A 72,089-nucleotide genomic window follows, 5' to 3' on the forward strand; every position below is an offset into this window, starting at 1 on the left:
AAAATTTAATGCTTCCCTGCTTCAGAACTATAAACATTCAGTTTATACATATTAGTAGTAGTGGTAATGTGCAGCACGATGCTTCAAATAAACACAATATTTGTTGGGACTCACGAGGGTTAAACAACATTACTGACAGATGTGACCGGCATCATGCCGGATGTTCACTCTGTGACGTCACTCTAGATATAGTTATTCTAGAAGGTTCTAGAATGTTCTGCCTGGTGTGACGTCTTTTATAGAACTGTCTAGTGCTTCCTAAAATCCTCCCAGAGTCACGTGACGGAGAATCAGCAAGTTTATTTTCTTTTATACATACCATAAATAGTTGTGTACAGTAAATTATAAAGAATTTAACCTACGACAACACTCAAAGTCAATGTGAATTATCTAAGATTTAACTTGGGCAGGAAACTTGCAATCATCATATTTTGGCTCAGAATTTGCAAAGATTTTATAGACATGAATGACATTGAGAAAATGAAGTTCAGTGTTTTTCATTTAGTTATTATAGGTGTTTCGTTTTTTTTCATTTATGCAATCTAAAGAAAACGTATTGCAATATAAGGTAAACTTAACTATATGTTCAATTTTATCATCTAATAAGTAGGATAAGATTTTTAACCCTGGAGGGTTAGTCGCCCACGATAACCCAAGAAAGTCAGTGCATCATCGAGGGACTGTCTGCTTTATTTCCATTGGGTCCTCAATCTTGTCCCCCAGGATGCCACCCACAACAGTCGGCTCACTTGCAGGTAGTACCTACTTGCTAGGTGAACGGGACAACAGTATAAGGAAACACACCCAATGTTTCCGCCCTTGCCCGGGATCGAACCACGGACACTCAGCGTGTGAAACAAGAGCGTTGCCTCCCAGGCCACGGGTCACCGTGGTTCAGGTTCAAATAATAATAATAATAATAATAATAATAATAAATAATAATAATAATAATAATAATAATAATAATAATAATAATAATCAGGGAGTTATATCAATCCAATACAGGGTGTGAGAAATCTGCAGCAAATGCTATAACCAGCATTGTGTCTTGTGTATATATATATATATATATATATATATATATATATATATATATATATATATATATATATATATATATATATATATATATATATATATATATATATATATATATATATATATATATATATATATATATATAAGACTGCCATCCCCACGAGCCCCTTTGAGGCGGGGGTAGATGGCAGACCAGAGGCCTAGCTTCTTCCTACGAGCCCCGTAAGGGCGGGGAATGTGGCTAGGCCTGGGGACACTTGGTCCCAAAGATGAGGAGGTACTTGTACCTCCTCCCATGGGAGACTTAGGTCTCGAGACACTCCCCAGATAGGGAGCCAAGGCCGGGTCACCACTACTTGGAAAAGACCCGGGCCGGGAGAATACCGGCGAATAAATATATATATATATATATATATATATATATATATATATATATATATATATATATATATATATATATATATATATATATATATATATATATATATATATATATATATATATATATATACGTCGGTATATTCTACCACTGTATTATCAGTTACAGCATATATAGGAGCAGAGAAATCAGGTGCTGAAGGCGTGAGGTCAGTGGTGTGTCCGGTCATTAGATCGCGGTATTTTGCAAGGGTAACAACAGGTTGGCCAGTACGTCTGACACGTCAAATCTACCCAATTTCTGGACAACAGTGTCAAAAACGGGGATCACTGAAGATTCATAGTAGTGTCTGTTTTGTAGATCGATTTCCTTGTTAATAAGTCTGGCCTCTTTCCACTTCATCAAGTGTCCATATGAGCTTCGGTGAATTGCACACACAATACATATTATTCCTGCTAATAAGTGTACGTAAATGTAAGTTAGTAAGTGCACGTTTGTTTATGCTTTCTGAGGTGCTGCTCCAGGTATCTTGCCATATGTCTACGTATCGTCGCAGCCACCACAGGGAATAACGCAGAATCCAGTATCGACATTTGTGAGTGTAGTAATACTATTCTTAACCAGGTCCCTGATGGTGGGTGAAGTACTGGAGGCTACACTCTTCTTGCAACTGGTAAATGCACTGGATACTATTACACGAAGATTACCATTTTAGATGACATGTCAACAAATTCACAAGGACCCTGGGCTAATCCTTCTGAAGTGGGGCCTGGAGCCTATCTTTCTGAAGAGGGGGGCCTGGAACCTGTCTTTTTGAAGAGGGGCCTGGAGGCTGTCTTTCTGAAGAGGGGGCCTGGAACCTGTCTATCAAGAGGAGTCTGGAGCCTGTCTTTCTGAAGAGGGAGGCCTGGAGCATCTTTCTTAAAAGTAATTTTGGACCAGTCTTTCTTAAGAGGGACCCAACATCCAGTATTGCACATATAACTCATTTATCAAATTGTTGATTTTCAGTAGTTTTTGTCCTGCAGTGGACCTCTGATAATTTTTCACCTCCTTCAGTACGCTGAAGGTGCGTCACCTGAAGCTACGGGTGCTAGTAAACTGATAAAATATCGTAGTGCAATTGTGACATTAGAAAAAAAAGACAGCCAAGGGTTCGGGATCAAGTATTCGTTGAAGTAATTCCTATGAATTGCATTTCAGTCGAAAGTTCGGCGAATATGTTTGCTGGAGGATGATGACGTTTTTACAGAGATCTTTTGAGAATTTATTGCTGTACTGCCGATGAAACTGTTCAGCTGGTAAAAGTAACTTTATATTATTCAGACTGTTGAACTACCAAAGACATCCTGGAAATGGTACATGTTATCTGCCGTGACTCAGAGCTGCATAACAGGACTGAAATAACAAGTCTGATGATAATGAAGACATTAGTCCTATAATTCTGCTCAACATCTGATTTATCAGGTAACTTGCAATGCGTTACAGCACCCCGTCCCCCCCCCCAAAAAAAAAAAAAAACAATTATGTTACATAATGTGGCATCGCAATGTCGACGAATCTATTGAATGTCATCTGCAAGACATTCAATGTCGCCCCTCTCTCAGCATCAAGTGTAGCAATAATGGGGCATGGGAGGCTCGTTTGAGGCTGAGAGGAGGGCCAAATGGCCCTGATGACCCGTGGTGAGGGCCAGCAGCATGAGGGGCGCCTCCCAGTGATGTAAGGTGCGCGTGCGCCCCGCCACCCCCAGCTACAACGTGTGTAAACAAAAGGCAAGAAGTGTCACCTCCTTCCCACTAGAACCCGTCTTTTCTGCTGTTTCTTGCCCTGCCCCAGTCCACGCTACGGTCATGCATGCCATTGAAGGTTCGGGTAATGTCCCGGCCTTCCTGACCAAGCTATGGAGGCTGGTAGATGACGCCAAGACCAATGATTTGATCAGTTGGACACAGGTGAGTGGACCCTAGTTTCTCTGTCACCTGTCTCACTCCCTTCTGTCATTTATATTCCCTTAAACCGATAAATTATCCCTTCCAATAAATAAAATTGCACTTGAGCCTGTTGCATAATCTATTAAAGAAAATATTACAATGTTTACATATACGTAATGTCACGTTCATTATAGCAAATTTACCTTGTTAAACTTTGCCCAAATAGTAAAGTAAATGTTTCCAGGCTAGTCAGATTTTTTTTCTATTATTAATAAATATGAAATTATGTTATAACTCAAGTTTTAGTTGGTAACCTGCATGTATATGATGTTCTACAGAACATCAATATTTAGTTGGCCACAGGAGGCTTATTTCCACATTGTTTGTGGACTAGCAAAAGCATAAATTAAAGTTATGTTGAAATATAAATCATACTAATTATGAATAAAGTTAAATTCCAGGTTTTATTTGTATTTCTTGTTAAGCCAATAATGTGCACAGCCTATCAGCCAAGTTAAATGCTGTTGGCCATTTCAGTTAAGTTACAGGCTAATGAACATTTCAAGAAACTTGGAAATTAGACAATCTTTTGGTAAATCTAAGGTTAGCTTGTTCCTGGCAAGTCTAAACATAACAAACACAAATTTTGGGCATTTAGAGCTGTTGCATATAAAGTTTGAGTGTCTAAACTTTACAAATAGAATTATCAAGCATCTAAAGGTAATGGACAAAACCATCTTACATGTGAAGCTAACAAGCAAAATAATTCGGCATCAGAAGGTAACAAATAGGATTTTTTTTGTCTATGGTTAACAGAATGAATTTTCAGGCCTTGAAGCTAACTGACAGAAGCTTTGAGGAAATTTAAAGCTAACACCCAGAGGTTTTAAGAGTGTAAAGCTAACAAAGAGAAATTCCAGTCAAGCCTAAAGCTAAGGAACATATTTTTCTTTTTGCAAGTCTTAAGCTAAAAGATTTTTTGGGTATCCAATGGTAACAGAATTTTCAGGCATCTAAAGACAATCAAAATTTTCAGTCATGTTCAAGACTAAAGAATAAGTTTTTTCTAAGTCTTAAAGCTAATGAACAGAAGTTTTTGGCTAAATTAAAGATATCACTCAAAATTTTTGGTCAAGTTTAAAGCTAATGAGCAGAAATTTTGGGAAGTTAAATGCTACCGAAAAAGACTTAAAGGAAAGTTTAAAATTAGCATAAAATTTTAGTAAATACCTGTATTTAGTTTTGCAATTGAAATTAAGTTATAATTAAAGCTGGCTCCTCAGGAAACTTTAAAATTAACATAAAATTTTAGTAAATACCTGTATTTAGTTTTGCATTTGAAATTAAGTTATAATTAAAGCTGGCTCCTTGGTAGAAATCAAACATTATTTTATATATTTTAAAATATGTACAATTTGAATCATGGGATAAAATATTTCTCAGACAAATTGTTATTTTTTAAGAGCAACACATCACAGCCAGTCATTGCTTAGTATTTGTGGCCTGGCCAGTCACAGCAAACATAAATAAAGGTGATGTAGACATAAGCAAAGACTAATAGGCAGAGCAAGGTTAAGTTATTTTAGGTTGGGTTAAGTGAGTTTTATAAAGTTTGGTCATCAGACCATGGTGTCCCATGGCCTGGTAGGCCATGGGAAATCATACACCGAGTGCCCGTAGTTCAATCCCCAGCTGGGTGGAAGCATTGGACGTGTTTCCTTATGCCTGCTGTCCCCATTCACCTAGCAAGTAAGTAGGTAACTGGGTGTTAGTTGACTGGTGTGGGTCACATCCTGGGGGAACAAGATTGAAGGACCTCAATGAAAATAAGGCAGTCCTCGATGATGCACTGACTTTCGTGGGTTTTCCTGGGTGGCTAACCTTTCTGGTTGAAAATCCTGAACAAAATCTTATCTTCTTACCATTTGCACAACAAAATAATGTCTCAAATGTAAAACCAACTTTATATAATAATTCAAATTTTAATTAAGCTTCAAAATCTGTAGAGAAACAGCCTTCAATTATTACCAGAACTACTGTAGTACATACTTCAAATAAAACATTTGTTAGTTATGAATAAAATAAGATCAAGTCACTGAATGAGTAGGGCTTGAATCCATGGCGGTCGAGTCCTAAAACTCTCAGCCCTGCCCGTTCCATGATTTGTTCATGGGCTTTTTCGGATAAGAAGTCATTCTAATAGATTTATGGCATCTTTTTGGACACAAAAGATGTTTATTGTTCATTATTATTATTATTACAAGCAGACCTCACTAATACGGGAGGTTAGATTCCAGACCACCACCGTAAACTGAACATCGTTTTATATGTTAACAGCTCATAGCCTGTAAAATTGAGTTGTAAAAAAAAGGAAATCACAACCATTTATTAAGTGTGCAGTAACACTAGGCCTAAAAAGATGCAAAAGTAAAAAAAAAAAAAATAAAAAAAAAGGCTACAAAAATGCTATTAAAACTTTCTCCATACAGTGGACCCCCGGTTAACGATATTTTTTCACTCCAGAAGTATGTTCAGGTGCCAGTACTGACCGAATTTGTTCCCATAAGGAATATTGTGAAGTAGATTAGTCCATTTCAGACCCCCAAACATACACGTACAAACGCACTTACATAAATACACTTACGTAATTGGTCGCATTCGGAGGTGATCGTTATGCGGGGGTCCACTGTATTGGCAATAAGGTTGTCTCACTTTCTTATCACTTTCGTGTTCACTGGAGTAGCACTCTTAATTTTTTTCAAGAACTCCTTGGAGTTCACTACCTTGCTAACTGTTTGGTGTGCCAAACCTAGCTTACTACCTCTCTCAGCATTATTTCTAGCTTTTGATTTAAAGTAAGAGGCTTGCAACTCATCTTTTCACTAGCATTAAACTTCGGGGCCATTGAACTGTAATTAATAATTACAATAATAACAATAACACAAGTAAAATATTTGAAAATTTTTGAAAATTGCCAAAATATGACACTGACACAAAGTGCACAAATGTAAATTGACCAAGCCTAGGTAACAAAATTGCACCGAAAATAATGAAAATAAAAATAATTAGAATCACACACAAAGTGGGAGTTGTCACAGCTGCTCTTTGCTGATGACACTGTGCTCTTGGGAGATTCTGAAGAGAAGTTGCAGAGATTGGTGGATGAATTTGGTAGGGTGTGCAAAAGAAGAAAATTAAAGGTGAATACAGGAAAGAGTAAGGTTATGAGGATAAAAAGATTAGGTGATGAAAGATTGAATATCAGATTGGAGGGAGAGAGTATGGAGGAGGTGAATGTATTCAGATATTTGGGAGTGGACGTGTCAGCGGATGGGTCTATGAAAGATGAGGTGAATCATAGAATTGATGAGGGAAAAAGAGTGAGTGGTGCACTTAGGAGTCTGTGGAGACAAAGAACTTTGTCCTTGGAGGCAAAGAGGGGAATGTATGAGAGTATAGTTTTACCAACGCTCTTATATGGGTGTGAAGCGTGGGTGATGAATGTTGCAGCGAGGAGAAGGCTGGAGGCAGTGGAGATGTCATGTCTGAGGGCAATGTGTGGTGTGAATATAATGCAGAGAATTCGTAGTTTGGAAGTTAGGAGGAGGTGCGGGATTACCAAAACTGTTGTCCAGAGGGCTGAGGAAGGGTTGTTGAGGTGGTTCGGACATGTAGAGAGAATGGAGCGAAACAGAATGACTTCAAGAGTGTATCAGTCTGTAGTGGAAGGAAGGCGGGGTAGGGGTCGGCCTAGGAAAGGTTGGAGGGAGGGGGTAAAGGAGGTTTTGTGTGCGAGGGGCTTGGACTTTCAGCAGGCATGCATGAGCGTGTTTGATAGGAGTGAATGGAGACAAATGGTTTTTAATACTTGACGTGCTGTTGGAGTGTGAGCAAAGTAACATATATGAAGGGATTCAGGGAAACCGGCAGGCCGGACTTGAGTCCTGGAGATGGGAAGTACAGTGCCTGCACTCTGAAGGAGGGGTGTTAATGTTGCAGTTTAAAAACTGTAGTGTAAAGCACCCTTCTGGCAAGACAGTGATGGAGTGAATGATGGTGAAAGTTTTTCTTTTTCGGGCCACCCTGCCTTGGTGGGAATCGGCCAGTGTGATAATAAAAAAAAAATAATGAAAATAAAAATAATTGAAAAGTACCATATTAGTGAAGTGCCATTACTAATTGCCAAAATTCCACATGAGCAGGCTATCAATTCTTTCATTAATAAGATTTAGCTTTCATCACAATTACTAATTGATTCAAGTCTGGTAGCATGACACCTGGTAAGAGTCTGTTACAGGACGGTAGTGGCTGGAGTTGGTTGTCTTGGACTAGGGGTTCATGTGTGCTAGCTAATTAAGAATTTTTTTTTAATAAAAAATCTCACACTGGCTGCACTTCAGTTGAGTAGATTGCATTTGGCCTGAGCACTGTATATTGGATGCCCCTGCTCTAGACAGTGTTCATATGTATCCAGATACAGTAATGGAGAAGGCTGGAGGCAGTGGAGATTTATGTCATGTCTGAGGGCAATGTGTCATGTGAATATAATGCAGAGAAACTGTAGTTTGGAGATTAGGAGGAAGTGTGGGATTACCGAAACTATTATCCAGAGGGCTGAGGAGGGGTTATTGAGATGGTTTGGACATGTAGAGAGGATGTAACGAAATAGAATGACTTCGATAATGTATAAATCTCTAGTGGAGGGAAGGCAGGGTAGGGGTTGGCCTAGGAAAGGTTGGAGGGAGGAGGTAAAGGAGGTTTTGTATGTGAGGGTCTTGGATTTCCAGCAAGCATACGTGAGCGTGTTAGATAGGAGCAAATGGAGACACATGGTTTTTAGGACTTGATATGCTGTTGGAGTGTAAGCAAGGTAACATTTATGAAGGGATTCAGGTAAACCGGCAGGCCGGACCTGATTCCTACAGATGGGAAGTACAGTGCTGGCACTATGAAGGAGGGGTGTTAACGTTGCAGTTTTATAACTGTAGTGCAAGTCTGCCTCTGGCAAGGCATTGATGGAGTGAATGATGATGAAAGTTTTTTCTTTTTTGGGCCACGCTGCTTTGGTGGGAAACAGCTGATGTGTTAATAAAAAAAATAAAGAGATAAACACAAAGGTTTATTTAAGACTTTTATTTAAGGTCTTCAAGTTTCCAGTTGCTATTGGTGTCTATTTATCAATTACGTACATTGTGTTGGTATTCTCATACCATTTACTATGTAGCATTATTACTGGATGTGAATTTTTCAGAATGGCCGGAGCTTTATCATCCAAAACCAAGCAAAATTTGCAAGAGAGTTGCTTCCACAGTATTATAAGCATAACAATATGGCAAGTTTTGTTAGACAACTTAATATGTGTAAGTATTAAACATTTCTTTTTCTTTTATAATTAACTTATGCATACAGTGTTTAGTGTATTCTGAAAGTCATAAGCAAGGTATTAATACATATAGTGCAGAAGACTTTATACTATATGTAGTCAGTCAGTCAGTCAGTCAGAAGAGTAATATTTTCTGTGGATTATTAACCTTGGATGGTTAATAAACAGGGAAACTCAAGAAAGCAGTGTGGCTGAATTCCACTGGAATCCTTAGGTCCTCCTCCCTAGGAGGCGACTATGTCCTGTGGCCTGGTAGGCAACGCTCTCACCTCACAGTCTGGGTGTCTATGGTTCAGTCCCTGGCTGGGTGGGAATATTGGGAGTTTCCTTACACCTGCTTCCCTGTTCACCTAGCAGGCAAGTAGGTACCAGGGTGTTAGTCGACTGGTGTGGATCGCATCCTGGGGGGACAAGATTGAAGGACCCCAATGGAGATAAGACAGGCCTTGATGACACACTGATTTCTTTGAGTTATCCTGGGTGATTAACCCTCCAGGGTTAAAAATCCAAACAAAATCTTATCTTACCCATAACAGTCGTCTAGCACTGAAGTACTCTCTCTTTACTGCTAGGTGAACAGAGGCAGCAAGTATAATGAGACTCCTATATATAATGCCTCACTCAGGATTTAAATCAAGGTTCTTATAGCTGCAAGAATGGTCATACCTAAGAGAGACCACAATGTTCACTTGCTTTATCAGGCTGTCACATGAAAGTTTGGCCACATTCCAGCTGTAGATGTAGGAAAACTCCAAAAACTTGTCAGAGATTTGTGATGGTATAGAATTTATATTACCAAAAATTGGGAAATTTTGAAATGTTTCTGGTAGCAGCTTGTTTACCTTACCTTTGCAGGATTGTATTTAGAACAGTACATATGTTGACATATGTACATTCAGAAGAGGCATACATTCAGAAGAAAATATATTTTATATAATAATGTGTTTGCCCTTATACACAACAGGTTAACAAAACTATTTTTTTGGTCAGAACTGCATCTAAAAAAAAAAGTTTTCTTTTAGATGGCTTCCACAAAGTGGTGTCTGCTGATTCTGGAGGATTACGGGTAGAGAGAGACGAAATGGAATTTGCCCATCAACATTTTCTTCGTGGCCAGGAATCCCTAATAGAGAACATTAAGAGGAAGGTATTGTCTGGCTTGTATATGTCAACATTAACTCATGCACACATTTATTTTGGTGAGGGGAAAAATAGTAGGCTCTTGGTGTATGTGGTTTGATTGATTTCCTCATTCAAAAACAAAAAAAAAAAAATTGCCAGTATCTCAAGGCAGATGTGTGATCTGAAAGATCATATGAGTAGAAATAATTGTTAATCACAGATTTCTGCTAAGTGCAGTACTGCAATAGCAATACTCATCTTACTGAATGTATTAGTTATCATTATACACACTTGAATAACCACAGTAACTAGCAGTCAGTTCAATTATTTATTATAATGCTTTCATTTACTCACATCTGGCTACATACTCATATGCTAATTCACTTTCACCTCACTACATAGTGTTATTCACTTTCACCTGGTTACACATTCTTATGTTGATTAATTTCACCTGGCATGTACTACAGCCTCTCCTCACTTAACGATGGAGTTCCGTTCCTAAGCCCACGTCAGTAAACGAATTCGTCTCTAAGCAAGGAGCATACAGTGGAACCTTGGTGCTTGAACAGCTCCCTACTTGAACAATTCGGTATTGGAACGCTTCGTTCAGTAAAAAAAATCACTCGGTAGTTGACTGTTTGCTCGGCACTCAACCAAACAAACATGACCTGCCAGAACTTCTCTGCAAACTATTTCATGTTTTATCGCATTTTTTGGGGTGTGGTTTTTTATTTTTTATATTAACACACTGGCCGATTCCCACCAAGGCAGGGTGGCCCGAAAAAGAAAAACTTTCACCATCATTCACTCCATCACTGTCTTGCCAGAAGGGTGCTTTACACTACAGTTTTTAAACTGCAACATTAACACCCCTCCTTCAGAGTGCAGGCACTGTACTTCCCATCTCCAGGACTCAAGTCTGGCCTGCCGGTTTCCCTGAATCCCTTCATAAATGTTGCTTTGCTCACACTCCAACAGCACGTCGAGTATTAAAAAGCATTTGTCTCCATTCACTCCTATCAAACACGCTCACGCATGCCTGCTGGAAGTCCAAGCCCCTCGCACACAAAATCTCCTTTACTCCCTCCCTTCAACCTTTCCTAGGCTGACCCCTACCCCGCCTTCCTTCCACTACAGACTGATACACTGTTGAAGTCATTCTGTTTCGCTCCATTCTCTCTACATGTCCGAACCACCTCAACAACCCTTCCTCAGCCCTCTGGACAACAGTTTTGGTAATCCCGCACCTCCTCCTAACTTCCAAACTACGAATTCTCTGCATTATATTCACACCACACATTGCCCTCAGACTTGACATCTCCACTGTCTCCAGCCTTCTCCTCGCTGCAACATTCATCACCCATGCTTCACACCCATATAAGAGCGTTGGTAAAACTATACTCTCATACATTCCCCTCTTTGCCTCCAAGGACAAAGTTCTTTGTCTCCACAGACTCCTAAGTGCACCGCTCACCCTTTTCCCCTCATCAATTCTATGATTCACCTCATCTTTCATAGACCCATCCACTGACACGTCCACTCCCAAATATCTGAATACATTCACCTCCTCCATACTCTCTCCCTCCAATCTGATATCCAATCTTTCATCACCAAATCTTTTTGTTATCCTCATAACCTTACTCTTTCCTGTATTCACTTTTAATTTTCTTCTTTTGCATACCCTACCAAATTCATCACCAACCTCTGCAACTTCTCTTCAGAATCTCCCAAGAGCACAGTGTCATCAGCAAACAGCAACTGTGACAACTCCCACTTTATGTGTGATTCTTTTAACTCCATGCCTCTTGCCAAGACCCTCGCATTTACTTCTCTTACAGCCCCATCTATAAATATATTAAGCAACCACGGTGACATCACACATCCTTGTCTAAGGCCTACTTTTACTGGGAAATAATCTCCCTCTTTCCTTCATACTCTAACTTGAGCCTCACTATCCTCGTAAAAACTCTTCACTGCTTTCAGTAACCTACCTCCTACACTATACACCTGCAACATCTGCCACATTGCCCCCCTATCCACCCTGTCATATGCCTTTTCCAAATCCATAAATGCCACAAAAACCTCTTTAGCCTTATCTAAATACTGTTCACTTATATGTTTCACTGTAAACACCTGGTCCACACACCCCCTACCTTTCCTAAAGCCTCCTTGTTCATCTGCTATCCTATTCTCCGTCTTACTCTTAATTCTTTCAATAATAACTCTACCATACACTTTACCAGGTATACTCAACAGACTTCTTTCTTCTTTCAACACATCGGCCGTATCCCACCAAGGCAGGGTGGCCCAAAAGGAAAAACAAAAGTTTCTCCTTTTACATTTAGTAATATATACAGGAGAAGGGGTTACTAGCCCCTTGCCCCTGGCATTTTAGTTGCCTCTTACAACACGCATGGCTTACGGAGGAAGAATTCTGTTCCACTTCCCCATGGAGGACTCAACAGACTTATCCCCCTATAATTTTTGCACTCTCCTTTGTCCCCTTTGCCTTTATACAAAGGAACTATGCATGCTCTCTTCCATACATTTATTAAATAATTGCATCAACCACTCCAAAACTATATCCCCACCTGCTTTTAACATTTCTATCTTTATCCCATCAATCCCGGCTGCCTTACCCCATTTCATTTTACCTACTGCCTCATGAACTTCCTCCACACTCACAACTGGCTCTTCCTCACTCCTACAAGGTGTTATTCCTCCTTGCCCTATACACAAAATCACAGCTTCCCTATCTTCATCAACATTTAACAATTCCTCAAAATATTCCCTCCTTCTTCCCAATACCTCTAACTCTCCATTTAATAACTCTCCTCTCCTATTTTTAACTGACAGATCCATTTGTTCTCTAGGCTTCCTTAGCTTGTTAATCTCACTCCAAAACTTTTTCTTATTTTCAAAAAATTTTTTATATTGTATGAATAAGTCACCATGGGGCCTACGAAGATTAGTGATAACAACCAACCAAAAAGAAAATTAGTTGGGAAAAATTCGTTCAGTACTTGAACAGATTGGCACTTGAACAGCCTTTTGGAATGAATTAAGTTCAAGTAGCGAGGTTCCACTGTACTGTAATGTGTCATCCATCTTTGATATTATTTTAATGTCACCTTTGCACCATTTGCAAACATTTTTAGTATATTTTTAAATGTTTATACAGTAGTGTACTGTACTATATTGTAATGAACACAATAGAGGAAATTGGCTTTAATATACATTATTTAGGTACGCATACTTGTCAGAGAGCCCGTCGTAAGTCAGAGTCGTTGGTAAACAAGTACAGTGGTACCTTGACTTACGAGTGCCCCAACTTATGAGTTTTCCGAGTTATGAGCCGTCACTTGGTCGATTTTTTGCTTTGAATTGCGAGCCAAAATCTGAGTTATGAGTGAGCTTCAGATACGCCACCACTAGTTGGCGCAGTGAACTCCACAACATCCACCCAACATCCCAGCGTTTTGTGCTTTTTGTGCAGTTATTTTGCCAAATTTCTTTTTTCTAAAATTGGGTCCTAAGAAAGTAAGTGCAAAAGACAGTGCTGAGAAGAGGGGGAGGATGATGTCCATTGAATTAAAGCATAAAATCATAGAAAAACATGAGAAAATCGCTTTTGTTTCAGTGTTTTCCTTATGAAACTAGTGATCTAGTGTAGTTAGCCTCACAAACACTCCATTTCTCTTATAATGAGACCTCAGAAGGGCAAGAATGGGAAGGTATGGTTACCTTGGGAGTGGCCACTCGTCACATAATGACATACGTATTTTATTCATTCTAGAGCATGTATCATGTTTCTATGTTATTTTAGTTATTTATTTTGTCATTAGATCAGTTTTTTATTATTTTTTTTTTATTATCACACTGGCCGATTCCCACCAAGGCAGGGTGGCCCGAAAAAGAAAAACTTTCACCATCATTCACTCCATCACTGTCTTGCCAGAAGGGTGCTTTACACTACAGTTTTTAAACTGCAACATTAACACCCCTCCTTCAGAGTGCAGGCACTGTACTTCCCATCTCCAGGACTCAAGTCCGGCCTGCCGGTTTCCCTGAATCCCTTCATAAATGTTACTTTGCTCACACTCCAACAGCACGTCAAGTATTAAAAACCATTTGTCTCCATTCACTCCTATCAAACACGCTCACGCATGCCTGCTGGAAGTCCAAGCCCCTCGCACACAAAACCTCCTTTACCCCCTTCCTCCAACCCTTCCTAGGCCGACCCCTACCCCGCCTAGATCAGTTGTGATACATAAATAAGCCATAGAGTGATGATAACGTTACATTGAAGTATTTTCTCCTGCCTCCCGAGAACCAGGAATTCCGGTGGAACGGATTAATGGCATTTCAGTTAATTTCAGTGAGGAAAATTGATTTGATATATGAGCAAACTGAGTAACGAGCTCGGTCACAGAATAAATTAAACTGGTAAGTCAAGGTACCACTGTACGTTGTTAAGTGAGGAGAGGCTGTATTATACTATACACTTTTACCTAGCTATGTACTCTTGTGACATACCTTTACCACACTATGTATTCTTGTACTATGCATTTTCACTAGGCTACATGCTCTTGTGCTATACACTTTGCTACATTCTCTGGTTCCGTATCCTTTCACCAGGCTAAATATTCTTGTGCTATTGAGTGTTTGCGATTGCGTGGCTTATTTATATGTACTTGTCAGTCATATTGGATGTCACATTCCACAAACTTATTTTGAGAAGTGTATGTGATAAACTTAGACAATAATATGGAATGAATTATGCTCTTAAATACTGTTAATGCTCCTTGTTTTACACTTTTTTAAACTTTGTCATCTTCGGGATGATCATTGTCATAGATATCTGCAGAAACTTCACTTATGCGGTTAGAAAACTGTGTACCTGTTGCCAGCTGGTCTATTAGCAATTTCACATCTCATGGTTTACAGTATATTAATATGTGGTAAACAATCATTCCTTACACTGAGGAAGATCTGATAGTCTACTAAAACCTTGATGCTTACCAGTACAGTAGAGGCCAACTTACAAATATCTCTTTCCCATAAGCAATGTAAAATTGATGAATAAGTTCCCAAGCCTTAATTTTCTGTTCTTTATCAGCATAGCTTTTCTTTCTTTTGTTGTGTTGTTTGCTACTTACTAAACAGTTCAGCACCCCTTTTTTTTGGGGGGGGGGCTTTCATAGTGGGTAATTTTCTATAAATTTTGTATGCCTTGTCATTCAGCTTTGTCATACACTAAGTTGGATGTGTACTTAGGACAGTTTCCCAGGTAATGTTTGATAGTTCCTTGTTTATGCTGTCCCAGTCAATTCTCTAATTGTTGAAGCTGAATTTCTAAACACCTTATGTTTACTCTTTTCTTAGGTTTTGTATACCTGTATTTTTGCTTGTTTTCACTTAAGTGAGGTTGATGATTGTCTCTGATAACTTCTTATTGCTTTTTGTCAAGATCAGATCTAGCATATTTTTTATTCTAGTAGATTCTGTTCTCTAGTATAACTGTTGAGTTAGAGTACTTCCTGATAAAATTTCTAGCCCAATGCTATTTTCTAATCCTCTTCTGTTGTACATTTGGGAGGTTGAAGTCTCCAAGGAGAATAATGCAGGGTGTCCACAAAAACACTCCATGATTTCAAACAGGTATAACATGTAACTTTATTGTAATAATCTTTCACAGTTAGTAGCTTCAGATGCAGGATTTCATTCAGTTTCATGTGGTATACAGTAGCATTAAAGGCACTCACTGTGGGCTCCTCTGGTTGCTCAGCAAACATCGATGCAATAGTCCAGTTCGGTCAAGATGCTCTGCAGCATATCTGGTGTTATCATGCAAACCACTTCAGTGATTGAAATTTTCAGCTCCTCCAGGGTTGCAGGTAGTGGTGGTACGTAAACTGCTCTTCACATACCCCCAAAGAAAGAAGTCACAAACAGCTAGGTTTGGTGACCTCGCAGGCCACTTGCAGAGGTCACTTATTCACTCTGTCACTTTTATATAAATTATAATTTGAAATCCATATTTCATGGTCAAATAAATCCTTAGTGTGGGTTTTTGTAAAGGATCCAAACATACTACTACTTGTTTTTGTGAGTAGCCATTTATGTACAAAATTTTATTTTTCATATTTGTTTTTATGCCTTGTGTATTTGCAAAGATAAAGGAGGTTACGAGTATTCTACAGTATTTGTTTGGCACTGATAATTTTGTTGGTAAATTTAATACTGGTGAAATTGTTATTGATGTCACATGCAAAACCTCAATGCACTTTCCACCTGGCTTCATATTCTTCTGCTATACACCTTCACCTGGCTTCATACTTTGGTTCTATACACCTTCACCTGGCTTCATATTTTTCTGCTATATGCTTTTACCTGGCCTCATACTCTTGTGCTATACACTTTTACCTGACTTCATACTTGTGTACTATGTAATTTCACCTGGCTGTATTATCTTATGCTATACTTTTGCACCTGGCTACATACTTTTATGATTCAAAAATACTTCTACACAAGGAATGCCTTTATTTTGTGATGTTTCACCTACATTGGGTGAAACCTCAGAAAATAAAGGTTTTCCTGCTTAGTCTCTTTGAACTGCCATTTGTTGGATTATGCCATTTTCTACCTACCTATTCTTGTGATTTAATTGTTTTATACATTGTGTAAATTTTTGCATTCTTTGGAATTGTAATATTTTTGAGAGTTTAGTGGAGATGGATGTGTCTCAGTCTCCACTATTGACATGGAATCTTGTCTTGAGATGCATATGGGAAGTCTGTTTTCTAGCCATATGGTGGATTAAGTTGCTCAGGAAATACTGAAGTTAATAATGCTTGCAATGTTGGTTTTTATTTTTTTTATGTAATACATTAGCTGTTTTCCCCACCAGTGCACTATGATTAAGAAGGAAACACATGCACTGTCATACATTCTCCTGCTGTCTTTACAGAAAAGACAATTTTTTTAGAAATTAGCCAGTTTATAAAATAAATATGTGAAATTGGTGTTTTCTATCAAGATTAGACTTTTTAACAACATATTTCTGATTGCTATATTTGTGCTTCAAAATTAGGATTTTTTTTTTCAACATGTCAGCCATCTCCCACCGAGGCAGTGTGACACAAAAAAGAAAGAAACACTTTCACCATCATTCACGCATAATCACTGTCTTTGCAGAGGCGCCCAGATATGACAGTTCAGATGTCACTCCTAACAACCAATATCCCAAATCCCTCCTTTAAACTGCAGGCATTGTACTTCCCACCTCCAGGACTCAAGTCTGGCTAACCAGTCTCCCTGAATCCCTTGACAAAATATTACCCTGCTCACACTCCAACAGCTCATCAAGTCCCAAAAACCATTCTTCTCCATTCACTGTTACTTAACATGCTCACACATGCCTGCTGTATGTCCAAGCCCCTTGCATACAAAACCTTTCACCCCTTCCCTCCATCCTTTTCTAGGATGACCCCTCCCCTCCATTACAGATTTACATGCCCTCCAAGTCATCCTATTTTGCTCCAGCCTCTCTGAATGACCAAACCACCTCAACAACCCCTCCTCATCCCACTGAATAATACTTTTAGTAACTCCACTCCTAATTTCCACACTACGAATTCTCTGCATAATATTTAAACCACACATTGCCCTTAGACACAACATCTCCACTACCTCTAGCCTTTGCATTGCTGCAGCATTTGCAACCCAAAAATAACAAAATAAGGCACAATACCGTGACTGGAACGATACACAAATAACCCGCACATAAAAGAGAGAAGCTTACGACGACGTTTCGGTCCGACTTGGACCATTTAAAAAGTCACACTGTTTCACACTGTTATAACATTGAATACTTTTGAAAATCTAGTCTGTAGAATGTTAAAATGGAAGTTGTCCTATCCTGCTTGAGGTCATTCACATGTTTCCAGCAGTAGCTGCCCCTCACACTTGGATATACTGTATACTTGTTTGTATTAGCAGTGACACTGACCCCTTGCACTTGGTCTATATATGCTTTTTCCCCAGTAAAGGTTTTGTGGTGATCCATGTATCTTTCTCATTGTTTCTTAATCTTCTGTGTGTGTGTATTCCATTCCATTCATCCATTTGTCTACACATTTGTCTTACTCCATTGTCGTGCATAAACAGTGAGACTTGTGTATTATGTTAGGATCTAGGAGAGCATCTTGGTTTTAAAGCAGTTTGTCTGTGAGAAATGAGCTGGGTCTGTAACTAAACAGTACTTCACCTGCTACTGTAGCAGTGTACCACCTTCATCTGAGGAGCATCTTCTTTAGAAATTAGAATGCATAGGAAATGTTCCAATGCAGTATATGAGGAGCCAAAGTGGTGGCATTAGTATCTGAACATTAGTAAAACCATCCTGCCTCAGTGGGAGATGGCTGGATTATTGGAAAAAAAAATCAAGAAACTCTAGTTGAATATCAGTATATGATAGTGTTATTTAAAAAGTGATTTACAAAGGTTCATTTTAACTGCTGGCTAGATTTTTTAGAGGACACATTCATTCTGAGCATTGCTTAGAAGTGCTTAAAAGCTAACTTTATTAGCTTATTAATTAAACATTCGGAGTGGTATTTATCTCATGGTATGTATTTCAGTACTTAAAAATCAATAAACTAAAATGCAGAGCTTTTTTTTTTATGCTGGCCATCTACCAAGGCAGGGTAACCTGAAAAAGAAACCCTTCCACCATCATTCACATATATATGTAACTTAGAATTAGTAGGTTTGAGCAGGTATGATGACTGGCAGTGGATATTATATTTCTGTATATAATATCTTCCACCCATCCCTTTTGTGTGGTAAAACAAAAATATGCCTATTGCTATTGCAAATTTTGGTTTCATAATGCCTTTTATAGGAACTTGATGTGTTGCTCATTTGCATTTTGGAAGGTATGTTACATTTATTACAAGATACTCTAACATGTGCAAGCATTAATAACAAATATAATTTGAAATACAGTAGCTACTTATGGATTGCAGTATTTGACAAAATTGATCTCAAGAGTTAGCTTCCACCATAAATCCAGATGAATACACCCAATTCTTGATTCCCATTAAATTGTTTTGTGCTGTTTCTGAATTTAAAGCTACTGTTTTACTGATAATTCCACTGGTCTAGAGCAAGAATGATTTGTAAATAAAACTAGTTATTCTTTACTAATTTTGGGTCACTGAATACAGAATTGTTGTTAAATATTAGAAATTGACTTTTTTTTTTTTTTGAGGTAAGCAAGACATTTTGGAAAGATTCTTTTTATTCTTTCATATGGGGTTAGTCACTGATAGGGAGGTTGGAATGTACCCCTATATTGCCATGTTTTGATCTTGATCATTGTGACATTGCTCCTTGTGTCGTTTTTCAGAAGCACATTCCCCGAAAATATCAAGAGTTGGGTGTATTGGTATCGAACATATCCTTGTGTGTAGGTTTCCCATTTGCATCTCTTGCAGCAACAGCGTAGACTTGCAAGCGATGGCGTCGATTTTTCCCAGATACCTACGAGCCGTACTGTGATAATAGAAGAGAACAAGAGTGTTAAGAAGCTGTTGAACGATGTACGGGATATGAAGCGCGACCAGGACACAGTGAGCGCCAAACTGTTAACCCTGAAACGTGAAAATGAGGCGCTCTGGAGAGAATATGCTAACATGAGGCAGAAGTTCTCTAAGCAGCAACAGATAATTGAGAAGGTAATTTTATTTTTAAGCTACTGCATCTGGTTCTCAATAATGAGATTTTTATGTCTTAATTGTACTGTATGGTAGGTTGAGCATTTTTTTTTTTTTTTTTTTTTTTTTTACAGGGAATTACTTGCATTTTTATACTTGTTCTTCTTTCAACAAACTGGCCGTATCTCACCAAGGCAAGGTGGCCTAAAAACAAAAAACAAAAGTTCATCTTTTTAACTTTAATAATGTATACAGAAGGGGTTACTAGCCCCTTGCTCCCTGCATTTTAGTCGCCTCTTACAACACGCATGGCTTACAGAGGAAGAATTCTATTTTTATACATCTTATACTTTTATATTTATTCTAATGCTTAAAAAAATAATTTCTTCACAGGTATTGAACAGTTTGCACAGTGCACATAGATATATTAGCATTTTATGAATTTCTTTATGTAATACTGCAAGATAACATACACAAAAAAGTCCCTTTTGCAGTGAAATCACAAATATTCTCTTAGTCTTGTTTTCCACACATCTATTCAATTAACCATTTTTATCTTGGATAATGTTGCATTTGTGGACACAGTAGTGCCTATGTTAACCTTCCTATGGTGTAGAAATATACCTAGTTGGACGAATCTTATTGAAGCTAGCTGGCCCAGTGGCTAACGCGACAGTCTGGAGTTTTGAGACTCTTACCGCGGGTTCAAACCCCATCCGTGGTATGGTTTTTTTTTTTTATGGAAAGAAACTTTGTGCCTGCTCATGACAGTGGAAATGCAGGGGATATTTGCATATGTTTTACACATTTTTATATTTATAATCTGTCAGAACATAACGTATACAGTGGACCCCCGCATAACGATTACCTCCGAATGTGACCAATTATGTAAGTGTATTTATGTAAGTGCGTTTGTACGTGTATGTTTGGGGGTCTGAAATGGACTAATCTACTTCACAATATTTCTTATGGGAACAAATTCGGTCAGTACTGGCACCTGAACATACTTCTGGAGTGAAAAAATATCGTTAACCGGGGGTCCACTGTATACATATCACTAATGGAACTACTTTCACTGTTTTCTACACTAAAAATATCATATCTCACCATGGTGTTAGACTGTTTAGACAAGTTTCTGTGGGTTTTGTACATGATTTATTTGTGTATTATCTTTCTTTCAATGAACTGGCCATAACACACCGAAGCAGGGAGACCCAAAAAGAAAAACAAAAGTTTCTCTCTCTAACTTTAGTAGTGCATACAGGAGAAGGGGTTACTAGCCCCTTGCTCCCAGAATTTTAGTTGCCTCTTACAACATGCATGGCTTACAGAGGAAGAATTCTGTTCCACTTTCCCATGGAGATAAATAAACAAGAAGAAGAACTAGTAAGAAAATAGAAGAAAACCCAGAAGGATGTGTGTGTATATATATGCTTGTACATACCTGCACTTTAAACCTTTGACTGTCGCAACCCCCAATCCTGAGGTGTCTCCTGGTGTCGCAAAATTTAAAAAAAAAAAAAAAATATTTTTTCTTATGAAATGATAGAGAATCTTTTCCCGATTGTAAAGACACCAAAAAAAACGAAATTTGATGGAAAACTGATGGGATTACGCTCTCGCAAAGTTAGCGACCTCGGCGATATTTACAAATCTGCGATTTCGCCCACTTTGAGCCCTATTTTCGGCTAATTCCATTATTCCAGTCAATCAAACTCATAGCTATTTCTTCAGAACTCCATTTTTTCCATCGATTGAGTACAAGAAACTGCCCATTTACCGATTTCAACTACCCAATAACATGGTCAGAAATTTGCAATTTGGCCAATTTCATGAAAATTAAAAAATATGACAATTTCAAAATAAGGACCAGAATGAACAATGCAGACATTCCTGGCTCTAAAATAACATTTTCTTTGTTCATCAGTCATGTCTCCAGGCCCCTGTGATATTACTCTTGCTTTTTATTTTGAAATTTTATTCAAACAAAAAATAGAAGATTTACTGTTATGCAGACTACTGCAATACTGTAATAATTGTAAAAATTACATCAACCCATTCATGACTGCATATTAGAATGGCTATTTGGACATTTATTGGACAATGACATTATTTGTTTACTTTTGAACATCGGCAAAAATCAAACATTTCCCGTACTTTGTGCTCCATTTCCAGGTTCTTTTTATAGTAAAATTAATCAAAATCACCTCTATTTCTATAATATAGTTTCCATTCTATCAAATGAGACCAAGAAAGCGAGAATACATCCACAAATACTATACGAAAATAGACCACAAAGTCGGCATTTTAATTAAAAAAAAGTCGGAGTTTTTTTTTTCTCATTATGCACTGCGTGCTCCAGGATTTTTTTTATATGGTGCACACTAACCACACAGACCCATTCTCTCACATGTGGGCCTACCAGCTTTCTCCTACCTGATTTGAAGCCGCTAGAATTTATGAGTATATATACATCAAACATGGTACCTCGTAAACGTATATATACGGCCGCGACAGTCAAAGGGTTAAAGGAGGGGTTTGGGATGTTGGCAGTTGAGTGACTATCTAAACTGTCGTATCTGGGGGCCTCTGCAAAGACAGTGATTATGCATGAGTCATGGTGAAAGTGTTGAATGATAATGAAAGTTTTTTCTTTCTTTTTGTTTGTTTTTTCTTTCTTTTGGGTCACCCTGCCTTGGTGGGAAATGGCCGACATGTTGGAAAAAAAAAATGCTGTGTAGTGTGAAATAAGTGTAAGTAGATGTAGCAAGATGTACCTGAAATCTTGCATGTTTATGAGATGAAAAAAGAAAAGACACCAGCAAGCCTACCATCATGTAAAACAATTACAGACTTTTGTTTTTACACTCGCTTGGCAGGATGGTAGTACCTCCATGGGCGGTTGCTGTCTACCAACCTACTACCTAGTTATCTGTTTATCTACAAATTATCTGTCTTCATCTAAACATTTTTTTTTTTTTAACATGGCCATTTCCCACCGGCAGGGTGACCAAAAAGGAAAAACACAAAAAGAAAGAAAAATACTTTCACCATCATTCAACACTTTCACCATCACTCATACATAATCACTGTCTTTGCGGAGGCGCTCAGATACAACAGTTTAGAAGTCTCTTCAAATTGCCAATATCCCAAACCCCTTCTTTAAAGTACAGGCATAGTACTTCCCATTTCCAGGACTCAAGTTCAGCTAACCAGTTTCCCTGAATCCCTTCACAAAATATTACCCTGCTCACACTCCAACAGCTCGTCAGGTCCCAGAAACCATTCGTCTCCATTCACTCCTATCTAACACGCTCACTCATTGATTACAGGTTAGCCTAATTTTAACTTACAAAATTTGTGTATAGTGTACAATGCATACTTAGCACCCAACTCCATAGGTAGCATTATTTGTGAAGAACAAAGAGGCACAATAGTGGGTTAAGTAAGCAGACACAAACATAGTCACACTTGAGAATTGACCACTCAAGGAAGAGATGCCTTGATGCTAAAGGTAGGGAGGGGGGTTCTTGTTCCAGCAATGGGACTTTTTATTTTTTGGATTGAACCTTAATACCTCCCTTTCCATAGGTATCGTATGACCCCTACAGGTTTATCATCTATCTAATTTCTTACAATCTGAGTTATCCTTTGATAAAAAGATGCCATATGAAATCTTTATATTAAAGAAGATTTAAGCTTGAAAAAATATAATTCTCAGAATGTGGAAAAGACTTGGACTTGCAGCTTCTCAAGACATTTATTGATGCACAATCAACATTTCAGTGGCAAATCAGTCACCATCATCAGGATTCTTTTCTGGAACGTGATTTAACAACATGCAGTATTTTTTTCTTCAACGAGCTGGCCGTCTCCCACCGAGGCAGGGTGGCCTGAAAAAGAAAGACTTTCACCATTGTTTACACCATCACTATCTCACCAGAAGCACACAGATGCAACAGTTCAGATGTCCCTCCAAACAACAAATATCCCTAACCCTTCCTTTAGAGTGTGAGCACTGTACTTCCCACCTCCAGGACTCAAGTCCGGCAAACCGGTTTCCCTGAATCCCTTCACAAAATATTACCTTGCTTACACTCCAAGAGCTTGTCAGGTCCCAGAAACCATTTGTCTCTACCTCTATCTAACATGCTTACACATGCCTGCTCTATATAATATATATAATGTGCAATACACTATGGATAACTTTCATAATTATTGGAGTGAAAACTAAGTTAATAATATGTGAAATGTATAATGCTACCTAATTGTAAATTTGTTCATGCTTCACAAAATATAAAACTGCACATATGAAATTAATAAAATGAAGGAATTCTGTTATTTTTCAGTTAATCCACTTCTTACTTGCTATGGTCAAGAGTCCTTCCAAAACTATGATTCCAAAAAGAAAATTTGGTCACCTGGCTTTGGAAGGGGGTGAAGAATCGTCCTCGTCATCTACCAAGCTGAACTCCCTTTCACAGTTTACTCAAGGAAGTCCCATTGATGTGAGTTTTTCTCAGGTAAATCAATCTCAGCAGAGTTAAATGTTACAAAAAGTATATGTTGAACTGAAATACATTAAAATGTCAAAGAGCTATTTAAGCATTTGTTTAATTCTTATCAGTCATGTATCAACGTCAGTGTTATTGAATGCAGCATTTGAATTTGTTCCTCGTACACTAGACTGTTACATGACCAATTTACCTTACTGTGTTGGAGGGAAGGAAGTCAGTATGTAAACCGGGATTTCCTGTGTGTGTGTGAACCACAATATAAATTTATTGCATTCAGTGTTTCTTAGTTTACTCTCATTACAAGCATCTCTCTCTCTCTTGCTTTTTGTTGCAGTGTGCTGTATGTATTGCTAAATAAAAATGATTTAACCTTAGAATTATAATGTGGAGTATATAGTAAGTAGTTTGTCACTAACTCTTCTTATAACTATACTTCCACCAACAGATATTTTTCTGGATGTTACACACAGTAATAGCTTTTTTTTTTCCAGTGATTGGGTCATATGGGATTAATTTTCCATTTGAAATCTTGGTAAGTTGTAAGTACTGCACAAAACTCTGACATGTAGTACATTAGTTATTTTATTTTATTGTCTTAATTATTTTTGTACAAAATGCCCCCAAAATTTTAGATTGTTGGAGAATGTGAAGGTGGAACAGTGGGTGGTGCCCAGATCCAAGAGGTTACAGATCTGGTAGATGGTGAGGATCCACAGAGCTTCACTAATGTATTCTTGAATGATGAGAACAGTTCAGAAAATGACACAGTGTTTCCTGAAGCAGACACAAAGTAAGTAGAGCAGACTTGAATTTGGTTACTAATCGACACATTTGATCTAGTGTCAGTAATATTCAATATACTGTACTATAGTAGCATACATTTCCCTTAGGTAGAGTAAATTACTATATTATATTACTATATTATAATATAGTAAATTACTATATTATATTACTATATTATAATATAGTAAATTGCTATATTATATTATATATTCTTTGTTTTAATAAATAATTTTATTTTTATAATCAGGTTTTATAATTTTTTTGATTATCCAGATTGTTGCTGCATGGAACCAGTAAGTTAATCCAACCATCACTCTGGCTAGTTGTGTGTGTGTGTGTTCAAAATATTTCCATTTTTCATTGCCTGTAAATTCAATTATGTTAACCCAATATGGATTGAATTGTGTACCAGAAACTAGCAACTAGGGCTTTGTGTATATAATTACCTCTGTGGTTGCAGGGGTCAGTTCTCAGCTCCTGGACCTTTCACTCAACTTGTCACTTGACATTCACTCTCTCTTAGCCTCAGCAACTCTATTGAATCTACTCTTAAAACTATACATGGAGCCTGTTTCCACCACTTCCTGACCAAGATCATTCCACTTACCAGTCATTCTTGAAACTGAAGCAATTATTCCTAACATCCATGTTCCTCACCTGTGCCTTTGACTTTCAACGGTATCCCAAGTTCCTCTTTCTTGCCTCTTAAACAATCTATCCTTGTCTATCTTATCAATTTCCTTCAGTATTTTGTATGTTATTTTGTCCCTCCTCCCCCTTCCTTCCTGCCTAGTTCTTCTGTCCTCCACTGTTGTTAGGTCCACTTCCTTTAGCCTTTTCTTGTAGCTCATTTTCCCCTAACTCCCTAATTCTTATTTCATACTTCTGTACTGCCTTCAGTTTCTTTAATATGCTTTTTCAGGTGCAGGTTCCGTACTAGTACTACATACCCCCAAGATGGGCCTAACGTGTGTGTGTGTGGGGGGGGGGGGGTTGATTTGTTTAATATTGAGTACTGTATTACAGTGCTTACTTGTATTTAATGGGTATTCTAGTATCTTTGGGTCACCCTGCCTTGGTGGGAGATGGCCATCAAGTTAAAAAGAAAACACTAGTATCTCATTATGCAGTAGAATAAATTCCTGAAAGATGTTATTATATAACATTCCAAGTTAACCAACAGGATGTTTTTCCCCAGTGCTGGCATTCAAGTATCAGAATTCATTAAAGATAGACTGGAACCAGAGACAATTCTCACAGTCAATGGTGAGCCTTTTAATTTCATTGAAACCAGCCAGGACCCTCTTGGCACAGCAGCAGTTACCAAGTCTACTACTGGTGAGTGAAATATAAATTGATTCCCTATTTCAGGTACATTTTTCCTTGTATACTGCAGTTATGTTCCTAAAAACCACTATGTGCTAAGTAATTATACTGTACCTGTTTATAAATTTAAGGGAAAAAATAAGATTAGGTTCTAGGTTACTATGATGTATAGCAAAAAGTATGTTGTGCAAATAATGTATAGTAGTGCAGATTTCTTACCTCACATTCTGGCAGTTCTGGTTTATTGAAGTCAAATATACAATACAATGTAATTTTTATTTCTTTGTGGTAAAAAAAAAAAAAAGTAGTTTACATGTAATAAAACAATAGTACGTCAGTAAAATATGGAAACTTAACTCGACTAAACCTCAAAGCATAAAAAGACTTACTGAATTCATCAGAGGAGTGGTTATTTACTGTGTGGCCTTCTGTTTTCTACTGTAGCTGTAAGAGCTGCCAGTTAATATTATTTTATATTTTTCTCTCCTTGGTCTCTTATGATAAGCCCCACAGAATTTAAGTCGAAAACTTTTGTTGTATTGTATGTGCTTCTTGATGATGGTTTTATTATTTCCACATATTATTTTCCACAACATTAACAGTGTATATTCTTTTAATATTTTGAGTTTACTTAATATGATCAGTTGTTCATTCCTAAAAATTAACAAGGTATTATATTTTCAGCAACGAGTGTGACAAGTCCTGGTGGAACAAATATGGCTCAAAATTTTGAACACCCAAATTCTAGTCCATTACTGGATGAAGCACCTCTCAGTCCTGAACTTTTAAACACTGTGGATCCAAGTGCTGTGACTCAGTCATATGTGTATGCTCCCAGTGTTACTCCTGTTGTGAACTCCAGGTGAATATATTTATTGATTTACTATAGAGATATCATTACCTAATAACCTAAATACAGTTATTTTAATTATTTATTAATTTTGTGTAATATCTGAGTTGGCAGTAATATTATAGAGTATTATTTTACCCATAAAAGTAATAAATTGCATGTAAAGTAGAACCCCCAATCCACTGATTTCGTATCTGTGGTTTCAGTCATCCACAGTTTACTGTGGCCCAAAAAATACCTCTTAATTTTGCATAATAATGACTCCAAAGTGCAAAAGTAGAAAAATTGGCAGTTCTTCAAAGCCTAAGAGAAGCCATGAAGTGCTTCTCATTAGTGAAAAGTGATAATTCTCTACTTTTTATACATAACTTATCAATTAAACAATATAATAGGTATGTATGGGACTTGTATATAGGGTTTGCTACTGTCCACGATTTCGGTAACCACGGCAGGTCCTTCTAACATATCCCTGTGGACATGGGGGTCCTACTGTTATCTTCTTTCAACAGACCGGCCGTATACCACCGAAGCAGGGTGGAGCAAAAAGAAAAACAAAAGTTTCTCTTTTTAACTTTAGTAATGTATACAGGAGAAGGGGTTACTAGCTAGCCCTTGCTACCAGCATTTTAGTTGCCTGTTACGACACGCATGGCTTACAGAGGAAGAATTCTGTTCCACTTCCCCATTATTACTGGTAATGATTATGTTACAGTTCTGCTACAATAAATGCTATTATTAAATATGATAAAAAATATTTGAACTTTAATGAAGCTTTTAATTACATTTAGCACCAGTAGTGGAGTGAAGACTACCAAAGGACCCAGCACTTCTACTTCAGTGAGCTCCCAAGTGAATACAGTTGCCCAGAAGGGTAAGATGAAATCGATTAAATCTGAAAAGGGCACTACTCAGGCTCCCACCATGAGCGTTGCAGTCCCAGACAAGGGTATACAAAAGTATGTCACGTTTTAATTGCATTTTATTGCTTGCCTTTACCAACATATTGAATGTTTTTTGGACATATTATTCTGTATAGTAACTCTCCTACATTCTCAGTGTTCGTGTGCGGAATTTTGGTCATCAGTTAGTCAGTTTTGATCGTAATAAAAGAATACTGTACAGCAAATGTTATTATGATGTAGTTATAGTTGTCAACAATATATCATGGAACTACTCATTCTTTGGGAAGCAAAGACATATGCAATTACATGTATTCATTTTTCTCTTGAACTCCTTAATTGTTGGCTTGCCTCTTGTCATCAGAATTTTGATGAGTTTGGAAATGGGTGTTTTTTGTATATACGAGGAGGTTTAGGGCTTTCTAGCATCTTTATCCATTGGCTTAATGAAGGATGTGGTTTATTTGGAAAAAACATGACCCCAACAATATTAAGAAAATGTATTAAATGTAATGGGATAATATCTAGTGTTACCCAAGAGAAGCAGTCCCGAGTGAGTAAGGTAGTTTTGTACAGCTTGGAAAAAAAAAAAGGACCAATCCTTAAAAAAAATTTGGCTTGAATCGTGCTTTCTTGCTGGAGTATCAGATTACTGGGGGACAGGGTATGTAGTATGGCCTTTTATAGCTGTTAGTGGTACTCTAACAGGAACTGAATCTTAAAATCCCCTGCTGTAATGCTTTCCTCAAGAACTAAGATGATTCCTGGCTACCTTGAACCTTGGAACTCTTTTTCATCTCTGGATATGAAGGTTGATGATACCCTTTACTTTCAGTACAGAACAATTTTGTCAACCTTAAAGGCTTGCTGCAGTGTGTGTAGCAGCCATCTTTGATCATCTTTAAAATGTTGATATGAAGCAGGTGTTTTGGTATTAGAACTTGCAGCCTTACCACTCAATGTAATGTTGTGCAAGTTAAAACATATATTTATTGCTATTTTTCTGTCTCATGATCACTTTAATCTTGTATGTACTTCTGACTTCATTTATTTTTACTTTTCTTTGTGCTTCTTAACAGTTCTTTTTCCTAAAATATTTTCTTTACACTTTATAATGGCTGGTTTCAGACTGGGCTGCAGGGGTGATGATCCCCAGCATCATTAACAGATAGTTCAGCATGAGAACTTTACCATTGTGTGCTTGCATATTTATCTCAAAAGGAAGGAAGGAAAGGTTTGGGGTTTTCCCAGGAATGGTTGGAGGGATGGGGGGTAAATGATGCTTTGAATGCTAGAGGCTTGAGCATCCAGCAGGCTTGCTCACTACGCCACTACTAGTGGCAACACCATGGGAAAGCTGGGGAGCTTCAGTCCTCTTAAAAATTCCATCAGCCCTCCAAAATTCCCACAGTCCCTCAGAGCCACCCAAATAAAAATAGTAATATTAATAATGTTTCTTCAAAACAGTCTCCTAACCCTTGCCCCTTCCAGCCAAATAGCTGTCTGGCTGGAAGGGGTCAGATAGCTATCTGGCTGGAGGGAGCAAGGGTTAGGAGACTGTTTTGAAGAAACATTATTATATTATGGCTATGTTGATGAAGATAGGGAAGCTGTGATTTCGTATATAGGGCAAGGAGGAATAACATCTTGTAGGAGTGAGGAAGAGCCAGTTGTGAGTATGGGGGAAGTTCGTGAGGCAGTAGGTAAAATGAAAGGGGGTAAGGCAGCCGGGATTGATGGGATAAAGATAGAAATGTTAAAAGCAGGTGGGGATATAGTTTTGGAGTGGTTGGTGCAATTATTTAATAAATGTATGGAAGAGGGTAAGGTACCTAGGGATTGGCAGAGAGCATGCATAGTTCCTTTGTATAAAGGCAAAGGGGACAAAAGAGAGTGCAAAAATTATAGGGGGATAAGTTTGTTGAGTATACCTGGTAAAGTGTATGGTAGAGTTATTATTGAAAGAATTAAGAGTAAGACGGAGAATAGGATAGCAGATGAACGAGGAGGCTTTAGGAAAGGTAGGGGGTGTATGGACCAGGTGTTTACAGTGACACACATAAGTGAACAGTATTTAGATAAGGCTAAAGAGGTCTTTGTGGCATTTATGGATTTGGAAAAGGCGTATGACAGGGTGGATAGGGGGGCATTGTGGCAGATGTTGCAGGTGTATGGTGTAGGAGGTAGGTTACTGAAAGCAGTGAAGAGTTTTTACGAGGATAGTGAGGCTCAAGTTAGAGTATGTAGGAAAGAGGGAAATTATTTCCCAGTAAAAGTAGGCCTTAGACAAGGATGTGTGATGTCACCGTTGTTGTTTAATATATTTATAGATGGGGTTGTAAGAGAAGTAAATGCGAGGGTCTTGGCAAGAGGCGTGGAGTTAAGAGATAAAGAATCACACATAAAGTGGGAGTTGTCACAGTTGCTCTTTGCTGATGACACTGTGCTCTTGGGAGATTCTGAAGAGAAGCTGCAGAGATTGGTGGATGAATTTGGTAGGGTATGCAAAAGAAGAAAATTAAAAGTGAATACAGGAAAGAGTAAGGTTATGAGGATAACAAAAAGATTAGGTGATGAAAGATTGGATATCAGATTGGAGGGAGAGAGTATGGAGGAGGTGAATGTATTCAGATACTTGGGAGTGGACGTGTCAGCGGATGGGTCTATGAAAGATGAGGTGAATCATAGAATTGATGAGGGGAAAAGGGTGAGTGGTGCACTTAGGAGTCTGTGGAGACAAAGAACTTTGTTCTTGGAGGCAAAGAGGGGAATGTATGAGAGTATAGTTTTACCAACGCTCTTATATGGGTGTGAAGCATGGGTGATAAATGTTGCAGCGAGGAGAAGGCTGGAGGCAGTGGAGATGTCATGTCTGAGGGCAATGTGTGGTGTGAATATAATGCAGAGAATTTGTAGTTGAGAAGTTAGGAGGAGGTGTGGGATTACCAAAACTGTTGTCCAGAGGGCTGAGGAAGGGTTGTTGAGGTGGTTAGGACATGTAGAGAGAATGGAGCGAAACAGAATGACTTCAAGAATGTATCAGTCTGTAGTGGAAGGAAGGCAGGGTAGGGGTCAGCCTAGGAAAGGTTGGAGGGAGGGGGTAAAGGAGGTTTTGTGTGCGAGGGGCTTGGACTTCCAGCAGGCATGCGTGAGCGTGTTTGATAGGAGTGAATGGAGACAAATGGTTTTTAATACTTGACATGCTGTTGGAGTGTGAGCAAAGTAACATTTATGAAGGGGTTCAGGGAAACCGGCAGGCCAGACTTGAGTCCTGGAGATGGGAAGTACAGTGCCTGCACTCTGAAGGAGGGGTGTTAATGTTGCAGTTTAAAAACTGTAGTGTAAAGCACCCTTCTGGCAAGACAGTGATGGAGTGAATGATGGTGAAAGTTTTTCTTTTTCGGGCCACCCTGCCTTGGTGGGAATCGGCCAGTGTGATTATAATAAAAAAAATATTTGGCTAGAAGGGACCAGATAGTTATCTGGCCAGGTGGCTATAGTCACCTCTAGGTCCCCTTCCCTGGCACTTCCTGTACCCACTATGATGTCAAGTAGCTGATATGTTGTTACCCAGCTACTGTTTCACACTTAATAAATATCTTTACTGAGAAACACTTGGGATTGTCCTATACAAATTTTTGTGCTCACTAAATGTGCAGGGTGTGTGAGGATATTAATTTTTTTTTTTTTTTTTTTTAATAAATTTGCAAAACTTCAAAACTCAGGACAGGAATAAAATTTTGTAATCACCTATTTGAGTTTGTGAGGGTGAGGTTGAGCTCTTGGTGCCTCTTAACATTTGACCAACTAACATTATTTTTGAACCTCTATAGAGTCTGCTTCCACTCTATCATTTCTTGCCATATTCTACTTATTTACCATTAATATGCTGAAAAAATACAGTTCTTCTACACTTTATGTGGATTTACTTTATGCAAATTCACTATTATGCAATGTCCTATTTCTGTCAAGAATTCTGTTTGTGACATATTTTCTAGAACATAAGAACATAAGAAAGGAGGAACACTGCAGCAGGCCTGTTGGCCCATACTAGGCAGGTGTGGTTCTCATAGTGTTTAAAATTTTTATCATGTGGAATTGATTTTTTATGGCATGATTGAGCTTAATATAGCTGTCATGGGCTTGGTATGCATCTTAGCATAAAACAAGGGATGCCTCCTTCATATTTCCATGACTTGGGAATGTGATCTTGAACCCTTATTCCTTGTTCTTGATGTATCCCTAGTAAAAAGCTTTTCCTAGGCTACCTTATTATATATATTTTATGGCACACTCATAAATCTATTTTCTAGACATTCCTCCTGTGAAATAAGGCCTAGTTCTTGCATTCTTTCTTTTTAGCTCATTTTCCTCAGCTCAGGTACCAGTACAGTACTGATTCCTTCCATTGCTTTATCTGAAGTTTTACCGTGTTTATATTCAAGATCATCTTATAACACTGTATAAAGTATGTCATTTCGAGTTAAACTGGTCAGTAACTTGAAAGTTAGAAAAACTGACAGATAATGCCCTTAAATTTGATGCTTGAAACATTTGTTGAAGAACTCTTCTTGAGTATTTGGCTGTCTCACAAGTAGTCTGCTTTCACTGATAAAGCAGAATTTGTGGAAAGCTAAGAATTCCCTTAGAAGGAAGGAAGGAAGGACTGAGTGGTTCGGGTTGTCCCAGAAATGGCTGAAGGGATGGGAGGGTAAAGGATGTTTTGAATGCTTGAGGTTTGAGCATCTAGCAAGCTTGTGTGAGCATGTTTGATTGGAATGAATGGAGATGAGCCAGTTTTATGGTTTGATTTGCTGTTGGAGTGTGAGCAAAATAACATTTATGAAAGGATTCAGGGAAACCAGTTAGCTGAATTTGATTTCTGGAGGTAAAGTAGTACAGTACCTGCACTCTTTAGGAGAGATGGAGATGTTGCAGTTCTCAGGTTCATTTGAATTCTGAGGCCTGGTCACAGACCGGGCCGCGGGGGCGTTGACCCCCGAAACTCTCTCCAGGTAAACTCCAGGTAAACATCTGGCAAGTCAGCTATGGAATGAATGGTGGGGAATGTTTCCTTTTTTGAGGCTCCCTACTTGGTGGTAGACAGCCAGTGTGTTTCAAGAAAAAAAAAGCGTAGAATAGCTTTGTCTTGCATATTTTCAGAGCTATTTATAGATATGTTGTAAAAAAAAATGCTATTCCATGCATTCGTGTAACCCCTCCACACGTACATACACGTATATGGATACCGTATCATTTACTGTGCTTAGAACTTTTAGCTAATAGCAAAATTTTTCATTCTTTTTCTAAGCAGACAGGATCTCCAGACTCACATGGATGATATGCAAAACACTATTGATAGTCTGCAAGATTTTCTCAGCACAGGAAACTTTAATGTTGATCCATCCATGCTTCTCACGGTAAGACTTTGGGTAGTAATATATCTTTTGAGGTCTACAGCAGTTTAGGTTTGATTTGTTGGTCTTTTGAAATCTAAATCTGGATCTTAGCTCACTGTGCAATTCGTATTTGACATTCCCTAGCATTTTTGCTTTTATCCCCTTGAGTATTTGTTTTGAAGGATAGATAAGTGTCCCATAGTTGCACGTGGCTTGTTGATAATGAGGAAATTGATACTGAGGCTAATAGTTTGCAATTCTCCTAGTTTTTGCTACTTGTTAGGGGTAAGCCAAACATTCTTAAGAGGTTATTTCACTATTAGGAATTGCTGCTGTATAATTTAAAGTTACAAATTGTTTTTAAAAAATAAATAGATAGTTGTTTTTAATATTAGTTTTATTTGTTCAGATGTTTGGGCCTGATGACTACATGCCAGAATTGGACTCCATGACTTCTGTTACTAGTGGTAAGCACAGTAATTTGCATATTTTGTTGCTTTTATAATTTTTTTTTTTTTCAACAAGTTGGTCGTCTCCCACCGAGGCAGGGTGACCCAAAAAAGAAAGAAAATCCCCCAAAAGAAAATACTTTCATCATCATTCAACACTTTCACCACACTCACACATTATCACTGCTTTTGCAGAGGTGTTCAGAATACAACAGTTTAGAAGCATATACGTATAAAGAGACACAACATATCCCTCCAAACTGCCAATATCCCAAACCCCTCCTTTAAAGTGCAGGCATTGTACTTCCCATTTCCAGGACTCAAGTCCGACTATAAGAAAATAACCGGTTTCCCTGAATCCCTTCACTAAATATTACCCTGCTCACACTCCAACAGATCGTCAGGTCCCAAGTATCATTCGTCTCCATTCACTCCTATCTAACACACTCATGCACGCTTGCTGGAAGTCCAAGCCCCTCGCCCACAAAACCTCCTTTACCCCCTCTTTCCAACCCTTTCAAGGATGACCCCTACCCCTCTTTCCTTCCCCTATAGATTTATATGCTTTCCATGTCATTCTACTTTGATCCATTCTCTCTAAATGACCAAACCACCTCAACAACCCCTCTTCTGCCCTCTGACTAATGCTTTTATTAACTCCACACCTTCTCCAAATTTCCACACTCCGAATTTTCTGCATAATATTTACACCACACATTGCCCTTAGACAGGACATCTCCACTGCCTCCAACCATCTCCTCGCTGCTGCATTTACCATCCAAGCTTCACATCCATATAAGAGTGTTGGTACTACTATACTTTCATACATTCCCTTCTTTGCCTCCATAGATAACGTTTTTTGACTCCACATATACCTCAACGCACCACTCACCTTTTTTCCCTCATCAATTCTATGATTAACCTCATCCTTCATAAATCCATCCGCCGACACGTCAACTCCCAAGTATCTGAAAACATTCCCTTCTTCCATACTCCTCCTCCCCAATTTGATATCCAATTTTTCTTTATCTAAATCATTTGATACCCTCATCACCTTACTCTTTTCTATGTTCACTTTCAACTTTCTACCTTTACACACATTCTCAAACTCATCCACTAACCTTTGCAATTTTTCTTTAGAATCTCCCATAAGCACAGTATCATCAGCAAAAAGTAACTGTGTCAATTCCCATTTTGAATTTGATTCCCCATAATTTAATCCCACCCCTCTCCCGAACACCCTAGCATTTACTTCTTTTACAACCCCATCTATAAATATATTAAACAACCATGGTGACATTACACATCCCTGTCTAAGACCTACTTTTACCGGGAAGTATTCTCCCTCTCTTCTACACACCCTAACCTGAGCCTCACTATCCTCATAAAAGCTCTTTACAGCATTTAGTAACTTACCACCTATTCCATAAACTTGCAACATCTGCCACATTGCTCCTCTATCCACTCTATCATATGCCTTTTCTAAATCCATAAATGCAATAAAAACTTCCCTACCTTTATCTAAATACTGTTCACATATATGCTTCAATGTAAACACTTGATCTACACATCCCCTACCCACTCTGAAGCCTCCTTGCTCATCCACAATTCTACATTCTGTCTTACCTCTAATTCTTTCAATTATAACTCTACCGTATACTTTTCCTGGTATACTCAGTAAACTTATTCCTCTATAATTTTTACAATCTCTTTTGTCCCCTTTCCCTTTATATAAAGGGACTATACATGCTCTCCGCCAATCCCTAAATACTTTTAAATAAATACTTTTAAATAATTGTTCAAAAATCTCTCTTTTAGTAATTGCATACAGAGAAAACGAAGGAATTCAAGGGAAGACTAGTTAGCCAGATTTAAGTTCTGGATATAGGGAGTACAGTGCCAGCACTATGAATTATGGGGAGGATACTACAGTTTGGTGAATTACTTAAATGGTGAAGTCCATGTACTTATATAAAGTCAACTAGGGAATGAATAATGGTGATTGGTTCTCCCTTGAGTAAGAAATCCTTGGTTTATCAGGGATCTTTTTTTCTGATTGATTTTGCAATAAATTTTTGTAAAAGGTTACAAATTATCAGGTAAATGTGTTGGTGTGAACTAAATTGAGGGATAAAACACTTATTGTTGGATATTGTCCTACACATTCAAGTAGAAATTCTTTTCACTACATCTGTTTTCTGGCTTATTTTCTCGCTAACATGCTCGCTGTCTCCCACCAAAAAAGAAAGAAACACTTGACTATCATTCAACATCTTCACCATCATTCACACGTATTCGTTGTCTTTGCAAAGGAGTTGGCATGTCACTCCAAACAGCAAATATCCCAAACCTCTCCTTTAAAGTTCAGGCATTGTACTTCTCACTTCCAGGACTCAAGTCTGGCTAACTGGTTTCCCTGAATCCCTTCATAAAATATGACCCTGCTCACACGCCAACAGCTCATCAAGTCCCAAAAACCATTAATCTCTATTCACTCCTATCTAACATGCTCACACATGCCTGCTGTATGTCCAAACTCCTTGCACACAAACATCTCTTAACCCCTCCCTCCATCCTTTCCTAGGATGACGCCTACCCCTGTATGCTTATGCATTGTATGCATATGCATTGGGGTCTTGATCCCAGTATACACAAGTACGTATACCAAGTGTAAGTATTATCACTCCCATACTGATAAGATATATACTTGTACAGTGGAACTTTGGCTTATGAGTTTAATCCATTCCATGACCTTGCTAGTTTCCCGATCTGCTCGTATGCCGAGTCAGTTTTCCTCATTTAAATTAATTGAAATGCCATTAATCCTTTCCAGCAGAATTCCTGCTCTTGGAGGCAGGACAGAAATACTTCAGTATGACACTAATATCAACTCTGCAGCTTATTTATCTATCACATTTCATCTAATATGACACAATAAACATTATAAATAACATAGAAATCTGATATATACTCTAGAATGAATAAAATATATCATTATGTGACAAGTGGCAGCCATTCCCTACCTCAATTGGCCGCCTTGTTGTGGGTCAGCGGGGGAGACCTCCTGCCATCCCCTGCCACTCCCACACTCCCGACACCACCATCCCAGCTTTATGAACACTTGTTCAGTTCCACTTCTCTCCTACAAGCTAGCTGTGTTTGTGAATTGTGTTTTGATCTTTTAATTACTATATCTTGTATCTGCCAAGCAATCATGACACCCAGTAGGCATACCAGTGTTACTGACTTACTGAATGAGTGACTTGACTGACTGAATGACTTAACTGACTGAATGACTTGACTGACTGAATGACTTAACTGACTGAATGACTTAACTGACTGACTGAATGACTTAACTGACTGACTGAATGACTTAACTGACTGACTGAATGACTTGACTGACTTACTGAATGACTTAGACTTTTTCACTGAAGAGGACCCTGAAATGGTGTCTAGAGCAGCTGATGCCTTACTGTCAGTTGTATAATGTACTGCAGGGTAAAATGGAACAGAAATCCATTACAGAATTTATGCACACTCCAGTACAACCATTGACTTCAGTACCAGAACCTCTGCCATCCACCTCAGCCAAGTAGGGCCACAGCATTACTCTACACTCTCTTCACAATCATCGACAAACACCAGCACCCACAATTTAAGGTAAGAAATACTATTATTTCTGTTGTAATTATAGTCTTAAGCAGTAAAAACAACATAATACATCACGACAATGAGCTACAATTATATACGTATTCACTTTTATTTTTGTAAGATCTGGAGGTCTAGAAAAAAGTTATCTGAGGGGGAAGCTCGCATCCTGAATTTTTCCTAGTATACTGTTGTATCTGGAAAACTTGTATAATGGGGCACTCATAAGCCGAGGTTCCACTGTAAACTGTATCAATAAAATGTTTTCGTCCTCTCATGATCTTCAGATATTTCATAAGATTAACACAGGCAACATTTAATATGATTGAGCTGCCTTATAAATACGATATTTCTTTAAAATGTATAGATACCAAATGTTGAACCCTTTCAGTGGCTGTCATGTAGGACTATGTTATTGAGACCAGGGTCTCTCACATAGTTCTGTGTCATGAGCTCAACTCACTCAGATTAAGCTGTGAGTGATAAATTTTGGCTTAGATATGAGAGAATCTGTGGTGAGTGTGCACAATATAAAAAAAAAAGTCCTGCCCCCACATGGTGCTTGATGGGAAAAAGCAAAACTAACCATGTGTGTGATTTAAAATAGTGATTTTGAGATGTTTTTCTCAGATGGTTTTTATCGTTTTATTGGATGTTTCTTGGTATCATTTGGTAGACTGGAAGACATACTATAGAAGTAGAAATGATTTTGGTTGATTTCAGAACCAGAAGTAGCTTGAAATTGAGCTCAAATCAGTGTAAATATTCTGTTGTAATTTTTCCTCTTTTATGTTTTTTTCTAGGTTTGCTACAATTATTGGGACATTGTAAATCATGGCCAAACTTTCCTGATTATATTTTATTATCCAAGAACTTGAGTATATCTTTTATTTTTTGTGTGATTAAGAATTCAAAATGAAAGACAATTGTAATATAGGAGAGACTTGGGGACATGATTAATGAACAGAGAAAATGTTTTGGTGCCAGGAATGTCTATACTGTATGTTTTGTATTATTTTTAAATTGGTATTTTTTTTTTAATTTTGTAGAAAATCGGCCAACTTACCAACTTTGTGCACTTTATAGGGTAGTTGAAATAGTTGAATGAGCTGTTTCTTGTGCTCAGTAGAACAGAAAACATGTTAGGAAAATAGCTAAGAATTTGGTTGAATGAAGCAGTGAAATTGGCTTAAAACAGGACTCAAAATGGGTGAAATTGCCAATGCATAAGTTGTGCCAAGACTGCTAACTTTGTGCCTGCATAATTCTGTAAATTTTCTATCAAATTTTGTACTTTTGGTGTCATTACCTTCAGAAAAAGATTCTCTTCCATTTTGGAAGAATTTTTTTTTTTAAAGTGGACACTGAGAACAGTATTTAATTTCATTGATCTGAGCACTGAAAGGGTTAAATGCTGTAATTTCATTTTTTGTGTGTATTAAAACTTGTGTCTTTATATGTTGATTGTGATGTCAGCACACTTTTGGAAAGATGGCAATTATGTGAATATTGATAAATGTGTTTTCTTCTTTGGGTCACCCTGCCTTGATGGGAGATGGTCATTCAGTTGAGTTAAAAATGCATGCATACAGTTTCCTGTGGGATTATCATAAAGGTTCTTTACAATATTTGCTATGAAATAAATTAGATTGTACTTTTTTTCATTTTAGATGTTTTTTCTCAGAAGGGAAATATGTATTAATTAGATAAAGTAGTCACAGGATTGTTTTTAACATGTTTTAATTTATTTTACAAAGGCAATGAATTATCAGTGTATAATCCAAGCCTGCTAGACCTAGCAGGAGACATGGAAGACGACGATCCAATGTCCTTCCTCAACAGCGGTCTGACTTCTACTTCTGCTGCATCTACTGTGGTATCCTCTTCTACATCAACCTCTTCCAGCACATTGCCCTCAAACACCTCTGTGGGGCCCACACCACCCAAACAGCTTAGACTTAGCATAAAAAAAGAGCATAACGATGATGGCTCATTGGACACGCCCACGGTTTTATCTCCTGTTAGTGCCCCTGTATACAGGGGTAAGAGGCGTACTAATTAAAAAATTATCATTATGTATTTGTTATGTGAAGCATATCTGTGTTTGCCATTGAATTGTTAAGCAAACAAGGACATTGGATGCGAGTTTGCGAAAACCCCTTCTTGTGACAGTGATATTAACTTTGCATCATTCTGTATGCAAGTAGCCTTAACATGTTTTTTTTTATATACGTATATATATACTGTATATATATATATATATATATATATGTGCAACTGAAGTACAGCAAGTAACTTGAAGACTGTGAAGATAACTGAAGATTTAAGTGCACAAAAATTGGGTTTGTGAATTACTCTAGTATTGTAATTTTTATAAAGCAAATTTCATTAAATTTGGTTATTGTGTAGTTAATCATAAGAAAGAAATCAAGGAAGCACTATTCAGTTATTTTCACACTGAATATATAACTGTAAACTACAAAAAATAATATATGATGTGGTGGAATGAGATAAGATACAAATCTGTTTTTTTTTTTTACAAGAGCTTTATTTACTATTTAATGTTACTTATGCTAAATTTATGTTAGTAAGAGAATTTGCCATTGCACGAAAATGTAACTAGACAGAAAATTATTCTTAAAACACTACTTGAAAAATCTAGTTCAAGCTGCATTCCAGACCTCCTCAGGAGCAGTTTGTGGTAGACTTGTTTACTTAGCCTTTAAACTGTAGCATATTCAGGTGTGTTATAGTGGTAATATTACCACCATTCTTCTCTTTCCACCATTTAATATAAAAAGAATGACAGCTACATGGAAGGGGAAATCTGTGGGGATCCTACCAACATACCAACTTTGATTTCCTAAGTTAGATTATTTTCTTGGGTATGTGAGGAGTGAAATGGAAGTTATTTCAGGGTTATGCTCTTAGCATTTGGAGAAAACTTCTTTGTGGCATTTAGAAAATTGTGTGATTGATGAGACTAATGATTCTCTTGAGGCATCTGGATATCAAAGTATAAGATGGCTATAAGATAAAAGAAAGCTTGGTTACAGGACAGTTGTGTTCTGATTAAACTTAGTTAACTGTATAAGGAAAATATACAGAAGAGTAAGGTGTTAGCACAGTATAGGGTGGGATAGATAATAAAGAATATCTAGGTCAGCATAGGACGGATATTGGTTACCATAATGGTAAGATGTGTGGGACATATGGCGTATATACTCGAGTATAGATCAAGGGTTTCAGAGAAAAATTTTAAACAAGAGTAGAGGTTCAACTTATTCATAAGTAACACTTTTGAGAGGTTGAAATCCTTACATATTGAGGACCTACTGCAAACTAGATCACTACTACTTTGGGGCATCAAGGGCAAAAACCACACAGTATCCATATTCTACCTAAAATATACAAATAAATTTGATAATATTCAATAGTTTTATTTGTGCTGCCCTCTAACCTTAGTTTACAATACAACAGTTGATCATTGCAGAGTTGCCAGATTGATCATTTTTCTGTCCTTAAGGCTAACCAATATTTTATTTCTCTTTTCAGTTTATTAATATAAGATGTGAATGTGGTTTATGGGATAATGTAAACAGATACGTACAGTGGACCCTCAACCAACGGCTTTAATCTGTTCCAGAGAGCTAGCCTTTAGTCAAAGTAGCCATTAGCCGAATTAATTTTCCCCTGTAAGAAATAATGAAAATCCAATTAATCCGTTCCAGACAGCCAAAAGTATTAAAAAAAAAGTAATTTTTTCTACATGAAATATATATTTCTTTACACAGAAAACAATCAGACATGCCCAATACATACATAAATAAATACTAAAATGACACTTACCTTTACTGAAGAGTATTGATGAGTGATGAGACTGTTTTTCTTGAACACTGGGATTTTCAGAGTGATACATGAGTAAAGGCTTCACTTTGCAATCCCCACTAGCATTACAACAAAACATGAGAGTTAGCCTGTCTTTCATAGGCTTGTGTCCTGGGAGTGCCTTTTCCTCCTGAGTAATGTAGGTCCTGTTTGGCATTTTCTTCCAGAACAGGCCTGTTTCATCACAATTAAACACTTGTTGGGGTTGGAATTTTTCAGCTTCACCATGCCTTATCACACTGTGTATGCCACTACGATTCTTAAATCTCTCAAACCAACCTTTGCTGGCCTTAAATTCACCAATATAAGCACTAGTTCCAGGCATTTTTTTCCTGCTCACCTGGGTGTTAGTCGACTGGTGTGGGTCGCATCCTGGGGGACAAGATTAACAACCCCAATGGAAATAAGTTACAGTCCTCGATGACACACTGACTTTCTTGGGTTATCCTGGGTGGCTAACCCTCTGGGGTTAATTGTTTCTTGGTATTCTCGATAAGCACCAACAAGAGTCTCTCCACATCTTCAAGTAGTACAGCTGACCGTGGTGCAGCAGCAGCTGACGGTGGTACAGCAGCAGCTGACGGTGGTGCAGCAACAGCTGATGGTAGTGCAGTAGCAGCTGACCGTGGTACAGCAGCAGCTGACCGTGGTACAGCAGCAGCTGACCGTGGTACAGCAGCAGCTGACCGTGGTACAGCAGCAGCTGACCGTGGTACAGCAGCAGCTGACCGTGGTACAGCAGCAGCTGACAGTGGTGCAGCAACAGCTGATGGTAGTGCAGCAGCAGCAGCTGACCATGGTACAATAGTATTTCGATAGTATTTCTCACTCTTTTTACCGCAGGGTTGGCACTAGAAGCTTTCCTGGGGCCCATGGTGGCTTATTTAGCAGTTACAAGCACTAAAATTAATGGAATAATACAAAATATATCACAGGTATGCGTGGAATCGACTGCAACATCTTGTAAATAATGGCACACTGGCTATACATGGAGTCTTGGAGTGGCTGGGCTCGCTCAGGCTGCATGGACACGTTCGGGACAAAAGCCTTTAGACAAGTTTTTCGGCGTTGATAGAGCCAATATTTTGATGCCAAAGAGAGCCGTTAGTCGTTTTTGGCGTTATTCGATGCCACTGTTGGTCGAGGGCCCACTGTATTATTGTTTAGTTTGTGGTGTGGGGAAGTGCTGAAGGTAGTTGCATAAGGAGAGCAGGTGAATTGTGTTTGGGTATAATAAGCCAAGCCAGGGTAAGGAGTGGGCTTGCTCCAGTGCATAATTATTATGTAATGGTTGGGTAAGAGTAGTAATGTAGGAGCCTACAGTGCTCATCTGTATGTACATTCCCTTATAATGGTGGGGTGTATGAGTAAGACCTGCCCGGTATGAACAAGTAGATCTACTGCAGTGCTCCTTTATTTTTCTTGTTTGCCATAAATATTGAAGTCTTTGACACTATTTATATATTTTCATTACTTTTCTCAAGATTTGAATATAATTTCCATCAGAATCATATGGCCTTTTTCAAAGTTCCTCAAACACTAGGGTAGACTTGTACTTGAGATACAGTATATGAAAAACTAAGGATTTTTTGGCCATTGGGTTATACTCGAGTATGTACAGTAATAAAGAATATCTAGGCCAGCATAGGATAGATATCAATTCCCAACACAAGATAATCAAGGATTATAGAGAATTTTTGTTTGGTTGCTCAGGGCCACCACAGCTTGTGCTATATTGTTTCCTACTTCTGGTGCTCAGAGAGGAAATTTTACTCTAGTTTGGGCAAAAATTGAAAATAAAACAGGCTCTTTTTAAAAATAGAAGAGGATAAAAGCATTTCCAAACAGAAATGGTTGGCCTCCCTGCCAAATCTTAGGTAGAGCAAAAACTACTATACCCCACCTGAGTCAATGACTAGTTTATACTGTCACAAAAATCAGTAGCATAGAAATAGGGGCTGATGCTTGGCACCCTGAATGAATACCCAGTGAGCAAGGTGTGATGAGAACAAGTATCTCAGGGAGAAAATAGGCAAATGTTTGCCACTGATGTTAAAAGCAGAGAGATTTGCACCCCTACAAGTCAGCTAGAGAAGTCCAATTACTGTATAGAGAAACTTCAGTTTAAGTATATCATATTTATAGATTTAGATAATAGTAAACATAAGACAAATTATGAAATTATCATATTGGCGAAGGGAAATGGTAGTGTGAATATTTCTTTTAATGGAAGCAGCTTTTATCTTAATATTTGTAATTTTATGTTAATTAATAACTAATTTCTCTAATTTTCTTTTTGTGTGTTTTCAAATTAACATTTTTATATTTTCCATAAAATTTTATGCGTGAAGTCTGGTGTTGAGCAGTATGGTTAGCAAATATTGGCTACAGTAGTATCTCAAACCTAGGCAATTTCATTACAATTCGGTAAAATTATATTTAATTTATAAAAGTGCATTTTCATTTTTGTAATTCACAGTCTTAAAAAGAATTTTCTTATGTTTATGTGAATATAAGTATTTCTCTACCCCCAGATCCACTATAGATGTTTTGTTTCTTACACAAATAACCCATATACAGAAGAAAGAAACTCGTGACAATGTTTCAGTCTGACTTGGACCATTAACTATTCACACACTAACACACGAAGGTGAGCCCTTCCTTTCATGTGTTAGTGTGACTAGTTAATGGTCCAAGTCGGAGCAGAATATTGTCACAAGTTTCTTTCTCCTATGTGTGTGTTGTTTGTGCATTGTTCCAGCCATGATACTGTGCCTTTTTATTCTTTGTTTCTTCTTGCTGCTCCCGTGATAGGTTCAGAACCTTTTATCTGAAATTCTGAAATTGGAAAAGTTCCAAAAACCAAAGATTTTTTTTGGAGTGTGGAGCATCAGTCTTCTCAGTGCTGGGTCATGCCACCATGTGGCGACATTGAGAATCATTCTGAACTTCGAAAAATTATGAAATTCGAAACAATACTGGCCCCAAAGGTTTCGGATAAAGGGATGTAGACCTGTAGTATAACCTGTGGTGTTCCTTGTGGAATCATTCATAGTACTGTAATACATCTACAGTAATATACACCTTTCAATTCATTTTATCTTTGAATAAAATGCTACATCACATGACTAGTGAGTGAGGAATAGGGTGCTGTTCAAGTACTGTCCTCAATAATTATATATATAATTATCAAGTTGTTATTCATTTAATGTAATTTTTTCTCAGTAACTCTACAGGTTTCTTAGACTATCCACAGATGAATAAATAAGGAAAAGTATCATTAGAGATCTTTGAGTTATGTCTGTTATGCTGTATTTTGCAAAGTACATAAGCATAAATATTTCTCAGTTCATATAGTGTGGGGATGGTTGCTGGTGCTACATATGAATATGCACATATGCAACACACTATATTATAATATTGTAAAACAATGCCTTAAAGAAAAGTGATACTTGAAACATTTTGAATGCAAAGTAAGATGTAAATATGCCTTCAAAATTTCAAAATCATGAAGTTGATAACATCGCTTAAAAAGTATTATACGTATGTAATTACATCCCCTGATGGAAGCCCCATTACATACATGGTGAGGGGATTGTGGTCTTCATTGTGATGGTGCTAGGTGAGCTTCTGCATCCTCAGGATGGCCATGATATAGAAGGCTAAACTAAGCACTGCCCTGTGCATTTTACATACTTGTAGACTCCTTTGTTGGGACCTCTTGATCTCGCATAGGGATCTGTCATTTTCAGCCAATTTTCCAGATCTGTCTTGGAACATTTGAGATCAATGGCAGTGTCATTGGTTCAGGATAGACAAAAGATGTTATTGATCAAACCACAGTGGAGTTCTTGGTCAATTTCTTTTCATTGCTGTTGTGTTTGGAAGACAATAACTGTAATACTGCTTATTGGTCACTCAAGACTCCCACGCACATAGCTTTCACTTGGCGGGGCACTTAGCACCTCTTTCTCTCTGAAACTTAAGTTTTGTTGAAGGGCTGTCTTGGATTGATTGTATCATTAATCAAGGGACACAGAATTCATTTCTCATCTCTCTATTTTGAGAACCTGGGCACCCTCCCTTTGCCTGTTTGCCTTTCACAAAGCCCTACCTTAGTGGAAATATGACATTTTTGACTGAAACTGAATTGTTATGCTAACTTTAACTATCCTTGTTAACTCACAAGTTTGTTTCACACTACAGTACTTCCTGACTCAAGAAATCGTAATGACACAGTTGATAATAACTTCCCCTCGGCCTTACCAAGCTTTGGCTCATACAGGTTTAGCACATTTTGTGAATATAATGGCAATAATGAGCTGTCGTATCTGAGCACCTCTGCAAAGACAGTGATTATGTATAATTGATGGTGAAAGTGTTGAATAACGATGAAAGTTTTTTCTTTCTTTTTGGATCACCCTGCCTCGGTGGGAAACGGCCGACATGTTAAAAAAAAAAAAATAATAACAATGTGTAATAATAATACAGTACTGTATTGTCATAATAGTTGTGGTTTCTTATGAACAAATCAGTTTGGATGTCATTTATGATTGGTGCTCATTTCTGTTTGATTTTAAATAAAATAGCAGTAAAACTACTGTAGTGAATATAGTATATTGGAGGTTATTTCTGAAAGTACGTATCTTATATTTTTGTACTCTGTTTAGAGAAAAGCCAGAATATTAGTGGATATTGTCATCACTTTGAATAAGCAGTGTGGTCAGATTTAGGGCTTAATTTGATTGTATTATTATTATTATTATTATTATTAGTGTGATAGTATGGCCTTGAATGTGCCTATGACTAGTTTTGAGTGCTCAGCTTTCACACTCCGGCCTCCTAAGACCAAGGTACACTGTATCTTGGTTAATAAACCAAGTTATCTTTACATAGACATTACAACCTGACTGATCCAGGATACCTGCAGAAACGTCGGGATAACTGGATGTGTTTCTACAGCCACGTTATGATCACCCAGGTTATAATTACTATGCAAGTCTTTGTGCCATGTGCAGCAACAGAAAAGTCTGCCCTCAGGCTGGGCTACAATTGTACAGAAAAACTTAAGCCCTTGACAGGTTTGTTTCACATTCACTGGTGAAGGGCTACCTTTTCCTTTCAAGGCTTGGTTCAAACCAGATTATTTCTGACTTCTCACATGCTCTATGACCCACTGCAAGTTTAACTCTTCCCTTGAATATGATAATGGCTCGCATCCATTCTTTCAAGAACAAACTGCTGATCCACTGGGTGTAGGGTGTATATAATCGATCCCCAACTTGTGAATGATGTGCATTCCTGGAAATCGTTATTTCATGGACACCCACGTTATAATCAGAACTGCATTCCTCAGCTATATTTATTTTTTTTAATGGGGACGTGCAAAACCCACATCATACAACCCCTTGGGGAATGGATCAAGAACCCTTCACCGGCATTGAAGTAGTACCTCCCTCAAAGGGTCCCAAACCATATATTTCACACCTAATTTTATTTACTGAACAGTGAAATAAGTGTGCAGTGCTCAAATTAGTACTCTTTCCTTTTCCTTCCTTTCTATTTTTTTTTCCTTCCTCTTCCCTTTCCTCCCAGTTCCTCTCCTTCCCATTTCTTAATCTCCTTCTCCCATTCCCTATCTCCCTTTCATTCTGTCATTCACTTTTGCCTCTCTCCCATTGCATGTGATACCACACAGTTTACATATACTCTCCACTCTTACTGTTGTATGCTGTGAAGAATGTAGTGAGAAATGCAGACATGGGAAGGACTGCCATACTCCCTTTATCCCCCCCCCACCTCTCATTGTAGTGTGACACAACACGCATTGTATATGAGCCCTCTCCAACCTCACACTCTTGTAGTGAGGGTAATATTAAGTGCCTAGGTAAATAGTGTGGGGAGGTAGCAATGAGAGTTATTGCAAGCCCATACTGCAGTGTGTGAGGTGAGGGAGAGAGTAGTGTTAATGAACTGAGCTGCAACACATCATGTATTATAATGTACTGTACTGTTTGCAGTTGAGTTACTGCCTGAGTTGCTTCCCAACATTTAAATATACAGTTCTTGACCTATCTCTACTAGACAAATGTGAACTCAACCAGACATGAGCCCTCCACACATAAAATGAGCATGAACAAAATATATTTGGTGAAAAACTGAAAGGGGTGGAGAGAACATTCATGTAATTAAATTTTAACAAAATCTTCATAAATCTGCAACTCTTCATCAGTATCTCCAAATCGATATGACTTCTCCCCACATGCATATAATAGAAAATATGAATGCATTTAGGGAAAAAAATAACTTGAGAACATAATTTTTAAAATAATTTGAATGGCTACAATGTATCTACAGTTTCAAAGTACAGATGTTTGTAAACTGGGGCCATGCTGTATGTTACCCATGCCACAAGTATTAAAGAAGTTGTCCCATTGTTTCCAGTGATCACATTTTGCATACTCCCAAATTATACTTAAGGTATAGTACCTGTTAATGTTTGTTCTCGAGTTGCACCATTTCTGTCGATATAAGCTCTAATCTCATTCTCTTGTGAATTTAGTGATATAAGAAGAGAAGAATTATAAGAGTAAAAACTGCAAACGTACTGGAAAGGGATGCCTGTTGCCACAAATGGCATTTTACACACCTCGATGCTAATGCATATTCCAGGTAACATTATAAAGCGAGTGAAGAGCAACTGCCCAGGGTGGTGCTACTGTCCATCATACACATGTGAAATGGAAGCTTGTCTGATTGTTTTGCACATCGACAGATACAAGTATATTTTTATACAAAACTTCAAATTTATATGGTGGTCAGAAATTAGCAAATTTGGAATTAAACTTGAAATTATACAGTGCAGTATATAAAAAATCTTCATTTCTTACCCAATTTGTACCAATTGGTGCAAGAATAACTGTACATTAAACAATGTTGAATCAAATAAAAATTATAAATTCAGTTTGAAAAAATTAAAATCTGCATTTCTTGAACAGTTTGTTTCAAACAAATATGAATCAACCACATATGCATAAAACAAACACAAAGGATCTATTAGTAATAATTTTGCTTATAGAAATTCAGCTTGCAAATTATTTTACATCAATATTTCTTGACTAAATTGTATGACTCCAGTATGATCCACCTTGGCTACATGTGTGTTGAATAATCATCTATTCATTTGAGCTCTCTTTTCATCTTTTCAGTTTAGTGCTTCATTTTGATTATAATAATTTTCCTCTTTTTCACCATGCAGCAGCACCATTCTGTAGGGATTGTACTGTTATTCTGACAGTCATACATCTGTTGATTGAATGTCCATTCATCGTTGATTTCCTGACAGACACCATGTTACTTAATCAAGTGTAACCACCATCCTTCCATCCAGTGTTCTCCCTTCAGTACCTCACTCTTACCCACTCCAGTTCCATCATTTGTTTTTCTCTCTCTCTCCCACCCAGTGCTGTATAGCCCAGAGTGCCTGCACTCTGAAGGAGGGGTGTTAATGTTGCAGTTTAAAAACTGTAGTGTAAAGCACCCTTCTGGCAAGACAGTGATGGAGTGAATGATGGTGAAAGTTTTTCTTTTTCGGGCCACCCTGCCTTGGTGGGAATCGGCCGGTGTGATAATAATAAATAAAATATGTATATAATAATTTTCCTTATTTTTACTACTATATTTCCTAGTGGTAATCTTGGACATAACTTTAATGTAAATGTAAATATAGTAGGTTGGTAGACAGCAACCACCCAGGGAGGTACTACCGTCCTGCCAAGTGAGTGTAAAACAAAAGCCTGTAATTGTTTTACATGATGGTAGGATTGCTGGTGTATTTTTATTGTCTCATACACATGCAAGATTTCAGGTGCGTCTTGCTACTTCTACTTACACTTAGGTCACACTACACATACATGTACAAGCATATATATACGCCCCTCTGGGTTTTCTTCTATTTTTTCTAGGTCTTGTTCTTGTTTATTTCCTCTTACTTCCATGGGGAAGTGGAACAGAATTCTTCCTCCGTAAGCCATGCGTGTTGTAAGAGGCGACTAAAATGCCAAGAGCAAGGGGCTAGTAGCCCCTTCTCCTGTATAAATTACTAAATTTAAAAAGAGAAACTTTTGTTTTTCTTTTTGGGCCACCCTGCCTCGGTGGGATACGGCCGGTGCGTTTAAAGAAAAAAAGAAAAGAATAAAATTTACATGACATACAATGAAAAGTCATATTAAACCTCGAAGGAAGAAGAATTCAAGGCATATTAACAGCAGTTATCATCAATGAACAATTCACAAATATAATAATGTTATTTTTTAAGAAAAATCATGTATTTTTTAATGTAACTATTTGTTCTGTTTAAGTATATCTCGTCTTTAGTTTATATACTATAAAAAAAATTGTGATCGTCAAAAAAAATTTCTTACCTGGTTGTATGAAAATTTGGTTGCCCCCATGTAAGTAGTACAACATTTTGCACATTGCACATCCATACTAATAGGTAGGCTGCTAGATTAACTTTGGCTTAGTGAGACATTGTTTCTAATTGCTTATAGTTAGCAGTTTCTTCCCACAGCTTGCTGAAAGCCCATATAAAAAAAATTGTGTCCAAGCCCCTCGCATCGTCAAAACATGACATCTCCAAAACATTTCTTACCTGGTTTCTCTTCAGAATCTCCCAAGTATGAAAATCCTCGTAAAAACTCTTCACTGCTTTCAGTAACCTACCTCCTACACCATACACTTGCAACATCTGCCACATTGCCCCCCTATCCACCCTGTCATACGCCTTTTCCAAATCCATAAATGCCACAAAGACCTCTTTAGCCTTATCTAAATACTGTTCACTTATATGTTTCACTGTAAACACCTGGTCCACACACCCCCTACCTTTCCTAAAGCCTCCTTGTTCATCTGCTATCCTATTCTCCGTCTTACTCTTAATTCTTTCAATTATAACTCTACCATACACTTTACCAGGTACACTCAACAGACTTATCCCCCTATAATTTTTGCACTCTCTTTTATCCCCTAAGTGTGACCATAGTTATGCAGAGTATTTAGGGCATGTTACAAAATATAGCACTCAGGTTGCTAACTGCAACCTGCTGGGAATATACCAGAGGCAGACTGATCCCCACAGTATTCCCAATTAAGCGAAAAAATTATTTCTCACTGTGGCCCAACAAAATGACTACAGTACTTCCTTATTGTAAATCGCATACACGTTACAGAAGAAAATATACACCGTTTTATGTTGGTGGTGTCGGAAAATTTATTTTAATATATGTACTACTATAAATGTGATATTAGTGCAGGATTATGAGGAAAATAAATCAGGTTTCTTTAACTGTATGAGAAACTTGCATTTAAAGAGCAGCACTTGAAGTCACAAGAGGGTATCTTATGTGCAGTTTTGAGACTCCATCCCATCCTTGGTTGCTTGCTTCCATATTAATCTTCACATGTTGAAGTAGATGCTGAATACTGGTTTGTGCAAAAAAAATATTAAAATTCTCTATACCCTGTCAGTCATATTGGTTGATATTCTACCAGTTTTGCATAATTATAAGGCTTATGACAAAATTATTAAACTTGCATAACAAAAATGTACAACCCATTTTCAGTGTGTTAAAATAAAACATGCAGATGGATCATATCGTGTGTGTAAATTTGTACTGCATAGAGTGATAGCAGTGTCTGCATTTATAAACAGCCCTGCACTCTACCATACTCTAGAGGAAATCATGAGTGATTTCTCATTAAGCAGTAACTATACCTAAGTTTACTAAAATTAAGATTTGTTATATTGAAAACATAGTCATTATTTTTTGTACATTATTGCCTTAAGATTGTGATTGAATATATTAAATTGCAGAAAGCTTTGTATAATATAACATATATCTTTGAATATTTATACTCTGCTGTACATGTCCTGTACATAAATATGGTAACAAAGGCTCAGATTTTAAGAGGAGACATAGTTAGCTATTCTGAGCCAGATTATGCTTCTTTATGGACTGTTAATCCTTTTTCTGGTAGCTTAATACTAGTAAGATGCCTGAAAGGAACCCACAGTAGGCTCATAATTACTATTCATGTTCCAGTAAATGTGTACCATAGATATCTTTTTGGTATGAATTACTCTGGTATGTAACAGCTGATAAGGAAGTTTATTCATCAGTGGCAGATCCATGCTTGCACCAGTTTGCCAGAACAACTGCATTTGCTTAGAAAATTGCAAATAACATAATGACCACAAAATCATTGGTTACTGGTAAAATTATGTGATTGGATAGGCAGTCCCACACTGATTTAGTCTTGGTTAGGGTTGCTGATGTGTAGTCATATAATGGTGTCGATTTGGTCACAACTGTCAACATGCTGTCCCACACTGTGGTTCCATTTTTGTTTAATCTTTTCTGTGGAAACTTTCCCATAGTTGAAATAGTGGAACCCAGCAGCAATGCCTAGTTTTGCCAATCCAAATGTGTAGATTGCAATAATTGTTCCTCCGAGACTGAAGGATAGCAACCTTGGGTTATCCTTGTACTGTAGTAGTACGGTACCAGAATAGAAGCATTAGTGTCTTACTGTCCATCTTTGAGCAGGTGTGTTCTTCTCATTATGATGTCCTAATTAATAGGCAACAGCAAACTACACTGGGTCAGTTTTCAAAGAAATAGGGCAGCACCCTTTCACCTCAGTGGGGGCCCATACTATTCCCGACCCTCAATGTTGTGAAAAGGTAATTTTTGGGCCATGGATCCGCCCTTGTTCATCAGCATAGTACATTGTGCTCATTTGAAATTCAGTTTTTTAAACCTTTTGCTGTGATGGCAAATTGCTTTAAGTCGTTTTTATGTTTGCTCCAAAAAAATTAATTGCTTTCAAAATTATTCTGCCAAGCTCTTTGAACATATCAGATTTGTCATTGTGTCTTTTCAGCAAATTGGGAATACTTGTAAAGCAGCAGCATCTCACATATATTCTGTCTGTTGTTCATCCTAGAGTAGAGCATATTGGTGTTTCATTTGTTTATATTAGAGCCAATATTTAGAATAAATTGCCACCCTGTCTTCTCTGACACCTTTCATCTCCATTTCTTTAAGAATCATCTGTGTAGATATCTCTTGGCTAGTGCAGTGCTGTACCTATACGTAGTTGATATTTTTTTGTATTTATGACCCTGTATTAGTATGATTGTCAATGCCTTGGTTTTTATTCTAAAAAAAAGAGGAGCAGTAATTATGCTAACAGTTATCATAGGATATTTTTTTGAAGGGCAAGGTGTCTATTAACCCTTAAACTGTCCAAACGTAGATCTATGTTTTTTCAACATTTGAAAGTATGTAAAAAAGTAGATCTTTTTTTTTTTTTTTTTACATTTGAAAACGTCTAAAAAAACTTTGATCTACGTCTTCTTTTTTGTTATATTTGAAAATATGTAAAAGAAACGTAGATCTACTTTTGGATCACTACGCATGTGAACGTAGATCTGCTTGGACAGTTTAAGGGTTAATAGGACTTTTTTTTTGTTTTTATTGAAATTTGGATACTTATTTAAAATTGAATCTCATATTTTTTTTTAGAATTGTTAACCTCAAATAGCAGTTTTGTTTATTGAAATATTTTAATATTAATATTATTTTAGGTAACTTTGTCTATGTTATGAAATTTGTCTATGTTATGAAATTTCTTCTGACAGTAGTGATATCACCAGCCATGGAAAATTATCACCAGTTATACCCCCTCCCACACTGAATATTTTTTTATATATGATCATCTTGATATTTTGATCAAATATTATAGGGACATAACAGTGATATAATAAGATACTATTTATCATGTTGTAATATTATCATTTTTGTGGGAAGATATAGTTGGTATAACAGTATTATGATTTTAATATTGCATATTTATGATGTGATAAAAGAACAAACTATCCTATTTAATGTTCTTGTAAATTTTTTTCTTTTGACTTTTAAGTTGTATTAAATATACCAGCCTTACTGGTAGAGTAACATAGTAATGAAAAGCTAGTGTCTTGATTTGTGTAAGATATAGCTCTTGTTAATTTGCTGCTCATTAATAAATATTTAGTTTAGTAAAGTTAATTTGTTATGTTGTGTGTTGCATTACTCGGACAACTCTTTAACAGATATTCTATTCCTCTTATCATTATTAGTTTGGGTATCTATATATATATTTCACACATGGTCTGTTATCTATATAGCAACAACTGACCCATGTCACTTATATCCATGTCACACTGTATGTGCATATGTATATGCTGTACATACATACATATATGTGGGTATGTGTGTGTATATATATATAAAACATACATTGTACTGTATGCTCATATACATTGTGTGTAATATCCCACAGAAGTTTGAATTTCAGATATCAGTCTTAGCTATCCTGTTCATTTTTATCAACATTTACAGAAATTTATGCACCCATATTACACTATAAGCCAGAGTAGAAATTAATATTAACCATCTGTTATCTTGCTGTAGGCTGGATAATACTTGCACTGAACATAGTTTTGCTAATATGTTAAACATGTATAACAGCTATTTTCCACGAAATGTATAATTAGCAGGAATTCAGCATAAAACAGCTAGTAATGAAAATACTTTTGAGAACTTGAGGAGTGTAATATAGAGGTGTCATTTGTAAGTTTTTGTAGTTTGGTGACTATAAATGTATGAAGTAAAAATGGTGAAGTTCATCTAGACATGAATACCCACTGGTACAGTATTTATCTTACCACAGCCATATTTGAAGGTAGCACAGCTAGATGTAAATATCCACTGTGGTACAGTATTTAATTCACAACCACTATGTTTGCAACACTAACACACTGTTTCTTCCCTTCACATTTATGATGATCATTTACTGCAATAGCAGTGTTTCAATTACAGGCATCCCTTCTTTTCTTCGGTAGATGCACTTCTGGATGATGGCACGTAATGCTCAATCACATATAACGAACCCCTCATAACTACATATTTTTTCCCCAGTTTTTTACCAAATACACTTGTTTCATGCATGTATAAAAGCCTCACTTTTTTGTAGAGACTGGTTAAGAACTACAGATTTATTATTTATGTTGTGCTAGAACATGAGCTGTTGGATGGCTGGAGGGGAAAAGGTAGGTTGTTGGTGAGGTATGGTGGTGGGTGGGTAGTCAGCAATCCAGGAAAGAAGGCCTCTGCCCTGGCCGAGGGGAGGACTCGGGGGTGGATTGCCTGGGAGCCCTAGAGGGTGGCCCAGTGTTGGACTCATGACAGTGTCACTCACTGCCTCTCTTGCTCCTTCCTTTCCTGTCTTCCTTCCTCACTTCCTCCCTCCCTCACTGCATCCCTTTCTTCTTGCTTTTGTCCCTGCTTCACTGCCTGTCACTGATTATGCCTCACTACCTCCCTTCACTGTCTCCCTGCTTTCCTCACTGCCTCTAGGAGCTGCCTTCTTCAGTGTTAGTAAGGGTGGGGGGAGGATATGCTCACATGTTTAGTGGGTGAGGCACAAAGCATCACACAACACCATCATTCACACTCGATCTTCAGCACACTACATTAGTACATTCCTCATGACTCACGAAATCGTAATGACACGATTGCAAACAAACCATACCACGGGCGGGGATAGAACCCGCGATCAGAGAGTCTCAAATCTCCAGACCGTCACCTCTGGAGTTTTGAGACTCTCTGATTGTGGGTTCTATCCCTGCCCGTGGTATGGTACATTGTATTTATAATGCCAAAATCTGCTTTTCATTTTAAATATTTCTCTGGATGTCGATATAAAGCACTTTAAAGTAATATTTAATGCAAAATTTGTTAAAAATCAAGTGGTGCTCTGCTTTGGTGACTGTGAGTGAAAATGCACAGCAAGAACCCACTCCAATAGCATAAAAAGCAAATTTCTTGTAGAAATAGGATCACCACATATAAGTGAAATTGCACATAGTGAATCCGCATAACGGGAGGGACGCCTTTATTTTGCTACTCTTGTATATTAACCAAGGCATCAATATTACTTAGGTTTAATATGACACCTTGAGCAGTGTGTAATATTGTGTTGTATCATTGGTGAAAGAGAGCATATATACTGTGTTGTATTGTAAAGAGAAGAAAGCATATGTACTGCTCTAGTTTCAAAGCTTCTAGAATGTTTGACAAAGTTTTCAACATCACTTTTGATGTAAGATCATTTCCTAGGTGCTATATAACCCCTATGGGTTTAGTGCTTCCCTTTATTAAAATAAATATGCCTTGAATGTTAAAATATTATATTTAAGGGGGAAGTCTTAAATCCATAGGGAACATGCAGTGCCTGGAGAATGGGAAGCATTCAGGTTTGAGCCAGGGAAAGGGTCCAATTTCTTGGAGCAAGAGCCTCCTAACCAGAATGAAAGCATCTTCCTTGAGAGGCTTTAAAGGTTAAAACTTGGATAATAATGGACTTGAACAAAGTAAAGATATGGCTGGTGTAGTATTAGCTTAGGTAAATAAAACACTATACATTATGAAGACTAATTTATGCAGTTTCACTATGCAAGTATTAAGCTTACAAACACATTAGAATATACAGTAAACTCTTGAGTAATTCAAAAATCACATTCCTGAAAATTGGCTCATAAATTAAAATTGCATTACATAATGTGAAGAACACACGGGAAAATAGGGTTGTGTTCCAGACATATCCAAATTAGCCATATTTTTTTTAAATTCTGTTAGGTCAAAATTACTATAGTTCCTCTTGCTTTACATTCCATTGATCATTATTTGAAGCATTTGGGGAGTGTGGGTAGGGCCAAGTAGGATAGGATGTAGCAAGGTTTATTGGCACATGTCAGTAAGTAGAAATAAAAGCCGCATTCCCTTACCAAATCGCAAGAAACCATATAATAATGTACAACACTTATACCAAACTATTACTGCTGTGTTGAAAATATAATGGGCAGCAGTTGGTAGATTTGCCCATACACTTTTTCTCATTTTACTAACCAAATAAATACTACCTTGCCATACCTAACAAAGTTTAGGGAATTGCTAGAATATGGGATTTATTTGAGCATTGAGCTAGTGTCATGACTGCACCTCTCGGTGAATGTGTCCTGTACGTCCACGACAACTTCCTTGTTTAACCCTTTCACTGTCCATCATGTAGATCTACATTATTGATGCCAGGGGCTATCATGCTGATCTACATCATAAGCTCTCAGCCTAGATGAGAGAATGAGTCTGTGCAGTGAATGTGCACAGTATAAAAATCGTGACTCATGCAGTGCATGATGGAAAGAGAAAAATTCTAACCTTGTATTTGGTTTAAAACAGCAGATTTGAGGTGTTATCTAGAATATTTTTTATGGTTCTGTTGGCTGTTTCTCAGTATCATTTTATAGAATGGAAGACATACTACTGAAGTAGAAATGATTTGGTTGGTTCCAGGGCCAGAAGTAGCTCAAAACTGGCCTAAAATTAGTAGAAATATTTGATTTTTGCAAATTTTATGAAGGATGGGTAAAGCCCACCTATACCCCTCAGTCTGTTTCATGGGTTTTTACTAGTCTGATTCAATTATTGGGACACAAAATCATGACTAATCATTCCTGGTTATATTTTATGATACTGGGTTAATAGTCATACCAGGTTTATAGTGCAAATAATATCTTTCATCGAACTTATGAGGATTTTTGATAATCATGCCCAGAATATTTCTTCAAACTTTTTATACAAGTGCTTTATATTAAGCATTCATAAGTTACTGTGTATAAATTTTGGAAAACATTGGGTAAAAAATTAGTGTGTTAATTCTTTCATGCTTTAATGCATGTTATATGAAGCGTTTTAGCTAGCTATGAATTTCTGGTCATACTTTTGGTGTAGCATCAGTGAGTGCAAACTTATGCAGTCTGATTTTGCATTAGTCAAGGGTTTATTATGTGTGCTTCACCAAGCATGGAAGGCAGAAAGATGAGGGACTCTTGATTCAAGAAACTGGATTTAATTTTCTTTCCTTGGATCAAAAATGACTGTTTCCCATATGATCCCTATAGGTTTAGTTCTTCCTCTGATTAACATAAAAATGTATATTTTGTCCATATCAGATTGGGTAAATTATTAGGTAATATTATTGATAATCTCAGCACAAATGAGATCAGAGATGGTGCAATCTGAAATATCCTGTATGCCATATGATCTTTGAATAACTCCACAAGGAAGGTGCCTTGATGCTAGAGAGTGGGAGCTTATGATCCATGGAATCGAACTTACCCTTTCCTTGGATCAAACTTGAATGCCTCCCATTCCCCAGGCATTCTACAACCCCTACAGGTTTAGTGCTTCCCCAATTAAAATAAAATAACTTGCTTCTAAAATTTCCTGGATTTAATTGGTTCCTAAACAGTAAATTTTTTACTGTTTAAATGCTTGACCTGTAAAGATATTTCATCATGTTGTACAATCATTATTTAAGTTATTGGTTTTATAAGAGTAACTGTGATCTTAACTCTTTTTATCTGTCTCTGGAAGCCCTGCCTATTTAAACTAAATCCCAAACTTTACAAGGAATCTTATTAACCCTAGCTGGTTTAGTGCTTTCTTTGATTATAATAATTCTTAACTTTGGTTATTGTATCAGAAGTTTTTGCATTTTGAATGATCTAATTTGTAAATGTATTTTGTGTGTTTGTAAACAGTGTGACAACAGTAAGTCTTAAAATCTTGGTAATGTTTTGGGTATTCTTACACATTATAGGATATGTCATAATATTTTCTATCACATTTTTCCTTGTTTCCACTGATTTTCAAGGCTCTCTTCTTACAGCTAATCAAAAAGTATTTAGGAAATTTCACAAAGGTAGTCATAAAATAATAATAGCATAATTTTCAAAAACTAGGCCAAGTTCCAAGAACATACTTAAAACCCTATGATCACACTGCTCTTTGTTCTAGTCCTATAATTAGAAAAACAGTGTGTCAGGTGTGCTTTACTTGATTTCCTATGTGCTTTGAAAGCAAGTTCATCATCATCCTTGCCAAGTACAGTAGTCTGTCCAGTAAAGAAAATTGTCATTTATTCTTGGTCATCTGGATGAAGTGATAAGACTGTTGGCATCATACCATAGCCAAGTCAGCAGAACAAGTGTGATATTAGTGAAAGAACCTGTCTGTTTCCAATGACTTCATGAAAAATTACACTTGCATAGTACTAACTTTGGTGACCCCACAGTTATTGTACAATACATACATGTATGCAGGATTAGAAAAGATCTTAACTGAAGGTATGAAGTTCATTTTTCTGTATACAGTTGGCACATGAAAGCTTACTTAGGAAAACATTGCTTGTAAATTTGTTTCTTTACCCTATACATCTTTGTTTACATGTTGACATTTAGTGTTAATGAACATTTAACTTTCCATCTTGGAAATGTGAGTGGGTCTGAAGATTATTTAGAGAGTCGAGTTTCTTATAAAATATTGGGCCTTCAGTCTCGAGATTCAGAAAAACTTGTGTTATGTTATCACTCTCCATTGTGTCCAGAGCTGATTCAAAGGATTTGTCCAGGTAAGATTCCAATATCAGTGCAATTTTTAGTTAATCTTTAAATATGCTTAGATGCATACTATGAATACTGTATGTCAAGATTTCTGCATTTCTCCCAAAATAATTAGTGTAAATTTTATATTCTGCAAAGAAATCTCTTAATTCTGCAAAAATGTTGAAAGGAATAATTTTTTTATTTGAAATTATATATGAAGAGATTATTGTTGGACAACTATCCATACTGTCCTGCCTTATATTTAATTCGCTTTGCTTATATTTTACTTTTAACCCCTTAACTGTGGGTGAAGTATATGCACACACACAACCATCCTGTGGGTGATGTACGTATATATGTACTGTATGTGCAAATATTTTGTAGGCCTCAAATTTGGTGCCAGCTGACGTTTTATGCCTTAGCTCAACTCCTGCATGCCCTACCATTTTGTCATGCCTAGGAAAACAAAATTTAGGACCAGGCAGTTCCACATAGTGCATCATGAATAACATTGACTTAGCAGGACATGGTGAGACATGCCACTCTTCATCTATATATGTATGTAAGCAGGTTTGTTTTATTTAAGCTTCTCTTAACTCGATTAGATGGTTATTTATTATTTAGGTTTCTGTACGTAGCATACATATATTTTTATAATGGTCTTGAAGGTATACATATCATGGGCACATATAAAGTACATTAGAGCATATGCATATTTTTAACCCAGGATAACCCAAGAAAGTCATACAATGTAACATACATTTTTAAAAGTATTAAACACAGAATCAATTGTAATATCATAAGACTTCGTAGAGCATAATGCTAGGAAGTCTTATGATATTACACAAAAAATACATTACAGCATATGTAATAATTATGCTTTCTTAGGATAACCTAAAAAGACATAAGAAAACCAAATAACATCAAGTAGTATTTCTGTTGAAAGAGATCACACCCTGAATCATGTGTAATATCATAAATTTCCTTTTATACAGTGTTAGAAAACAAAAGCAATAAGGAAAGATAATAATTGGTACAAATTTATATTGTAAATTCCATGTGGGGCCAAACATATCCCATGTTTTGAGTACTAAAACACCTTGAAAACAACTAGTAGCATGAGCAACCATTGTACAGTGTTAGACATTGAAAACAGAAAAAAAAAAAATCACTGTTGTAGTGTTAGACAGTTAAAAGAACAATCATAATTTAGTGACAATAAATTGTAAAATATGCTGTACAGTATACCATTGGGCCCATTTATGCAGCTCTTACTGACAAGTGATCGTTTTTTCCAAATTCTTCACATCATCAAATCATAAGTTTTCTTTTGATTTCATTTTTCTTTTTGTAGTTCTATTTAGAAAAATATGCTCTTTTAAACTAAGATTTTTTTTAATTTTGCCACAACAATTTTAAGGGGTTAATAACAGTTTAGAGATAATAGTAATAATATATGAGGGACCATAAAAACATTCAAGAGCTAGAAATTATATAAAACCTAACCCTATTGTTTGATCTAACCTCAGTAAGTAGACTGAAGGTACTTATAGTAATGTAGTTTTTTCTTTTCTTTTTGCCTCTAATTAAAACACATTCAGTATGTTAACTTATCTGTTGATGTGTACCTTGGAATGACAATCTAGAATCTGCCTGCTCAACCTGATTTTACACAAACCTCTTTATTAAAAGTACCCAGAGACTCCAAACCATGGACTATTTTTAATGTTTTATCATTGAATGCTGTTAAATATCACAAATAAAATAGTATATGTACTGTAACTACTAGAAATTCCAAATAGTGTGTCTGCAGAATCGAGTTTACACAAATATTTTCATACATAGCCAAATCACCGTTTTTATTTGCTTAATGCCGTAAGTGCATTAATCTGTGGTAGATATATTCTCTGAATCAAATATCACATGATGCACAATATTATACAGAGGCAATTATTTATCATAGTGCAATCTTTTTTTTTTTATCATTTAAGTTGGTACTATTGTAAACATTTAAGTTTAAAAATTCATTGTTAAAACATTCAATAATAGTTTGTCTTTCACTGTGACACCTATGATCTTGTTACATTCAATGCGTGTAACTAGCATATTGGTTACTAAATGTTTCCTACTGCTTGAAGGACATAATTAAAGTGAGCAATTATAAGATTTATCGTAGCACCTGAGAAAGCACAAATACGTGAGGAAGAGGGCTTAACATTGCATAAATTATTTTATTTTAATTGGGAAAATGTAAATGCCATATAGTGTATGGATGGATGGGAGGCATTGTAATTTAATTGGATCAGGATCCCTTCACTGGCATTAAGGCACTCTCCTTTGAAGGGTAATATTGGGTAGAAATGTGGAAAATATGTAATTGGAAACTGCAAATGTAGGCATAGTGGTGAAATTTGATGCAGAGATTTTATAAGGTAAGTGATACTCTTGCCATTTATTATCTTGAGACCAGCTGGTCTCCTGAGAAGAGTAACTAACTACTATGTGATGCAAAGATTAAAGGCTTTACTTCCTACGACACATACAAAAGCTATGTATTATTGCAACACATTGTAGTACCATATTTTCATTGTTTTACCATGTTTACAGTAAATATTTTGTGCATGTGTTCACAATTCATATCATTTACACCTTCCATTGCAAGTTGTATTATTTAAGTGGTGATGCATACATTTTTTCATGCCTTATAGAAACCCTGTGCATATGTCACTCCTGTTCATTTTGTAAATTCTACTCTCTGGTGTATGATAGCATGAACAATGCATTTTTCTTGGGAAAACATACTTATTGGTACAGGTACTGCAGTAATTTGTGGCAAGAATTTAATGGTTAAAACATTTCACCCCTCAAGAGAGATTCCTTGATGCCAATGAGGGGCTCTAGATGCAAGGAGGATTTAGCACTTAGTTTTGATTGTATTACTGATGCAAGGAATTTAAGCTATCCTTCCCTTCCTTGAAGTGAACCCGACTGCCTTCCCTTTTCCCAGGTTTAGCATCTCCCTTTCCCCTAGATGTAATAATAATAATGTTAATATAACATTTTACTACTAATGAAAATTACAGTATGGTAGTTAGTGCATTTGAAATACTGTAACACCCGAGTGGTTTAATTTGCAGTTATTAAGCATTTCCTTTTTTATTCATAAGTGTCAAATTTGTGTTTTATTAGAAAAATATCAGTAATAGCAAGATCTACAGTAAGAATAAACAAACTAGTACCATAATAAAATTTTTAGATTTTGATATCAACATTTTTAAAGTGAAAATTGCTGCACCTCTTTAAGGATGGTACAATTAAGAAACATCAGTACATACTTGCTCACCAGACCACATCACTTCATAAATGCAAGACAGAGTAGATATTATTATGTTTAGGGAAGATGCTAAACTCTGGTCATACAGCACCTGGAGAATGGGTGAACAGGTTCAATTCTACAACGGGAAGGACAGGACCAATTCTTTGGATCGAGAGCCTCCTCACAGGCATCAAGAAACCTCCCTCGAGGGTAGAATAGATGTAATAACTTTTAGGATTGTCTTAAGTTTTAAAGTGACATTTATAATAGTCATGCAGTAGCCATTTTGGGTATGGCTACATAATACTGATGTGACAAGAAGACCTATATCTTGAAAGTACCAAATACACATGCTGCAAACTGCAAAAATGTATTTATGGCTAGAAAATAGTGCAGAAGAGCATGTTTGAAACACTACTTGTATAGGATAAAACCAAATTATTACAATAATTTCAAAATTTATTTGTACTGGCCATGTATGAAATTTAAGAAATTTAATTAACATTTAGTGTTTGCTAGATACTGTGTGTAATTAAGCCACATTCAGTTAATATTACATTATAAAAATATAAGACAAATTTCAGTAAATCTTTGGTACAGTAATACAGCCCTGTTCTATGGTACTGTAATGTACTTTTATTGGTGTACAAATAGGATTTTTTTTTTTTGTCATTAGTGCATAAACATTGTATGCAGATTATACATTGGTTGTGAACCTAACAAAATATTAAAAAATACTTCTGTGTACAGCAACTGATTTATTGTTCATGAATCTATTTCATTACCTCAACTGGCTTTGGAAAAAGCAAGTTATGCAATGTTGAACAACATGTTTGCAATCATTTATCAAATCTTTTCCTGATTTTCTATATTAGGGTAACCCCAAATTTGGATATGTACGGACACCGTGATTTACTGTTAAGTGAAAGTCAAAGAGCCTGTATATTAAGAATACTGTACTGAACTTTAAATTTTTTTGAGTCTTTTATTTTTCCTGGTTAGTGCTCCCCCCTAAATATAATACAATGAACTCTTAAGGGGTCATAGTGCCTGGGGGACTGGGAGGCACTTGAATTTGAACCATTTAATCCTTAAACGGTCCAAACATATATATATGTTCTCTCCCCCAGTGCCTCTAATATTTTGAAAAATAGTCCTTTTTTTCTTTTCATTGAAATAGAGAAAAATTTTCTAAGTGTAATAGGATTAAAATAAAAAAAAATTAGGGTCAGTACTTACCGAGATATACGGCTGCAAAGTTGGCACTTAATGCTCACCTGATGGCAACATCAAGTCCTGCCGCTTGAGGAAGTGCTGCCGATATACCATTTTTTCTCATTTTTATATTACAATTTTTATATTACAATTTATTGCATTTCTTGGCATTTCATAACCAATCTTTGTTCTGACACTAATATTAGGTACTCAAATTGTCACAAATACATTGACAGGTGGACATTTACACCTGCCTTGGTCATTTACTAATGTCTAGGAATATATACGTACAAAGTATTTATAGGTCTCAGCAATGTTTTGGATAAACGGGAGTATATTATTATTATTATAATAAAAAAGAAGCACTAAGCCACAAGGACTATACAGCGCTGCAGGGCAGGAAGGAAGCGAGGGCATCAGGTGGCAAAAGGGAGATAGATGAGTAATAGGTTACGGATAACAGCGGGGTAGTGGATGGTGAAAGGGTAAAGGGCAGCAAGAGACTGAACTAGAAAGGGCTGAGGGGAGTGCGAAAAGTATCATCAGAGTTTGTGGAGTAAATCAGTCGTTGTCAAGAAGTCAATGAGAGAGTCAGAATTAAAGGAGGGTCCATCAGCAAGAAGGGAAGGTAAAGAGAGAGTAGTAGAACGAAGACGACGTTGGAGGTAAATTCTGCGTGCTCGTTGATAGAGAGGGCAGTCTAACAGAATGTGGCTAATCGATACTGGAACTTGACACTGCTCACAGAGAGGAACAGGGTGCCTCTCCATGAGATACCCATGAGTAAGACGATTATTATTATTATAATCAAAAAGAAGCGCTAAGCCACAAGGACTATACAGCGCTGCAGGGCAGGAAGGAAGCGAGGGCATCAGGTGGCAAAAGGGAGATGGATGAGTAATAGGTTACGGATAACAGCGGGGCAGTGGATGGTGAAAGGGTAAAGGGCAGCAAGAGACTGAACTAGAAAGGGCTGAGGGGAGTGTGAAAAGTATCATCAGAGTTTGTGGAGTAAATCAGTCGTTGTCAAGAAGTCAATGAGAGAGTCAGGATTAAAGGAGGGTCCATCAGCAAGAAGGGAAGGTAAAGAGAGAGTAGTAGAACGAAGACGACGTTGGAGGTAAATTCTGCGTGCTCGTTGATAGAGAGGGCAGTCTAACAGAATGTGGCTAATCGATACTGGAACTTGACACTGCTCACAGAGAGGAACAGGGTGCCTCTCCATGAGATACCCATGAGTAAGACGAGTGTGGCCAATGCGAAGGCGGGAGAGAGTGGTCTCCCAACCTCGGCACTGATGACAAGAAGACGGCCAGTAACCTATGCTCGGTTTAATAGAATGAAGTTTGTTACCGAGCAGAGTTGACCAACGTTGTTGCCAACGGGTGCGAAGGTGGGTAGCTATTGCAGCAAAATAGTCCAGAAATGGAACACCTCGATAGGAAATTGGTAGGTCATGTACTGCTGACCGCGCAGCAGTGTCTGCCTGTTCATTGCCCTGTACGTCGACATGACCAGGGACCCAACAAAAAACAATATCTTTATGTTTGGTAGAGATACGGCGTAGCCAAAGTTGGATACGGAGAACTAGGGGATGAGATGTATCAAATTTTCGTATAGCCTGTAGAGCACTAAGGGAGTCTGAGACTACTACAAATGATGACACAGGCATAGATGCGATACGAATAAGTGCTGCAAGAATGGCATACAGTTCAGCAGTAAAAATGCTAGCTGAAGATAGTAAATGTCCCCGCACGACGCTGTCCGGAAACACTGCTGCGAATCCGACGCTGTCTAAAGACTTAGAGCCATCTGTGTACACAGCGGTGGCATGAGAATGGGAGTGGAAGTGATCAAGAAAAAGACAGCGGGAAGCCACCGTAGGCAGTTGAGCTTTCGAGCAAGGGAGTGAGAAAGAACAGACCCGAACAGCTGGAACTTCCCAGGGGGGTAGGGAAAAGTGAGATGCTACATGAACATATAAAGGTGGTAACTGAAGGGAAGACAAGAGTGAATGTAGGCGAAGAGAAAAGGGACGGAGCAAACAGGGGCGGCGAACGAATAAAGAATGTCTACTAATATCGGTGACCATTCTATAAATGGAAGGATTGTGTAGATCGTGAGAGCGTACATAGTAGCGAAGGCAATGGGCATCACGGCGATCAGACAAGGATGGAACATTTGCTTCTGTATAGAGGCTCTCAACAGGGGAAGAGCGAAAAGCACCAAGGCACAAACGTAATCCTTGGTGATGGATAGAGTTAAGGCTAGAGAGAGTAGCAGGAGAGGCCGCGGAATAAATCTGGTCACCATAATCGAGTTTCGATAAAACGAGGGCTGAATGTAGGCGAAGCAGAGTTCGACGATCAGCTCCCCAGGAAAGATGAGCAAGGGTTTTAAGAAGGTTTAGCCGGCTGTGACAAGTTGCCTTCAGAGAGGTTATGTGAGGTTTCCAGGATAACCGACGGTCAAAGAGAAGGCCTAGAAACCTGACTGTATCACGTTCGGGGATACGGGAGCCATAGAGATACAAAGGATGATCAGAGATAACAGAGCATCTAGTGAAAGTAATTTGGTGAGTTTTGGTACTTGAAAATTTAAACCCATGCGTGGTGGCCCAAGTGGAAACACGGTCGACCGCATGCTGGAGAGAAACTGCAATAAGATGACAGTCAGCGCCTGCACAAGCAATAGCGAAGTCATCAACATAGAGTGATGACCAAATATTGGGTGAAAGAACAGAGGCCAAATCATTTATAGCAAGGAGAAACAGTGTTGTGCTTAGAACACATCCCTGAGGGACACCTTCAGCTTGGATGAAGTCCGGGGAAAGAACATTATTGACTCGAACACGGAAATGTCTGTCAGTTAAAAAGTTCTTAAGGAAGGATGGTAGATTGCCTCGGAGGCCTAAGGAATGGGCCTGGGCCAAAATATTATACCTCCAAGTTGTGTCATATGCCTTCTCAAGGTCAAAAAATATGGCAATAACAGAGTGATTATTCGCAAAGGCATTACGAACATATGTATCCAAGCGTAGTAAGGGGTCTATGGTAGAACGACCCTTACGAAAGCCATATTGACTAGCGGAGAGACTGTTGTGTGTCTCTAAATACCACATTAAACGTCGATTTACGAGACGTTCCATCACTTTGCAAACTGCACTAGTAAGAGCGATGGGGCGATAGTGGGAGGCATCATGTCCTGTAGTACCCGGTTTGCGGAAAGGGAGAACAATGGCAGATTTCCACAGCTGGGGAAGAACTCCTTGTGCCCAAGTAAGATTGAAGAGGTGTAAGAGGACTACAAGGGCTGACCGATGTAAATGTTGTAACATACGAATATGAATGTCGTCAGGCCCAGCTGCCGATGATCGGCAAGCTGAGAGCGTTGCCTCCAGTTCTTGAAGTGTAAAAGGCACATTATACTGTTCTTCTCTGAGAGAAGAAAAGTCCAAGGGTACTAACTCTCTGGCAGAGTTTGAGGAAAGAAACGAGGGGCATAGATGGAGCCCTCGGGAAATACGGACCAGATGTGTGCCAAGTTCAATGGCAACGTCGAGAGGGTTTGCTACATCAACACCAGCGACCCGTAGAACAGGAGCCGGGTCAGGAGAGTATTTACCACTCAATTTCCTCACTTTTTTCCAGACTGCACTCATAGAAGAAGCAGAGGTGATGGTGGAAACATAGTCTCGCCAACAAGTGCGTTTAGCTTCACGGATGACACGGCGAGCGATCGCACGCTTCTGCTTAAAATCAAGAAGTCTCTCAGCAGTTCTATTGTACCGGTACCTGCCCCATGCAGCACGTTTCAAACGTACTGCACGAGCACAAGCAGGAGACCACCAAGGCACGCACTTCTGAGAATGCCTGCCTGAGGTTTGGGGTATAGAATGAGAAGCTGCGGTATAAACTGACGTCGAGAAGATGTGTAGGAGCTCATCAATGGAGGATGAAGAAGGAACCTCACTAAAAGCAGTGAGGTGTGAGTAAAGATCCCAATTTGCCCGATCAAATTGCCAGCGAGGGCTACGGAAAGGTGGTGAATAGGAAGGAGAAGTAAGAATGATCGGAAAATGATCGCTGTCATGCAAGTCTGGTAGAACAGACCAGGTGAAGTCTAGTGCAGTGGAGGAAGAGCAGACTGATAGATCGATGCAAGAGAGAGTATGAGTACGAGGATCAAAATGGGTGGGAGTACCCGTATTTAAAACATGGAGGGGGTGAGAGGCGAGAAAAGCCTCCAACTGGATGCCACGTGAGTCACAATGAGACCCCCCCCAGAGGAAATGGTGGGCATTAAAATCACCAAGTAACAGAAGTGGTGGTGGTAAGGATGAAACAAGAAAGGCAAAGTCTGGGATAGAAAATGCTCGAGAAGGGGAGAGATATAAAGAACATATTGTAAACCACTTATTCAAGTGGATACGGGCTGCAGTGTAATGCAGCGAGGTATGGACAAATAGTTGACAGTACGGAATATCATTGCGTAGAAGAAGGGCACTTTCATTAAAGGTCCCATCTGAGAAAGGATCCGAAGAATACAATAAATTATAGCCTGAGATAGGTTGGAAAACAGCCGAGTGTAATTTTGGTTCTTGTAAGCAAGCACCAACAGGGGAAAACCTGGAAAGCAACATCTGAAGCTCACCCCGATTACCCCTGAGGCCGCGGATATTCCACTGTAAATAGGCCATGATTGGCGATGAAGAAAATATCAGGAATCTGTAGGTAAAGGCACCTACGGACTAGAGGGGTTAGAAAAGTCAACGTGTGGTGGCATTGGAAGACGTTCAAGTAGCGAAGGAACGGAGCGTTGCGAAGAATGGGGTTGTGAAGATGGAGGAGAGGGAAGAGAAGGAACAGGAAATGAATCAGTGTCCATTGAAGGTTTAGTCTCTGCAATATATTCAAGTGTTTCTGAATTCAAAGATGTATGGGAGACCATATTGGAGATAGAAGGAGGAGGGTGAGTAAAGATTGGGACAGTAATGGACTGTACCAAAGTAGAGGGGGAGGGAAGAGTGTAAGGGACTGGAGATGAAGTGTGGGGGGAGACAGAAGAGGCAGAAACCTGGGAGGTGGCAGAAGAGGGAGAAACTTGGGAGGGGACGGGGGTGGAAGGCATAGTACGAGGAGGAGGGTGAATCTCCACACTTGTAATAGAGCCAGAGAGAGGGGAAGAACTAGGTACAGAGACTGGAAAGGTAAAGTGTGGAGGTGGAAGAAGGGAAGGAAGGGGCAAAGAAGATTTGAGCAATGTGGATTTTTTGGACTTCTGAGTAGAGGGGCGATTGGTATTAGGTGTCGTACGAGGTCTTGTCGATACTGGGGCTTGTGAGGAAGGACGCGAAGATGTGAGAACAGACTGAGTTGTAGTCGGGACGTCAGAGCCAAGGACAGCAAAAGGATTAGATGCCGTAGTGGCTATGGGAGGGGTAACAACAGAGGAGGCTGCAGAAGATGGGACCCCAGAAGTGGGGGGATGTTTGGAAACACGAGAATAAGAAACACGGGGTAGTCTCCCTTGGAGGCGGAGATGAGTAACTGCCATAGCATAAGGGAGACCTTCTGCCTCTTTGAGGCAACGGATTTCACGTTCATTTAAGTAGACCTGGCAACGGCAGGAGTATGAAGGGTGAGCTTCATTACAATTAAGGCAAGATGGAGGTTGACTGCAAGATGTATTAGAATGGTCGTTGGCACCACAGACTGGGCATTCGGCCATAGATCTGCAATATTTCGCTGGGTGACCAAAACGCCAGCAATTTCTACATTGTTGCGGTGTAGGTATCACCTTTCGAACTTGTAACCGATGTCCCGCGACATATACAGAGGACGGGAGTTCTCGGCTGTCAAAAGTTAAACGAGCCACATTGCAAGGGTAACGTCTCCGCCCCCGGGCAGGAAGGACATAAGTGTCTACTTTGAGGATTGGGAGATCCTGGAGTTCCAGCTGTTCAAAAATGTCATTGCCACATGACTGGAAATTCTGTTGGACTATGGTATGGGGCAGAATGACAGTACCACTACAAGAATTGAGAGAAAGATGTTTTTCAATAGTGACAGGAGTAGTATCGATATTCGAAAGGAGAGAAAGATCATGAGCTTGGGCAGCATTCTGGACAGTGACGATGCGCATACCGCTCTTGAGAGCATGAAATGAAATATCTCTACCAACATGACGCAGGAGCGCTTTGCCAATACTATGGTCAGAAAGGTAGGCAGAAGAAGAAGTCGGTCTTAAAGTAAAGAATTTAGTCCATTGTGTGGTCCGAAACTGAGCGTGGAGAGGGAGTGCTTGACGTGTCGGTCTTTTCCGAGTAGAATGGGAAAGTAACGAAGGAGCATCATCAGGAGATTGACGTTGGCGTTTAGGAGTAGAACCGGAGTTGGTCCGGCGTGAAATGGGCGGGCGATTCAAAAATTGCCGTACCGTAGAGGGAGAAGCCGGAAGCATAGTCAAAGGAGAGCTGAGTTCAGACAAATCGAAGGAGTCAGTCGAAGCCCCGGTACCTGAAGCGGGTGAGGAAACAGCACCAGCAAGAGGTACAGGGGCATCAGGAGTGTCCGAAGAGCGGTCTAAACACAAGGTAGGGTCAGAATGGGGTGCGGTATCAAGAAGGGGCCCGGGGGTAGTGGATTCATGGACTAGGGCTGCCATGGTTAGGTTACTCCTTTGCTTTTTGTTTTTAAGAAAAAAAAGAAAGAAGAAAAGAAAATAAAAATAAAAAAAAGAATAAAAAAAGGGGGGAGCGGGGAGGAATAGTTCCCAGGAGGAATGAAAGGGCCGGAAATCTCCCTCCGCGCCCAAGAGGACCTCAACACCGCTAGTAGCGCAGATGCAGCATGGAACCCGTGCCATACCCTACCCTTCATGCCAGTAAACCAGCAATCCGGGATAGCAACCTCACATCTGCCGAGCTACCTCGGTGGACAAAAGAGAGGGCGGCCGGATATCCGCCACAAAGCATACCTCCTTCGGCCACCACCCCCGGAATCCGAAAGGTGGCTTCCAGAGATACACCCGTCGCCCGAAAGACACCCAAAGCTACTCCGGGATACCGGAGAGGGATCGGGACATCCCCAGGCAATCCAGATTCCACGGCAAACTACGCCACCGCCAAGAACCTCAACGGAATGGGATGGACCCCGGTGTTCTTTCCCCTACCTAGGAACTAGCGCGCCTGTGGGAGAAATCCCAAAGGCCAAAAAGAGGAAGGGCAAAAGGGAGGGGGGAGGAGGAGGAGGAATGGAAAAATAATAAAAAAAGGGGAGGATGGGGAGGATGGGATAGGGGAGGGGAGAATGGGGGGTAATTAGGTTCGGTCTGAGGAAGAAGACCAACAGGGCTAATTCCTCAGACCAAGAGCCTCTTCACCACGCCAAGGAGCCCCCCTTGAAGAGGAAAGGGTTGGAGAGAGGGGGTAAAGGAGGTTTTGTGGGCAAGGGGCTTGGACTTCCAGCAAGCGTGCGTGAGCGTGTTAGATAGGAGTGAATGGAGACGAATAGTACTTGGGACCTGACGATCTGTTGGAGTGTGAGCAGGGTAATATTTAGTGAAGGGATTCAGGGAAACCGGTTATTTTCATATAATCGGACTTGAGTCCTGGAAATGGGAAGTACAATGCCTGCACTTTAAAGGAGGGGTTTGGGATATGTTGTGTATCTTTATATGTGTATGCTTCTAAACTGTGTATTCTGAGCACCTCTGCAAAAACAGTGATAATGTGTGAGTGTGGTGAAAATGTTGAATGATGAAAGTATTTTCTTTTTGGGGATTTTCTTTCTTTTTTGGGTCACCCTGCCTCGGTGGGAGACGGCCGACTTGTTGAAAAAAAAAAAAAAATTGTATTTGTGTGTACCTGTGAGACAGATAAACAGAGACAGACAGACCCTAAACTTGGGGTTAACATCACTTTTCTCTTAAAAGGGAAGTGTTCAATATGACATTACATCGGCAAATCCTTGGCGTTTGCCGCACTGTTTGCTTGAGCTGGCGCTCAGTTTAACTGATGCCCCCACAAGGTACTAAGTGGTCCCAGATTTTTTTTAATATGGTGCACACTGAGTGCTAAGATCCATTCTATGCTGACTGGGCATCTCAGGCCAATCATGCCAAATTTGGAGGCGGGAAAATTAAAACATATACATGTATATACGGTTAGCATAGGCACCACTGTGACCACAAATGCGTTTGGACCGTTTAGGGGGTTAAGCAGAGGACAGGTCCAATTATTATTCTTTACACAGAACCCCTCACCAGCATCAAGGAAATTTTCTGATATAGATTTTGCCATAAAAAAAAAAAATTGGAAAATACGAATATTATACACTCTTGCAGTGCAAGTTGTAGCTTCAATTCTTTCTAGAATCCTTCCAGCCTTACCATAAACATTTTCCTCTTCATTCTACAGGGACAGAATGCATTGGCGCTGTATGACCCTCGTTTAACACTTCATTTTTGGTGATAATGCGTAGAATTCACTTCCAATATCAACAACACCCTAATGTACTCATTTTGACTAAAGTCCCACCTTTAACCCTTAAACTGTCCAAATGTAGATCTACGTTCACGTGCGTAGCGCTCCGACCCTTATTTTCTCCATTTGAAAGCATGTAAAAAAATGTACATCTAAGTTTGGAGCGCAACGCACGTCAACGTAGATCT

The 72,089-nt window shown here is 38.2% G+C and overlaps 1 protein-coding gene across 7 annotated transcripts; it reads left to right on the forward strand.

Annotated features, from left to right (window-relative positions):
• The first annotated feature begins 2,984 nt into the window (after nt 1–2,984).
• Hsf (Heat shock factor) lies at nt 2,985–39,983 on the forward strand. Of its 7 annotated transcripts, none has more exons than XM_053784445.2 (12): nt 2,985–3,372; nt 8,603–8,711; nt 9,757–9,881; nt 19,363–19,596; nt 23,925–24,098; nt 24,725–24,882; nt 26,074–26,213; nt 26,886–27,063; nt 27,840–28,007; nt 33,262–33,370; nt 33,759–33,816; nt 39,204–39,983. In XM_053784445.2, exons 1-12 carry the CDS (start codon nt 3,271–3,273, stop codon nt 39,506–39,508), a joined length of 1,860 nt encoding a protein of 619 aa, XP_053640420.1. In that variant the 5' UTR covers nt 2,985–3,270; the 3' UTR covers nt 39,509–39,983. The 7 variants fall into 7 exon arrangements, with proteins under 7 accessions (XP_053640420.1, XP_053640422.1, XP_053640423.1 ...); XM_053784447.2 differs by having other exon boundaries at nt 2,987–3,372; nt 19,399–19,596; XM_053784448.2 differs by having other exon boundaries at nt 2,987–3,372; nt 19,399–19,596; nt 23,925–24,083.
• Nucleotides 39,984–72,089: the final 32,106 nt, after the last annotated feature.

Source organism: Cherax quadricarinatus, chromosome 43 (genome assembly GCF_038502225.1).
Source record: "Cherax quadricarinatus isolate ZL_2023a chromosome 43, ASM3850222v1, whole genome shotgun sequence".
Classification (NCBI taxonomy): Eukaryota; Metazoa; Arthropoda; class Malacostraca; order Decapoda; family Parastacidae; genus Cherax; species Cherax quadricarinatus.

Excerpts from the sequence above, each read along its gene's own strand:
- Hsf (XM_053784443.2), top strand. The coding sequence starts at position 3,271 with ATGCATGCCATTGAAGGTTCGGGTAATGTCCCGGCCTTCCTGACCAAG. Across the intron at positions 3,373-8,602 it reads ATTTGATCAGTTGGACACAG|AATGGCCGGAGCTTTATCAT; the intron begins GTGAGTGGACCC and ends TGAATTTTTCAG. Across the intron at positions 33,371-33,758 it reads ATCCATCCATGCTTCTCACG|ATGTTTGGGCCTGATGACTA; the intron begins GTAAGACTTTGG and ends TTATTTGTTCAG.